General features: G+C 50.5%; 5 protein-coding genes and 1 long non-coding RNA gene across 14 annotated transcripts in view; 3 read left to right on the top strand and 3 right to left on the bottom strand.

Annotated features, from left to right (window-relative positions):
* mettl13 (methyltransferase like 13) overlaps positions 1-4,950 on the bottom strand; it is a 9,079-nt gene extending 4,129 nt beyond the window's left edge. Inside the window, exons 1-5 of one of the 2 annotated variants that reach the window (XM_041271035.1) lie at positions 4,298-4,950; positions 3,372-4,128; positions 2,654-2,853; positions 1,837-2,509; positions 1,460-1,725 (exon numbers count right to left, since the gene is read on the bottom strand). In XM_041271035.1, coding sequence (XP_041126969.1) covers positions 1,481-1,725; positions 1,837-2,509; positions 2,654-2,853; positions 3,372-4,128; positions 4,298-4,450 — 2,028 coding nt within the window. In that variant the 5' untranslated portion in view covers positions 4,451-4,950 and the 3' untranslated portion in view covers positions 1,460-1,480. Of the gene's footprint in view, positions 1-1,459; positions 1,726-1,836; positions 2,510-2,653; positions 2,854-3,371; positions 4,129-4,297 lie in introns of those variants that run through there. The other variant, XM_041271036.1, reaches the window with a different exon arrangement.
* Positions 4,951-10,217: 5,267 nt separating this feature from the next.
* On the top strand, positions 10,218-13,587 carry LOC121326443. Its single transcript, XR_005951485.1, has 2 exons — positions 10,218-10,905; positions 13,037-13,587. It is a non-coding gene; the product is annotated as an uncharacterized LOC121326443 (long non-coding RNA).
* A 7,488-nt stretch (positions 13,588-21,075) lies between these two features.
* On the top strand, positions 21,076-47,638 carry vamp4 (vesicle-associated membrane protein 4). Its single transcript, XM_041269851.1, has 8 exons — positions 21,076-21,286; positions 27,637-27,744; positions 31,780-31,826; positions 41,261-41,311; positions 44,550-44,650; positions 45,578-45,657; positions 46,598-46,649; positions 47,055-47,638. Exons 2-8 carry the CDS (start codon positions 27,679-27,681, stop codon positions 47,078-47,080), a joined length of 423 nt encoding a protein of 140 aa, XP_041125785.1. The 5' UTR covers positions 21,076-21,286; positions 27,637-27,678; the 3' UTR covers positions 47,081-47,638.
* A 4,851-nt stretch (positions 47,639-52,489) lies between these two features.
* On the top strand, positions 52,490-58,737 carry myoc (myocilin). The gene is made up of 4 exons (XM_041270845.1): positions 52,490-53,208; positions 56,585-56,691; positions 56,854-56,884; positions 57,862-58,737. Exons 1-4 carry the CDS (start codon positions 52,722-52,724, stop codon positions 58,644-58,646), a joined length of 1,410 nt encoding a protein of 469 aa, XP_041126779.1. The 5' UTR covers positions 52,490-52,721; the 3' UTR covers positions 58,647-58,737.
* A 124-nt stretch (positions 58,738-58,861) lies between these two features.
* LOC121327050 (vegetative cell wall protein gp1-like) lies at positions 58,862-60,048 on the bottom strand. The gene is made up of 4 exons (XM_041270844.1): positions 59,972-60,048; positions 59,644-59,927; positions 59,192-59,545; positions 58,862-59,064 (listed from the first exon to the last, which is right to left on the bottom strand). Exons 1-4 carry the CDS (start codon positions 60,046-60,048, stop codon positions 58,862-58,864), a joined length of 918 nt encoding a protein of 305 aa, XP_041126778.1.
* Positions 60,049-62,986: 2,938 nt separating this feature from the next.
* Positions 62,987-67,960, bottom strand: part of prrc2c (proline-rich coiled-coil 2C) — a 34,190-nt gene continuing 29,216 nt past the window's right edge. For all 8 annotated transcript variants that reach the window (XM_041269841.1, XM_041269843.1, XM_041269842.1 and 5 more), the window contains exons 29-34: positions 67,387-67,569; positions 67,068-67,277; positions 65,495-65,598; positions 64,732-64,873; positions 64,019-64,231; positions 62,987-63,729 (exon numbers count right to left, since the gene is read on the bottom strand). In XM_041269841.1, the coding sequence (XP_041125775.1) occupies positions 63,475-63,729; positions 64,019-64,231; positions 64,732-64,873; positions 65,495-65,598; positions 67,068-67,277; positions 67,387-67,569 (1,107 nt within the window). In that variant the 3' untranslated portion in view covers positions 62,987-63,474. The remainder of the gene's footprint in view (positions 63,730-64,018; positions 64,232-64,731; positions 64,874-65,494; positions 65,599-67,067; positions 67,278-67,386; positions 67,570-67,960) is intronic.

Below are 67,960 nucleotides of genomic sequence, written 5' to 3'. Positions count from 1 at the left end.
GTGTTACAGGCTCCGTCTCTAATCTCTCAGTGGAGCGGGCGGTGCTGTGTTACAGGCTCCGTCTCTAATCTCTCAGTGGAGCGGGCGGTGCTGTGTTACAGGCTCCGTCTCTAATCTCTCAGTGGAGCGGGCGGTGCTGTGTTACAGGCTCCGTCTCTAATCTCTCAGTGGAGCGGGCGGTGCTGTGTTACAGGCTCCGTCTCTAATCTCTCAGTGGAGCGGGCGGTGCTGTGTTACAGGCTCCGTCTCTAATCTCTCAGTGGAGCGGGCGGTGCTGTGTTACAGGCTCCGTCTCTAATCTCTCAGTGGAGCGGGCGGTGCTGTGTTACAGGCTCCGTCTCTAATCTCTCAGTGGAGCGGGCGGTGCTGTGTTACAGGCTCCGTCTCTAATCTCTCAGTGGAGCGGGCGGTGCTGTGTTACAGGCTCCGTCTCTAATCTCTCAGTGGAGCGGGCGGTGCTGTGTTACAGGCTCCGTCTCTAATCTCTCAGTGGAGCGGGCGGTGCTGTGTTACAGGCTCCGTCTCTAATCTCTCAGTGGAGCGGGCGGTGCTGTGTTACAGGCTCCGTCTCTAATCTCTCAGTGGAGCGGGCGGTGCTGTGTTACAGGCTCCGTCTCTAATCTCTCAGTGGAGCGGGCGGTGCTGTGTTACAGGCTCCGTCTCTAATCTCTCAGTGGAGCGGGCGGTGCTGTGTTACAGGCTCCGTCTCTAATCTCTCAGTGGAGCGGGCGGTGCTGTGTTACAGGCTCCGTCTCTAATCTCTCAGTGGAGCGGGCGGTGCTGTGTTACAGGCTCCGTCTCTAATCTCTCAGTGGAGCGGGCGGTGCTGTGTTACAGGCTCCGTCTCTAATCTCTCAGTGGAGCGGGCGGTGCTGTGTTACAGGCTCCGTCTCTAATCTCTCAGTGGAGCGGGCGGTGCTGTGTTACAGGCTCCGTCTCTAATCTCTCAGTGGAGCGGGCGGTGCTGTGTTACAGGCTCCGTCCCTAATCTCTCAGTGGAGCGGGCGGTGCTGTGTTACAGGCTCCGTCCCTAATCTCTCAGTGGAGCGGGCGGTGCTGTGTTACAGGCTCCGTCTCTAATCTCTCAGTGGAGCGTGCTGTGTTACAGGCTCCGTCTCTAATCTCTCAGTGGAGCGGGCGGTGCTGTGTTACAGGCTCCGTCTCTAATCTCTCAGTGGAGCGGGCGGTGCTGTGTTACAGGCTCCGTCCCTAATCTCTCAGTGGAGCGGGCGGTGCTGTGTTACTGCAGTGTGCTGTGTTACAGGCTCCGTCTCTAAGAAGTGGAGCGGGCGGTGCTGTGTTACAGGCTCCGTCTCTACACTCTCCGTGGAGCGGGCGGTGCTGTGTTACAGGCTCCGTCTCTAATCTCTCAGTGGAGCGGGCGGTGCTGTGTTACAGGCTCCGTCGAATCTCTCAGTGGAGCGGGCGGTGCTGTGTAGAGGTGAGCTGAGTGGAGCTAAAAATAACTGGCTATTCCAAATTAGGAGAAAAATGAACAAATGAAAATAAAACGAGCCTGTCTCTTTTGCACAGTTGTTGAGACGCTTGCTTGTGGTGTGCGGGTCGCTGGTTCACCCTTGTTTGGGTGCTGTCTGTGTGCACTTCCTGGGTGAGTTCCCCTCCCCTTGCCTGGGTTACCGGTCTCCCTCAGCAGGTTCTCTGCAGTGTGTGTGTTACCTGGGTTACCGGTCTCCCCCAGTAGGCTCTCTGCAGTGTGTGTGTTACCTGGGTTAGGAGAAAAATGAACAAATGAAAATAAAACGGTCTCCCAGTTGTTGAGACGCAGCTTGTGGTGTGCGGGTCGCTGGTTCAGGCTCTCTGCAGTGTGTGTGTTACCTGGGTTACCGGTCTCCCTCAGCAGGCTCTCTGCAGTGTGTGTGTTACCTGGGTTACCGGTCTCCCTCAGCAGGCTCTCTGCAGTGTGTGTGTTACCTGGGTTACCGGTCTCCCTCAGCAGGTTCTCTGCAGTGTGTGTGTTACCTGGGTTATCGGTCTCCCTCAGCAGGTTCTCTGCAGTGTGTGTGTTACCTGGGTTACCGGTCTCCCTCAGCAGGTTCTCTGCAGTGTGTGTGTTACCTGGGTTACCGGTCTCCCTCAGCAGGTTCTCTGCAGTGTGTGTGTTACCTGGGTTACCGGTCTCCCTCAGCAGGTTCTCTGCAGTGTGTGTGTTGCCTGGGTTACCAGTCTCCCTCAGCAGGTTCTCTGCAGTGTGTGTGTTGCCTGGGTTACCGGTCTCCCTCAGCAGGCTCTCTGCAGTGTGTGTGTTACCTGGGTTACCGGTCTCCCTCAGCAGGTTCTCTGCAGTGTGTGTGTTGCCTGGGTTACCGGTCTCCCTCAGCAGGCTCTCAGACTGCACCACGCTGCTGTTGCTCAGGAAGATGAGCCTGCGGTACAGCCGCCCCTCGTCGCCGCGCACATCCTCCACCACGAAGTCTCCACTGAACGTGCTCGAGCCCCGGTGCATCACCGACCGCTCGCCCAGGTCGCCCCCTACTGACAGGAACGGGACCTGCACCCGGGGGGATAGAGAGGAGTTATTTCAGACTATAAACACACACTGTAAACACACTGCAAACACATGAGCACTGCAAACACACAAACACAAGCTGTCCATCCCCTTCTCTCTCATTAAGTGAAAGCCCCACCCCTTTACCTGGTGATTGGCTGGCAGTCCAGGTGGTGCTAGCTCCATCACCTTGGCAGACAGCTCCGATTGGATGGCCTGCATGTCCTGGTACTCCTGGTCTCGGTGCATTGCCACGACAACCAGTCTGCGGAACCCGGCGCTGCCAGCAAGCTGGCTCCGCCCCTCAGCTGTGCCAAACAGCCAATTCGTCTCCCGGCCCTGGGGCACTGTGGAACACAAGCCAATCAGAGAGGCTTGCAGGAGCAGCTGGATTCCTTGTGCATGTGGTGTGACAGACCCTGATCAGCACTAACCTGGGACTACCTCTCCAGACCAACTCCAACAATGATCGAATGACAAATAAATGTGTAACTGATCAATTATACAGAATAAATACAAATACACCAGTGTGCCAAGGTTGACCCCAGGCAGGCACCTCACCTGACTAAGCACTGGGCCGTCCAAAATGACTCCTGATCAAGGTCTGTGAAACAAGACATCAGTCTCTTGCAGACTGTAAACAGGACAAGGGTCAAACACACACATACAAACGAATGAGTGAGTGAGTGAGTGTCTGAGTGAGTGAGTGAGTGTGGAGTGTGAGTGAGTTTGTGAGTGTGTGAGAGAGTGTGGGTGTGAGTGAGTGTGGGGTGTGAGTGATTTTGTGAGTGTGTGAGTGTGTGAGAGTGAGTGAGTGTGTGTGTGCGAGTGTCAGGACAGCAGGCACCCCCTCCCTGCCACTCACCGATAAACACAGCGAAATGGCTGGCTCTGTGCAGCGTGGCGCCGGCAGGGCTGTCCACGACGTGGCAGGAGTATCGTGGCTGGCCGGTGTGGGTGTGGCAGAGCTGCAGGGTGGGTGTCTGGGCAGGGTCCGTGTGTGAGGCCAGTTGGCTCCGGAGAAGAGCGTAGGCTTGAATCTCCATCACCGCGCCCAGCAGCTCTTCCGGGGCCCCTAGCCTCCTGGGGGGGCCCTCCTCCCCCTCGCACACCTCCAGGATTTGGGGCAGCGCAGCGCTGCCCTCTGCTGGCCGGCGGAACTTTGTGCAGACCAGTACAAACACAGGCAGGCAGAACCCTCCCTCCTGCCCCTCCACCCTGTGCACTCTCACTGCCCAGCCCTCCCCACTGAAGTGCTCCACAGCAGCCCTCAGCACATGCTCCTGGGCCAGGGTCACGCACACGTAGCGCCCCCCGACTCTCAGCACGCGGCCCACCTCCGCGAACACCCGCCCCACGCGCTCCACAGTGTCCGGAGAGCCGTCCGGCGCCAGGGCGTCCAGCGTGCCCTTGTCCAGAGCGGCCTGGAAGCTGCCGTCAGCGAAGGGCTCCATGCGCTGGGCGTCGACGCACAGGAATGTCATGCTGGGCCGCCGTGCAGAGTTGCGCTCCTGCATGCGGGCGATCGCCGTCGTGCTGATGTCGATGTTGGTCAGGTCGCGGTAGCCTGCGTCGTACAGCTGCTCACTCAGCTCCGAACTGCCACAGCCCACCACCAGCACCTGAGAGGGGAGGGGAGGGGAGTTCTGTATTTATAATAATCATAATAAATATAATAACAGACAGTAATAGCAATACAATGACTACTACTAATAACACAAATACTAACAATAATAAGCCTAATAATACTATTAATAATAACACTAACACTACTAATAACAGCTGGGGTACCGTGTCAGTCGGTTTGATGTATTTGTGCAGGACTCCGCACAGCTCCGTGTAGGTCCCGTACCACTCGAAGGACTTGTCGCCGCGCTTCTTGAAGAATTTCTCCCAGTACTCCGCCGAGCTGAACTCCTTCGAGCTCTTGGGTAGCAAGTTCATCCTGTCGTGTTGTCGATGCTTCTCTCAAATGAAATATCTGTCTATATGTACTGACTGGACCGAGGCAGGGGCGTTCCACGGCGTGCTGGCTGAACCCACAAAGCGCCTCTTCCACTTCCACTCGGGAATGTGTGCGGAAGACGTGTGGGATACTTTCTAATAATACCGGCAATCAATCTGCTCTACCACAGCAAACTAACACTCCGAAAAACAAAATACCAGCATCCTGTGCTATTACAGACTCTGTAAACCTGTTAGAAACTCACTCCAGATACACCGGTAACTGATCAGACACCAGCCTGACCGCTTGTCGAGTTTAAAGAAAGAACTTCAACACTGCACGGTAACTGTTACCGCTGTAGCCTATTCATAACGATTTGCAATCCCTGCGCTTTGATCTGCAGCACTTTGATTAGTGATCTTACAACATTGACTAGATTTGATAAGCTTTATCTCAAAGCTCCTGTCACCATGTGAGTTTGTGATCAACCGCTGTTTCCGTCCGGACCTCAATCTGTGTAGCTCTGCCAGCTCCGATTGGTTAATTTTACGCAGTTCGTGAAGCGGATCTGTTCGTTGATTGGTCGCGCTGAGGTCCAGCCCGGCGATTGGTTCCCCCGTGGTTCCACTAGGACCGGATGTTGATGTGTCCGTGTGCAGGTGACAGATCCAGGGATTGACACAGACAGCATGGCAGCGCCTGTCGGCAGGAGCGTGGTGTTCGTGACTGGGAATGCGAAGAAACTGGAGGAGGCGAGAACTTGGAGCTCACTTGCACCAGTGCTGCTGCAGACAGCGAGGGATAGGGAGTTTTACCTCTGCAGGCAGAGACAGGCAGGCAGATACATAGAGAGGCAGACATGTAGAGACAGACAGACCGACAGACAGACAGACAGACAGACAGTGTCACGCTGCTCCTCGCTCTCTCGCTCTCTCTCTCTCTCTCTCTCTCTCTCTCTCTCTCTCTCTCTCTCTCTCTCTCTCTCTCTCTCTGCAGGTCGACGGCCCTGTGCTTGTGGAGGATACCTGCCTGTGTTTCAATGCCCTGGGGGGGGGGCTGCCCGGACCCTACATGTGAGTATCACTAACCTGTGGGATTGTAACATGTGCCTCTCCACTGCAATGCATAGCGGACATTTACAGTGAGCGGGGAAATAGTGACACCCAGCGGCACACAGCCTTCACAGGTACACACTGGGCTCTGAAATACAAACTGTCTGAACAAAACACTGTGGGAGGTAGAGGCTGGAGATTAGGGGGCGGAGTCAGAAAGGCCTGGATGGTGTGCGTGTGCGTGTGCGTGTATAGTCTGTGCTTGAGGAGCCAGTGGTTATCTCCTCTCTCCTCCTCTATGTGTCTCTTCAGTGCAGCAGGGTCTGGTTAAACTGCACAATTCAACTCCACTTTCTTTCTGACTCTCTTTCTCTTTTGAAGCAAATGGTTTGTGGATGAGGCAGGAAGGTAAGAGTTCAGCTCATTAATGGTTTGTGGATAGGCTGAAGGAGGTAAGAGTTCAGCTCATTAATGGTTTGTGGATAGGCTGAGGCAGGAAGGTAAGAGTTCAGCTCATTAATGGTTTGTGGATAGGCTGAGGCAGGAAGGTAAGAGTTCAGCTCATTAATGGTTTGTGGATAGGCTGAGGCAGGAAGGTAAGAGTTCAGCTCATTAATGGTTTGTGGATAGGCTGAGGCAGGAAGGTAAGAGTTCAGCTCATTAATGGTTTGTGGATAGGCTGAGGCAGGAAGGTAAGAGTTCAGCTCATTAATGGTTTGTGGATAGGCTCAGCTCATTAATGGTTTGTGGATAGGCTGAGGCAGGAAGGTAAGAGTTCAGCTCATTAATGGTTTGTGGATAGGCTGAAGAGTTCAGCAGGAAGGTAAGAGTTCAGCTCATTAATGGTTTGTGGATAGGCTGAGGCAGGAAGGTTTGTATAGGCTGAGAAGAGTTCAGCTCATTAATGGTTTGTGGATAGGCTGAGGCAGGAAGGTAAGAGTTCAGCTCATTAATGGTTTGTGGATAGGCTGAGGCAGGAAGGTAAGAGTTCAGCTCATTAATGGTTTGTGGATAGGCTGAGGCAGGAAGGTAAGAGTTCAGCTCATTAATGGTTTGTGGATAGGCTGAGGCAGCTCATTAGGTAAGCAGGAAGGTGGATGCATTAATTTTGTGGATAGGCTGAGGCAGGAAGGTAAGAGTTCAGCTCATTAATGGTTTGTGGATAGGCTTAATGGTTTGTGGATAGGCTGAAGCAGGAAGGTAAGAGTTCAGCTCATTAATGGTTTGTGGATAGGCTGAGGTTTGTGGATAGGCTGAGGCAGGAAGGTAAGAGTTCAGCTCATTAATGGTTTGTGGATAGGCTGAGGCAGGAAGGTAAGAGTTCAGCTCATTAATGGTTTGTGGATAGGCTGAGGCAGGAAGGTAAGAGTTCAGTTCAGCTCATTAATGGTTTGTGGATAGGCTGAGGCAGGAAGGTAAGAGTTCAGCTCATTAATGGTTTGTGGATAGGCTGAGGCAGGAAGGTAAGAGTTCAGCTCATTAATGGTTTGTGGATAGGCTGAGCTCATTAATGGTTTGGAAGGAAGGTAAGTAAGAGGTCAGCTGAGGCATTAATGGTTTGTGGATAGGCTGAGGCAGGAAGGTAAGAGTTCAGCTCATTAATGGTTTGTGGATAGGCTGAAGGGAGGTAAGAGTTCAGCTCATTAATGGTTTGTGGATAGGCTGAGGCAGGAAGGTAAGAGTTCAGCTCATTAATGGTTTGTGGATAGGCTGAGGCAGGAAGGTAAGAGTTCAGCTCATTAATGGTTTGTGGATAGGCTGAGGCAGGAAGGTAAGAGTTCAGCTCATTAATGGTTTGTGGATAGGCTGAGGCAGGAAGGTAAGAGTTCAGCTCATTAATGGTTTGTGGATAGGCTGAGGCAGGAAGGTAAGAGTTCAGCTCATTAATGGTTTGTGGATAGGCTGAGGCAGGAAGGTAAGAGTTCAGCTCATTAATGGTTTGTGGATAGGCTGAGGCAGGAAGGTAAGAGTTCAGCTCATTAATGGTTTGTGGATAGGCTGAGGCAGGAAGGTAAGAGTTCAGCTCATTAATGGTTTGTGGATAGGCTGAGGCAGGAAGGTAAGAGTTCAGCTCATTAATGGTTTGTGGATAGGCTGAGGCAGGAAGGTAAGAGTTCAGCTCATTAATGGTTTGTGGATAGGCTGAGGCAGGAAGGTAAGAGTTCAGCTCATTAATGGTTTGTGGATAGGCTGAGGCAGGAAGGTAAGAGTTCAGCTCATTAATGGTTTGTGGATAGGCTGAGGCAGGAAGGTAAGAGTTCAGCTCATTAATGGTTTGTGGATAGGCTGAGGCAGGAAGGTAAGAGTTCAGCTCATTAATGGTTTGTGGATAGGCTGAGGCAGGAAGGTAAGAGTTCAGCTCATTAATGGTTTGTGGATAGGCTGAGGCAGGAAGGTAAGAGTTCAGCTCATTAATGGTTTGTGGATAGGCTGAGGCAGGAAGGTAAGAGTTCAGCTCATTAATGGTTTGTGGATAGGCTGAGGCAGGAAGGTAAGAGTTCAGCTCATTAATGGTTTGTGGATAGGCTGAGGCAGGAAGGTAAGAGTTCAGCTCATTAATGGTTTGTGGATAGGCTGAGGCAGGAAGGTAAGAGTTCAGCTCATTAATGGTTTGTGGATAGGCTGAGGCAGGAAGGTAAGAGTTCAGCTCATTAATGGTTTGTGGATAGGCTGAGGCAGGAAGGTAAGAGTTCAGCTCATTAATGGTTTGTGGATAGGCTGAGGCAGGAAGGTAAGAGTTCAGCTCATTAATGGTTTGTGGATAGGCTGAGGCAGGAAGGTAAGAGTTCAGCTCATTAATGGTTTGTGGATAGGCTGAGGCAGGAAGGTAAGAGTTCAGCTCATTAATGGTTTGTGGATAGGCTGAGGCAGGAAGGTAAGAGTTCAGCTCATTAATGGTTTGTGGATAGGCTGAGGCAGGAAGGTAAGAGTTCAGCTCATTAATGGTTTGTGGATAGGCTGAGGCAGGAAGGTAAGAGTTCAGCTCATTAATGGTTTGTGGATAGGCTGAGGCAGGAAGGTAAGAGTTCAGCTCATTAATGGTTTGTGGATAGGCTGAGGCAGGAAGGTAAGAGTTCAGCTCATTAATGGTTTGTGGATAGGCTGAAGCAGGGAGGTAAGAGTTCAGCTCATTAATGGTTTGTGGATAGGCTGAGGCAGGAAGGTAAGAGTTCAGCTCATTAATGGTTTGTGGATAGGCTGAGGCAGGAAGGTAAGAGTTCAGCTCATTAATGGTTTGTGGATAGGCTGAGGCAGGAAGGTAAGAGTTCAGCTCATTAGTGGAAGGTAAGAGTTCAGCTCATTAATGGTTTGTGGATAGGCTGAGGCAGGAAGGTAAGAGTTCAGCTCATTAATGGTTTGTGGATAGGCTGAGGCAGGAAGGTAAGAGTTCAGCTCATTAATGGTTTGTGGATAGGCTGAGGCAGGAAGGTAAGAGTTCAGCTCATTAATGGTTTGTGGATAGGCTGAGGCAGGAAGGTAAGAGTTCAGCTCATTAATGGTTTGTGGATAGGCTGAAGCAGGAAGGTAAGAGTTCAGCTCATTAATGGTTTGTGGATAGGCTGAGGCAGGAAGGTAAGAGTTCAGCTCATTAATGGTTTGTGGATAGGCTGAGGCAGGAAGGTAAGAGTTCAGCTCATTAATGGTTTGTGGATAGGCTGAGGCAGGAAGGTAAGAGTTCAGCTCATTAATGGTTTGTGGATAGGCTGAGGCAGAAGGTAAGAGTTCAGCTCATTAATGGTTTGTGGATAGGCTGAGGCAGGAAGGTAAGAGTTCAGCTCATTAATGGTTTGTGGATAGGCTGAGGCAGGAAGGTAAGAGTTCAGCTCATTAATGGTTTGTGGATAGGCTGAGGCAGGAAGGTAAGAGTTCAGCTCATTAATGGTTTGTGGATAGGCTGAGGCAGGAAGGTAAGAGTTCAGCTCATTAATGGTTTGTGGATAGGCTGAGGCAGGAAGGTAAGAGTTCAGCTCATTAATGGTTTGTGGATAGGCTGAGGCAGGAAGGTAAGAGTTCAGCTCATTAATGGTTTGTGGATAGGCTGAGGCAGGAAGGTAAGAGTTCAGCTCATTAATGGTTTGTGGATAGGCTGAGGCAGGAAGGTAAGAGTTCAGCTCATTAATGGTTTGTGGATAGGCTGAGGCAGGAAGGTAAGAGTTCAGCTCATTAATGGTTTGGAAGGCTGAGGCAGGAAGGTAAGAGTTCAGCTCATTAATGGTTTGTGGATAGGCTGAAGCAGGAAGGTAAGAGTTCAGCTCATTAATGGTTTGTGGATAGGCTGAGGCAGGAAGGTAAGAGTTCAGCTCATTAATGGTTTGTGGATAGGCTGAGGCAGGAAGGTAAGAGTTCAGCTCATTAATGGTTTGTGGATAGGCTGAAGCAGGAAGGTAAGAGTTCAGCTCATTAATGGTTTGTGGATAGGCTGAAGCAGGAAGGTAAGAGTTCAGCTCATTAATGGTTTGTGGATAGGCTGAGGCAGGAAGGTAAGAGTTCAGCTCATTAATGGTTTGTGGATAGGCTGAAGCAGGAAGGTAAGAGTTCAGCTCATTAATGGTTTGTGGATAGGCTGACAGGAAGGTAAGAGTTCAGCTCATTAATGGTTTGTGGATAGGCTGAGGCAGGAAGGTAAGAGTTCAGCTCATTAATGGTTTGTGGATAGGCTGAAGCAGGAAGGTAAGAGTTCAGCTCATTAATGGTTTGTGGATAGGCTGAGGCAGGAAGGTAAGAGTTCAGCTCATTAATGGTTTGTGGATAGGCTGAAGCAGGAAGGTAAGAGTTCAGCTCATTAATCCCTCACAGCTCTCTCTGCAGCATGGCCACATCCTTGTGGGTTCTGTCTTGTGTGTCAAGTTTCGTCTCGCAAAGATGAGGTTTGTCTTGTGATGAAAACAGTGAAACACAAAACTCAGCAGTACAGTGGCCAGTCTCCCTCTAAACACAGTCTCTCCCTCCTCCTGTCCTCTCCCCTCCCCTCCCTCCATCTCCTCTCCCCTCACCTCCCCTCATCTCCCTCTTCTCTCCCCTCTCCTCCTCTCCCCTCCCTCTCCTCCTCTCCCCATGTCTGTATAAGCTGCTGGCTGGTTTTTAAGATAAGTCTGCGTTTGCTCTCTGCACCTTCGCGTACAGCGCTGGGAAGCAGGCGCCAGTCATCCTGTTCAGAGGGAAGACCTATTGATTATCCATTATTGATTGATTGATTTGTTTGCACAGAACGCCAGGGTGAGAACATTTGAGGGTTTCCTCTCACACACTCACACATCTGTGTGTGTATCTTAACCAGCACCCTGTCTGTGTGGGATGGGTTATTTTCTCAGATCTCTGTTTTAGGGTTAAATAGTTGAACCAAGGGGACCCCGTGATTTTGGCTGGGATCCCTGCTTTCAGCCGGATGGTTATGAAAAGACGTGAGTATCTTCAGAGGAACACGAATTCCTGCCTGCCCGGTCTCAGAAATGGGACTTGCAGTTCCTCTTAACTGCCCCCAGATGGCAGTGTAAGTAAAGAAAGGACAGCAGCTCTGCTGCCTGCTTTGAGTCCCGCACAAGCCCAGTGAAGAGGACTGCAGTGCAGTGATTCTCACAGCAGAAGGGTTCTGGTTCTGCAAAAACATGATTGTTGAAACTCCTCCTGGCACCTACCTGGTCATTTCAATAAAATACCTGAACAAGGTGAGAGAGTTCTGAAAGCCAGCGCTGGTGCAGCAGGGCTAGTGTGAGTTTCAAGCGATTTCTCTTGCTCTCGTTCTGAAAGCCAGCGCTGGTGCAGCAGTGCTAGTGTGAGTTTCAAGCGTTTTCTCTCGCTCTCGTTCTGAAAGCCAGCGCTGGTGCAGCAGGGCTAGTGTGAGTTTCAAGCGCTTTCTCTCGCTCTCGTTCTGAAAGCCAGCGCTGGTGCAGCAGGGCTAGTGTGAGTTTCAAGCGCTTTCTCTCGCTCTCGTTCTGAAAGCCAGCGCTGGTGCAGCAGGGCTAGTGTGAGTTTCAAGCGCTTTCTCTCTCTCTCTCTCTCTTTCTGAAAGCCAGCGCTGGTGCAGCAGGGCTAGTGTGAGTTTCAAGCGCTTTCTCTCTCTCTCGTTCTGAAAGCCAGTGCTGGTGCAGCAGGGCTAGTGTGAGTTTCAAGCGCTTTCTCTCTCTCTCTTTCTGAAAGCCAGCGCTGGTGCAGCAGGGCTAGTGTGAGTTTCAAGCGCTTTCTCTCTCTCTCGTTCTGAAAGCCAGCGCTGGTGCAGCAGGGCTAGTGTGAGTTTCAAGCGCTTTCTCTCACTCTTGTTCTGAAAGCCAGCGCTGGTGCAGCAGTGCTAGTGTGAGTTTCAAGCGCTTTCTCTCTCTCTCGTTCTGAAAGCCAGCGCTGGTGCAGCAGTGCTAGTGTGAGTTTCAAGCGCTTTCTCTCGCTCTCGTTCTGAAAGCCAGCGCTGGTGCAGCAGTGCTAGTGTGAGTTTCAAGCGCTTTCTCTCTCTCTCGTTCTGAAAGCCAGCGCTGGTGCAGCAGGGCTAGTGTGAGTTTCAAGCGCTTTCTCTCTCTCTCTCTTCTCTCTCTCTCTCTCTTCTGAAAGCCAGCGCTGGTGCAGCAGGGCTAGTGTGAGTTTCAAGCGCTTTCTCTCTCTCTCGTTCTGAAAGCCAGCGCTGGTGCAGCAGGGCTAGTGTGAGTTTCAAGCGCTTTCTCTCTCTCTCTTTCTGAAAGCCAGCGCTGGTGCAGCAGGGCTAGTGTGAGTTTCAAGCGCTTTCTCTCTCTCTCTCGTTCTGAAAGCCAGTGCTGGTGCAGCAGGGCTAGAGTGAGTTTCAAGCGCTTTCTCTCTCTCTCTCTTCTGAAAGCCAGCGCTGGTGCAGCAGGGCTAGTGTGAGTTTCAAGCGCTTTCTCTCTCTCTCTCTTCTGAAAGCCAGCGCTGGTGCAGCAGGGCTAGTGTGAGTTTCAAGCGCTTTCTCTCTCTCTCTCTTCTGAAAGCCAGCGCTGGTGCAGCAGGGCTAGTGTGAGTTTCAAGCGCTTTCTCTCTCTCTCTTTCTGAAAGCCAGCGCTGGTGCAGCAGGGCTAGTGTGAGTTTCAAGCGCTTTCTCTCTCTCTCTCTTCTGAAAGCCAGCGCTGGTGCAGCAGGGCTAGTGTGAGTTTCAAGCGCTTTCTCTCACTCTTGTTCTGAAAGCCAGCGCTGGTGCAGCAGGGCTAGTGTGAGTTTCAAGCGCTTTCTCTCTCTCTCGTTCTGAAAGCCAGCGCTGGTGCAGCAGGGCTAGTGTGAGTTTCAAGCGCTTTCTCTCTCTCTCGTTCTGAAAGCCAGCGCTGGTGCAGCAGGGCTAGTGTGAGTTTCAAGCGCTTTCTCTCTCTCTCTCTCTCGTTCTGAAAGCCAGCGCTGGTGCAGCAGGGCTAGTGTGGGTTTCAAGCGCTTTCTCTCTCTCTTTCTGAAAGCCAGCGCTGGTGCAGCAGGGCTAGTGTGAGTTTCAAGCGCTTTCTCTCTCTCTGTCTCTCGTTCTGAAAGCCAGCGCTGGTGCAGCAGGGCTAGTGTGAGTTTCAAGCACTTTCTTTCTTTCTTTCTTTTTCCCCCTCTCTTCCTCCCCAGGTATGCAGAGCTGCCCAAGTATGTAAAGAACAGCATCTCTCATCGCTACAGAGCCGCTAGGGCTGACAGCTTCATTCAGCAATGTGACGACCCGGACAGCGGCTCCCAGAGCAGCCAGACCTGGAGGCAGCAGCTCCTGGCGGATACACTTTCTCTCCTCCCGGGTTTTCACTTGGGTGCATCAAGCTGCTTTCTGAAACACCCTTAACCCACTCATGCATGGCGACCTCATGTAGGGACGGATACAAACTCTCTTCTAGTCTTTATATGAGGAGACGTGGAAGAAGCAAGTGCATGATGACCGGATGCCATCCCCACCCCATATAAAGCAATGGGAAAAATTGAAATGTCAATGAAAAACGTATTGATTGTGGGTCCAAACCTTTGTGCATGAAAGGGTTAAAGATAGTGAAACACTGAAGGTGTTTTTTTCCACATGACCCAGAGGACAGTGGACCATTGTGGGTGCGGTTCCTGACAGCCTGGGAATGCATCCAATCCAGTCAGCTTGTAAAATGTGATACTGCACAAATAAAACCTGCCTCCTTTTATACTGTGCTGGAGTTCTGTACACGCACACGCACACACATACACACACACGCACGCACACACACACACATACACGCACGCACAGACACGTGCACGGACACACACACGCGCACACACACGGAGTCAATTCCTTTTTTCAATTCCAATTCTATTTGCAACACAGGCTTTATTGAGCAATCATTCAAACAACTTGTCAAACATGCAAGCAACTTGCACAAGACATGGAACTGCAGTGCAAACTTCAAACCTGGGAGACCTTTCTTTACTACAATGGCACCAACCCAGCCCCCTCTGCTGTACTGCTATAGCAGTCGGGCTGCCACTCAGTGCCATTCGCATTAGGTCAGGCTGTTCTTTATCATTCAGCAGCAGTGTGGCTCTCTGTCTCTGTAACCATCAGACCGTCAGTCTTGAATGAGTGAATATCAGTATGTGTTTGCTCTTCTGTAACTGCCACTCAGTACACTGCAGGGATAGAAATAAGACTCCTATTGCATAGCCATTTCACCCATTCCAGGTTTTACTGTGAGCTTGATTAGCCACAATGGATAGGTTACAAGCTCATGTGAGTCTTATTAGACTCATAGTGAAACCAGGAATGGATCAAGCCGCTGTGCAGTGGGAGTCTTATTTCCATCCCTGCAGTGTACGTGTTGTGTGCGTGCGAGTGCTCTGTCTCACACCCAACTAGCGAGGTCTCTGTTTGAGGAGGGAACAAATGAAGCTGCTGCAGCCTGGGGGTAAGAGCCTTCTCTCAGTGTAACCTGGTGAGTCACAGGTACAGACTGTCAGGTATGAAAGATCAGAGACACATGCAATTAGAGTGGCTGTGTTTATCTGGCTCTCCCGCAGGGTCCCAGCCCCTCTAGAGGGGGCAGCGCTGCCGAAACAGCTTCACTTCACCTTGATCCTTCCAGGTCTAGGTCCTCAAAGCTGTTCACTCCCATTGCGCAATTCTATCTGGACAGAAAAACAAAACCCCATTCACATTCTGAAAGTAAAAATAAACAGCTATCTACAAGCTCCTTCAAAGTTCAAAGCCTCAGTTTTTCTGTGGAAAGGCTGCCGTCACACAGTTCCAGGGTGGAGACGTGCAGCAGCAGGGCCAGTGCGTGCCAGGTTGGTAAGACCTGGGCCCCTGCCACACGCTCCCTCGTTTGACTGCCAGCTGCTTCGTGATTCAGACGGGGGTCGGCTCAGATTCCTCACATTCATTATCATCAGTTGTAATCTCAGTCAGGCTGTCCGTGCCAACAGCTACAAAAACAAGACAAGCATCACTCCTGAACCGCTAATCAGACAGCAGGGCCAGCCCGAGCACTTTAAAAACAAGAGGGCCACCCGTCTCTCAACACCTTCCAGCTGCACCTTCCTCAGAGGGACTTGCTGCCCTGCCTGCGTGTGCACAGATAACTTCTAACTATTCCAGGGAAAAAAAATGATCTGAAAAAATTCCCCAACGCTGTCTGTAGGGAAGCATTTCAGTGTTGCACAGACTTCATCCCAGTCTGCTTTGAGGAGCCTTTTTGATGGGAGAGTTTGGTTCTCATTTAGGGCCATCATAAACTTTCTAATAACTTACTGATAGTTTTTGGAAACATTTTTAATCACAGCGCTGTAATGAGTGTTTAGATCAGTACTTATTACTGAGGTGCTGGTAATGACAGCGCTGGAGAGCTGAGAGGAGTGTTTTAATCACTTTTCAAGGTGCAGGGCAACAGTACTGGAGAGCTGAGAATGATGAATGCCTTATGAATGCTAAGGCTTGGTTGTAATTGATTGCGGATATATCTGCTCTGTGAGCCTGTTCTAGTAAATCCGCTGAATTTGTATTTTGCTTGGTTGATTTGGGGGTTGGTTTGGTTTGGTTGATTTGGGGTTTTGTTTGGTTGATTTGGGGTTTGGTTTGGTTGATTTGGGGTTTGTTTGGTTAATTTGGGGGTTGTTTGGTTGATTTTGGGGTTGCTTGGTTGATTTTGGATTTGTTTGTTTGATTTGGCGTTTGCTTGGTTGATTTGAGGTTTGGTTGATTTGGAGTTTGGTTGATTTTGGGGTTGTTTGGTTGATTTTGGGGTTGCTTGGTTGATTGTGGGTTTGTTTGTTTGATTTGGCGTTTGCTTGGTTGATTTGAGGTTTGGTTGATTTGAGTTTTGGTTGATTTAGGGGTTGTTTGGTTGATTTTGGGGTTGTTTGGTTGATTTTGGGGTTGTTTGGTTGATTTTGGGGTTGCTTGGTTGATTTGGGGGTTGTTTGGTTGATTTAGGGGTTGCTTGGTTGATTTGGGGTTTGTTTGATTTGGGGTTTGTTTGGTTGATTTGGGGTTTGCTTGGTTGATTTGTCTTGGTTTGGTCTTGTTTTGTTCTTCATTAAGTGGTTATTTAAAGTAAAACTGTTCAAACAAAGAGACCTTCTGGAACTACTTGTATTTTATTTTCCCTTTTTTTATTTTTTGGCAGCAGCTCCCAGCATCCAGCTCTGACATTCCACTCGCTCGCTACAAAGCCATCAGGTATTTAGTTGTCCCCGGGAGCAGTGAGTCATTTTCCACTGAGGCTGGGAAACGAGGAGAGCAGAGTAAACACACAGCTGCAGACACCGAGTACAGCAGAGCCAGTCACGAACTCACAACCACATTACAGCACAGTAAACTTCACATCACAGTTACACAGATCTCCCCTTTCACCAGTCCCATTGCCACTGTCCACTGTTGGCTTGGTCGCCAATGAAAGAAACACAAAGAGCTGCCGGGAATGATGTCAGAATCATTAAAATCTGTTTGAAAGATCAGTGTGTACTGTGGAAGCACCACGACCTGATTCTGCTCCATTGGCATTCAATCTGAGAGTATGAGGGGTCATTCTACGTAGTCCTGGATTGTGTATCTCTGAAGGACTGAAAAGCTGGGCTGTATAAATGTACGGTTTTATAGTCTTTTTTATAAGCAGCAGAAACAACAATAGGGAATGACAGTGAAGCCACTTTATAGGGTATTAATCTGTTAAGAAATATATAAACGGATCATCTCATAATGTTTCATTTTGAGGGGTTAGTGCAGCTCCCAGGGAGCCAGTGAATTCTGGAATTGTCCAGGAAACAGCACTTTAGTTCTTGGACAACTTTGTTTCCAAAGTAATTTGTTAAAGCTGAAAGCCTGGAGCGAGAGGAATATGTGCAACTCATTACAGCCGCTCTGGAGTCTGGAACCGTGCACTACTCCCATGCCTGGTCTGCACAAGCACTTGTGAAATGAGAAAAGCAACTTTATTTGTGTAACAAGATTCTGTTCGTTGTACAAAACACGGTGGCGTGTGACGCAGGAATTAAAAATAATAAGATGCAGGGGTGGCTTTGCATTGGATCACATGTCATACAGGAAAGAACAGCAGCCCTCGAAACAAACCCTCCTGCCATACATCAAGCACTGCAGCCCGGGGGCTCCAGACACAGCTTCCAGTGACCCTTTCTCCAGTACTGCTGTCCCCTCCCCTTTCTCAGGGTGTTCAATCACTCTGGCTGGTATCTGGGGAGAGATCCCTTTCTCAGGGTGTTCAATCACTCTGGCTGGTATCTGGGGAGTGATTCCTTTCTCAGGGTGTTCAATCACTCTGGCTGGTATCTGGGGAGCGATCCCTTTCTCAGGGTGTTCAATCACTCTGGCTGGTATCTGGGGAGTGATCCCTTTCTCAGGGTGTTCAATCACTCTGGCTGGTATCTGGGAGCGATCCCTTTCTCAGGGTGTTCAATCACTCTGGCTGGTATCTGGGGAGTGATCCCTTTCTCAGGGTGTTCAATTACTCTGGCTGGTATCTGGGAGCGATCCCTTTCTCAGGGTGTTCAATCACTCTGGCTGGTATCTGGGGAGTGATCCCTTTCTCAGGGTGTTCAATCACTCTGGCTGGTATCTGGGAGCGATTCCTTTCTCAGGGTGTTCAATCACTGGCTGGTATCTGGGAGCGATCCCTTTCTCAGGGTGTTCAATCACTCTGGCTGGTATCTGGGGAGTGATCCCTTTCTCAGGGTGTTCAATCACTCTGGCTGGTATCTGGGAGCGATCCCTTTCTCAGGGTGTTCAATCACTGGCTGGTATCTGGGGAGTGATTCCTTTCTCAGGGTGTTCAATCACTCTGGCTAGTATCTGGGAGTGATCCCTTTCTCAGGGTGTTCAATCACTGGCTGGTATCTGGGGAGTGATTCCTTTCTCAGGGTGTTCAATCACTCTGGCTGGTATCTGGGGAGTGATTCCTTTCTCAGGGTGTTCAATCACTGGCTGGTATCTGGGGAGTGATCCCTTTCTCAGGGTGTTCAATCACTGGCTGGTATCTGGGGAGTGATCCCTTTTTCAGGGTGTTCAATCACTGGCTGGTATCTGGGGAGTGATTCCTTTCTCAGGGTGTTCAATCACTCTGGCTGGTATCTGGGGAGTGATTCCTTTCTCAGGGTGTTCAATCACTCTGGCTGGTATCTGGGGAGCGATCCCTTTCTCAGGGTGTTCAATCACTCTGGCTAGTATCTGGGAGTGATCCCTTTCTCAGGGTGTTCAATCACTCTGGCTGGTATCTGGGAGTGATCCCTTTCTCAGGGTGTTCAATCACTGGCTGGTATCTGGGGAGTGATTCCTTTCTCAGGGTGTTCAATCACTCTGGCTGGTATCTGGGGAGTGATCCCTTTCTCAGGGTGTTCAATCACTGGCTGGTATCTGGGGAGTGATTCCTTTCTCAGGGTGTTCAATCACTGGCTGGTATCTGGGGAGTGATTCCTTTCTCAGGGTGTTCAATCACTGGCTGGTATCTGGGGAGTGATTCCTTTCTCAGGGTGTTCAATCACTGGCTGGTATCTGGGGAGTGATTCCTTTCTCAGGGTGTTCAATCACTGGCTGGTATCTGGGGAGTGATTCCTTTCTCAGGGTGTTCAATCACTGGCTGGTATCTGGGGAGTGATTCCTTTCTCAGGGTGTTCAATCACTGGCTGGTATCTGGGGAGTGATTCCTTTCTCAGGGTGTTCAATCATCTGGGGAGTGATTCTGGGTGTTCAATCACTCTGGCTAGTATCTGGGAGTGATCCCTTTCTCAGGGTGTTCAATCACTGGCTGGTATCTGGGGAGTGATTCCTTTCTCAGGGTGTTCAATCACTGGCTGGTATCTGGGGAGTGATTCCTTTCTCAGGGTGTTCAATCACTCTGGCTGGTATCTGGGGAGTGATCCCTTTCTCAGGGTGTTCAATCACTGGCTGGTATCTGGGGAGTGATCCCTTTCTCAGGGTGTTCAATCACTCTGGCTGGTATCTGGGGAGTGATTCCTTTCTCAGGGTGTTCAATCACTGGCTGGTATCTGGGGAGTGATTCCTTTCTCAGGGTGTTCAATCACTGGCTGGTATCTGGGGAGTGATTCCTTTCTCAGGGTGTTCAATCACTGGCTGGTATCTGGGGAGTGATTCCTTTCTCAGGGTGTTCAATCACTCTGGCTGGTATCTGGGGAGTGATCCCTTTCTCAGGGTGTTCAATCACTGGCTGGTATCTGGGGAGTGATCCCTTTCTCAGGGTGTTCAATCACTCTGGCTGGTATCTGGGGAGTGATTCCTTTCTCAGGGTGTTCAATCACTGGCTGGTATCTGGGGAGTGATCCCTTTCTCAGGGTGTTCAATCACTCTGGCTGGTATCTGGGGAGTGATTCCTTTCTCAGGGTGTTCAATCACTGGCTGGTATCTGGGGAGTGATCCCTTTCTCAGGGTGTTCAATCACTCTGGCTGGTATCTGGGAACGATCCCTTTCTCAGGGTGTTCAATCACTGGCTGGTATCTGGGGAGTGATCACCCCCTGAAGATCAACATGACTGAGTTTCTCTTTTTGAAAACAAACAGTGAAGGTACTTGCAGGCCTTTGATGCCATGGTAACTAAACTCGCTTATTTCTATTTAAATCTGTTAATGTGTTTGTGATGCCATTTACTACATAGTTAATGCTGTAACAGTCTACTATTCCCTTCTCTTTAACTCTTCAGGCATTGTGGTACTGAGCCTATTTATCCATTTCTTTTCCTCAATGATTCTGTATTGAATCCTGACATTAATTCATGTATTTCACTTTTACTCAAAAACTGAATTTTCCAGAGGCTGTTGTTTTTGGCCTCTCTACTAATTCACAGAGGAACTTTCACATCCAGGGCTTTCATAGGCTCAATCAATCAGCACTGACAACCAGGGCTTTCACACAGTCAATCAATCAATCAGCACTGACAACCAGGGCTTTCACACAGTCAATCAATCAGCACTGACAACCAGGGCTTTCACACAGTCAATCAATCAATCAGCACTGACAACTAGGGCTTTCACACAGTCAATCAATCAATCAGCACTGACAACCAGGGCTTTCACACAGTCAATCAATCAATCAGCACTGACAACCAGGGCTTTCACACAGTCAATCAATCAATCAGTACTGACAACCAGGGCTTTCACACAGTCAATCAATCAGCACTGACAACCAGGGCTTTCACACAGTCAATCAATCAATCAGTACTGACAACCAGGGCTTTCACACAGTCAATCAATCAATCAGCACTGACAACCAGGGCTTTCACACAGTCAATCAATCAATCAGCACTGACAACCAGGGCTTTCACACAGTCAATCAATCAATCAGTACTGACAACCAGGGCTTTCACACAGTCAATCAATCAATCAGCACTGACAACCAGGGCTTTCACACAGTCAATCAATCAATCAACACCGACAACCAGGGCTTTCACACAGTCAATCAATCAGCACTGACAACCAGGGCTTTCACACAGTCAATCAATCAATCAGCACTGACAACCAGACCTCCTCTTAGGTCGGCCAGGGTGTCCTCGGGTCACCGCGCTCCAGCGGCCCCTGTGGTCTGGCCGGGAGCCTGTGGGCTTGCCTGTCAGCTGCCCAGAGCTGCACTGTCCTCCAACGCTGCAGCTCTGAGGTGGCTGCATGGTAAGTCTGCAGTGTGTAAAGAAGTTCCCGGCTGACGGCACACACTTGGGAGGACAGCGTGTGATCGTCTTCGCTGCTCCCGAGAAAGCACGGGGGTGGTAGCGGTGAGCTGAGCCTAAATAATAAGTGGATACTCTAAATTGAGAGAAAATAATAAAAAAATAATTGGCCACTACTAAATTTCTATGTATAAAAAAAGAAGATTTATAACCCAATAGAATATCTTCCTATTAGCGGTGAGACTGTTACATTTAAACAGATACAGATTCTAAATCGTTAAGGGGCATAGATTTGAATATTGTGTGTACACCCTTTAACTCTAGTTTTGCCCCTATTATTATTATTGTTATTATTATTATTAGTAGTATTATTTCAAAACAAGGAAACTAACGTTGCCTGGTCCTCTCGTCCTCCGCTGCCTAGTTGTCACAGCAACAGCAGCACCGCGGCCCTGCCTGTTGTCCGATGCGGAGGTCTCGCGAGACTGTGGCACGCAGCAGCTGCTCCTGTAGCGTAGCCGCGTCCGTCTGCAAAGCGGAATCTCGCTGCGCAATGTGCGTAACCGTGCCGGCTGTGTGTGTTTCGCTTCCTGGTGTCGAGAGCGGCTGTGATTGTGCAGGATTGAGCGGCGCTGCAAGGGTTAACACGGGAGCACTCACTCCCCATTCACTAAAAAAAAACAAGCAAACAGCATTTTCATTTGAAGCAAGAGCAGCGCGTTTGGGATAAAGTACGACACGCAGGTAGGATCTGTAGTGCTGTAATCACGACACGTCGCGTCCATAACTCTGCTCAGCGCGCTGCTCTGTTATTGTGTGCTTGCTGCTGTCAGCTCTCTGCAATGTCGTTAATATAATGATATCGCAGGCCCTGTCTGAGCGCATTGTAGCTCTGCACAGGCAGCGCAGAGGCCGCAGCGCTCAGCTGAACAGCGAGCTTCTCGTGGATTTAAACATGGCAGATGTTACTGGCATCTGCCTGATGTTTACTGTACTGACACAGCGGATTGTATTCGTTGCTGCCAGCAGCTGCACACGGAACAAATCCCAATATCGTTAACACAACTTCTCCATTTCCCTCACTCGAAACTCTAAGTACAAACGAAACACTACACGTTTCTCTGTCTTCAGCCCTGACATTAAACTGCCTGGCCTTGTCTTGTCCTGGTTCAGATCTTATCTTTCTCATAGGTTTCAGTTCGTCTCTAACGGGGGGTCTGATTGTCGGAGGTTGTCTGTGGTGTTCCACGGGGCTCCGTTCTAGGTCCCTTGCTGTTTTCATTAATGCTACCATTAGGTGACATTATCCGCAGACACGAAGTGATCTTCCATTCTTATGCTGATGATACTCCCCTGTATTTCTCTCTAAAGCCAGGAATTTCTTCTGCCTGGGTGTTGTTAGCTACTTGCCTTCCAGACATCAAGCATGGGATGTCACAGAATGTTCTAATGTTGAACAGATAAGACAGAGGTAGTGGGCTCACACAATCAACTAAAAGGAAATGTGGGATTACATGAGCTTGACCCTTGCAGTCTCTCATCAAAACTTAAACTAGAAATTAAGAGTTTCGGGGTCAACTTTGATCCTGATCTCTCATTTGAGACTCATATTAGGGAAGTCACTAGAGTATCTTTTTAGCCAATATAGCCAAACTTAGACCATGTATCTGATACGGAGAGACTATTGCATGCCTTTGTCTCATCTAGAATTGATTATTGTAATGCACTTTTTTTCTGGTGTCCCGAAACGTGTGCTGCCCCGCTTGCAGCTTGTTCAGAATACCTCCGCTAGAACTCTGACTAAAACCAGGAAGAGTGAACACGTTATCCCTGCTTCGGCCTCTTTACACTGGCTCCCTGTGCAGTGTAGAATTGATTTTAAGATTTTGCTGAATGGATTAGCACCTAATTATTTGCAGAGTTACTGACCCTGTATCTTCCAAACTGCACTCTGAGATGGATGCAGGGCTGCTGGTTATTCCTAGGGTCAACAAGAGCAACTTAGGGAGGAGGGAGGACTTTTGCTTGTAGAGCTCCGAAATTATGGGATGCTCTGCCTTTGTTTGTCAGGGAAGGGAAGTGTCGTTACCCTTTTCAAGTCAAGACTAAAAACGCACTTTTATAAAATGACTTTCTTAGTGGGTTTTAATGTGACTTTAAAATTGCTTTTGTATTGTGTGTATACTGTTATTTAAATCTGTTATTTAAATAGTCTGACTGGTAGTTGTATGTGTGACATGCCAAAGAAATGTGTTGTGGTTTGTTCTTTTTTTCTGCTATGTACTGTACAATGCTTTGCGATACTTTTATATAAAAAGTGCTCTATAAATGCAATCAATAAACCGAGTAGAATTTGCCTGAGATTGACAGTTTTAATAGTCACAGGTGTTTAGTGTGCTAGAGCCCATGCTGTATGTATTGCGCTGTCTGTCTGTCAGTCCTAGGAGTGGATCAAACTGCTACGCAGTGGGAGTCTGATTTCCCTCTCTAAATATGCCCTTGCACAGGGTGTTTGAATGAGTTTTACCTCCCTGCTGGAGCTGCTATTCACATTTCATCACTCCTATTAAATGCTGGATGATGTGATTACGTGTACGCCAGCTGTGCTGGAATTTTCCATCGTTCTGCCTGCTTGTTGATTTGAAAGTGTGAGCGAGGCAGGAGGAGAAGCAGGAGGTGGGGCTGGGAGAAGTAGGAGGCGGGGCTGTGAGAAGCAGGAGGAGGCGGGGCTGTGAGAAGCAGGCGGGGGCAGGCAGGTGTGGAAGAAGTCTGGCTCCCTTGCCAACAATCCAGCTTCCAGCTACCACCTGGACAAAAGAGGGCTGGGCTGTTTACATGGTTTAGAGAAAAACAACATCTGCTCTTTCTTTCTTTCTCTCTTTTTCACGGGTCATTCCCTGCCAAATCAAGTGCTTTACAAGAAGGGCTCCACCTGCGCTCCCCAGATCGCTATCGATTCACTGGCAGGGGCTTGTTCATACAGTGTGGGGCACACTGCCTACATTTCTTACCTGATTCAACATGTTCTGACCGTTTAACCCATTCAGTGCCAGTCTCCTCATTTCAAGACAGGCTGCTTTTGTAATTTCTTAAGCTGGTATCTGTCTTCTACTATTTAAAAGTTCTCTTTTCATTACATAAGTACAGCACGTCTTCTGTTTTTTTTCAAAGAGAAAATAATTTGGTATTTAAATGGGTTAAATTTAAACCACTTTAGACACAGAGAACTCGACGCGCACCCCTGAACCCCTGAGTGTAGACACAGAGAACTCGACGCGCACCCCTGAACCCCTGAGTGTAGACACAGAGAACTCGACGCGCACCCCTGAACCCCTGAGTGTAGACACAGAGAACTCGACGCGCACCCCTGAACCCCTGAGTGTAGACACAGAGAACTCGACGCGCACCCCTGAACCCCTGAGTGTAGACACAGAGAACTCGACGCGCACCCCTGAACCCCTGAGTGTAGACACAGAGAACTCGACGCGCACCCCTGAACCCCTGAGTGTAGACACAGAGAACTCGACGCGCACCCCTGAACCCCTGAGTGTAGACACAGAGAACTCGACGCGCACCCCTGAACCCCTGAGTGTAGACACAGAGAACTCGACGCGCACCCCTGAACCCCTGAGTGTAGACACAGAGAACTCGACGCGCACCCCTGAACCCCTGAGTGTAGACACAGAGAACTCGACGCGCACCCCTGAACCCCTGAGTGTAGACACAGAGAACTCGACGCGCACCCCTGAACCCCTGAGTGTAGACACAGAGAACTCGACGCGCACCCCTGAACCCCTGAGTGTAGACACAGAGAACTCGACGCGCACCCCTGAACCCCTGAGTGTAGACACAGAGAACTCGACGCGCACCCCTGAACCCCTGAGTGTAGACACAGAGAACTCGACGCGCACCCCTGAACCCCTGAGTGTAGACACAGAGAACTCGACGCGCACCCCTGAACCCCTGAGTGTAGACACAGAGAACTCGACGCGCACCCCTGAACCCCTGAGTGTAGACACAGAGAACTCGACGCGCACCCCTGAACCCCTGAGTGTAGACACAGAGAACTCGACGCGCACCCCTGAACCCCTGAGTGTAGACACAGAGAACTCGACGCGCACCCCTGAACCCCTGAGTGTAGACACAGAGAACTCGACGCGCACCCCTGAACCCCTGAGTGTAGACACAGAGAACTCGACGCGCACCCCTGAACCCCTGAGTGTAGACACAGAGAACTCGACGCGCACCCCTGAACCCCTGAGTGTAGACACAGAGAACTCGACGCGCACCCCTGAACCCCTGAGTGTAGACACAGAGAACTCGACGCGCACCCCTGAACCCCTGAGTGTAGACACAGAGAACTCGACGCGCACCCCTGAACCCCTGAGTGTAGACACAGAGAACTCGACGCGCACCCCTGAACCCCTGAGTGTAGACACAGAGAACTCGACGCGCACCCCTGAACCCCTGAGTGTAGACACAGAGAACTCGACGCGCACCCCTGAACCCCTGAGTGTAGACACAGAGAACTCGACGCGCACCCCTGAACCCCTGAGTGTAGACACAGAGAACTCGACGCGCACCCCTGAACCCCTGAGTGTAGACACAGAGAACTCGACGCGCACCCCTGAACCCCTGAGTGTAGACACAGAGAACTCGACGCGCACCCCTGAACCCCTGAGTGTAGACACAGAGAACTCGACGCGCACCCCTGAACCCCTGAGTGTAGACACAGAGAACTCGACGCGCACCCCTGAACCCCTGAGTGTAGACACAGAGAACTCGACGCGCACCCCTGAACCCCTGAGTGTAGACACAGAGAACTCGACGCGCACCCCTGAACCCCTGAGTGTAGACACAGAGAACTCGACGCGCACCCCTGAACCCCTGAGTGTAGACACAGAGAACTCGACGCGCACCCCTGAACCCCTGAGTGTAGACACAGAGAACTCGACGCGCACCCCTGAACCCCTGAGTGTAGACACAGAGAACTCGACGCGCACCCCTGAACCCCTGAGTGTAGACACAGAGAACTCGACGCGCACCCCTGAACCCCTGAGTGTAGACACAGAGAACTCGACGCGCACCCCTGAACCCCTGAGTGTAGACACAGAGAACTCGACGCGCACCCCTGAACCCCTGAGTGTAGACACAGAGAACTCGACGCGCACCCCTGAACCCCTGAGTGTAGACACAGAGAACTCGACGCGCACCCCTGAACCCCTGAGTGTAGACACAGAGAACTCGACGCGCACCCCTGAACCCCTGAGTGTAGACACAGAGAACTCGACGCGCACCCCTGAACCCCTGAGTGTAGACACAGAGAACTCGACGCGCACCCCTGAACCCCTGAGTGTAGACACAGAGAACTCGACGCGCACCCCTGAACCCCTGAGTGTAGACACAGAGAACTCGACGCGCACCCCTGAACCCCTGAGTGTAGACACAGAGAACTCGACGCGCACCCCTGAACCCCTGAGTGTAGACACAGAGAACTCGACGCGCACCCCTGAACCCCTGAGTGTAGACACAGAGAACTCGACGCGCACCCCTGAACCCCTGAGTGTAGACACAGAGAACTCGACGCGCACCCCTGAACCCCTGAGTGTAGACACAGAGAACTCGACGCGCACCCCTGAACCCCTGAGTGTAGACACAGAGAACTCGACGCGCACCCCTGAACCCCTGAGTGTAGACACAGAGAACTCGACGCGCACCCCTGAACCCCTGAGTGTAGACACAGAGAACTCGACGCGCACCCCTGAACCCCTGAGTGTAGACACAGAGAACTCGACGCGCACCCCTGAACCCCTGAGTGTAGACACAGAGAACTCGACGCGCACCCCTGAACCCCTGAGTGTAGACACAGAGAACTCGACGCGCACCCCTGAACCCCTGAGTGTAGACACAGAGAACTCGACGCGCACCCCTGAACCCCTGAGTGTAGACACAGAGAACTCGACGCGCACCCCTGAACCCCTGAGTGTAGACACAGAGAACTCGACGCGCACCCCTGAACCCCTGAGTGTAGACACAGAGAACTCGACGCGCACCCCTGAACCCCTGAGTGTAGACACAGAGAACTCGACGCGCACCCCTGAACCCCTGAGTGTAGACACAGAGAACTCGACGCGCACCCCTGAACCCCTGAGTGTAGACACAGAGAACTCGACGCGCACCCCTGAACCCCTGAGTGTAGACACAGAGAACTCGACGCGCACCCCTGAACCCCTGAGTGTAGACACAGAGAACTCGACGCGCACCCCTGAACCCCTGAGTGTAGACACAGAGAACTCGACGCGCACCCCTGAACCCCTGAGTGTAGACACAGAGAACTCGACGCGCACCCCTGAACCCCTGAGTGTAGACACAGAGAACTCGACGCGCACCCCTGAACCCCTGAGTGTAGACACAGAGAACTCGACGCGCACCCCTGAACCCCTGAGTTTGCCTGATTTGCCGCAGAATTTTTGCTGCGGAAGTTTTTCCCCCGGTCCTCGTGTCTGCTACAGCTGATGTATCTCTGGAGCCTCAGTGTTTGCTGGAAGGTTGGACTCTGTCTTGGCTGTGAACCATTCCCTGTTCCAGCTGTTTTCCTCATGGTGCGCCAGGAACTCTGTGAAGAGGGGGATCGCTCTCTGAGGAGCAGCTGATGTTACTGGATTGTTGCTCTTGTGTATGTGTGGGATCGATGAGTGCTGAATCGCATGTATCCCTGAACAGTATAATCACAATATAGAAATATTGCACATTTTTCAGAGAGTAGCAAAATAATCTATTTTGAATGCAGATATAAACCGTCATTTAGTGATATGACTTGGTGTGTCAGGTAATACTATTACAGAAGTGAAGCACAGGCCTGCAGTGCAGTGAGCTGACTGAGTCTGTGGCTGATGGAGGTGATACTGTTTAGGGATAGGAATAAGACTCCTATTGCATAGCTGTTTCAACCATTCCAGGTTTTATTACAAGCTTGATCAGCCACAGGTAACAATCTTGAGTCTTATTAAACCCATAGTAAAAGCAGAAATGGATCAAAGTGCTGTGCAATGGGATTCTTATTTCCATGCCTGCTGTTTGCTTTCTGGTTCCAGGTGGAGTTCAAAGGAGCCACCGGCAGCCCTCTAGGTGACGCAATGCCTCCCAAATTCAAAAGGCATCTGAACGACGATGAAGTCACAGGATCTGTGAAGAGCGAGAGGGTGAGTACTGACAGAGGGAGACAGCAAACTCAGTGTAGAGAACTGACAAGTACTGTACTGGGGATCCTATGAGCCAGCACATTCAATACATAGCATTCAGCACTGCACTGGGGATCTGAGAGCCAGCACATTCAATACAAGAGCACTCAGCACTGGGGATCTGAGAGCCAGCACATTCAATACATAGCATTCAGCACTGCACTGGGGATCTGAGAGCCAGCACATTCAATACAGAGCACTCAGCACTGTACTGGGGATCTGAGAGCCAGCGCATTCAATACAGAGCACTCAGCACTGTACTGGGGATCTGAGAGCCAGCGCATTCAGTACAGATCATTCAGCACTTTACTGGGGATCTGAGAGCCAGCGCATTCAATACAGAGCACTCAGCACTGTACTGGGGATCTGAGAGCCAGCACATTCAGTACAGAGCACTCAGCACTGTACTGGGGATCTGAGAGCCAGCACATTCAATACAGAGCACTCAGCACTGTACTGGGGATCTGAGAGCCAGCGCATTCAATACAGAGCACTCAGCACTGTACTGGGGATCTGAGAGCCAGCACATTCAGTACAGAGCACTCAGCACTGTACTGGGGATCTGAGAGCCAGCACATTCAATACAGAGCACTCAGCACTGTACTGGGGATCTGAGAGCCAGCGCATTCAATACAGAGCACTCAGCACTGTACTGGGGATCTGAGAGCCAGCGCATTCAATACAGAGCACTCAGCACTGTACTGGGGATCTGAGAGCCAGCGCATTCAATACAGAGCACTCAGCACTGTACTGGGGATCTGAGAGCCAGCGCATTCAGTACAGATCATTCAGCACTTTACTGGGGATCTGAGAGCCAGCGCATTCAATACAGAGCACTCAGCACTTTACTGGGGATCTGAGAGCCAGCGCATTCAATACAGAGCACTCAGCACTGTACTGGGGATCTGAGAGCCAGCACATTCAGTACAGAGCACTCAGCACTGTACTGGGGATCTGAGAGCCAGCACATTCAGTACAGAGCACTCAGCACTGTACTGGGGATCTGAGAGCCAGCGCATTCAATACAGAGCACTCAGCACTTTACTGGGGATCTGAGAGCCAGCGCATTCAATACAGAGCACTCAGCACTGTACTGGGGATCTGAGAGCCAGCGCATTCAATACAGAGCACTCAGCACTGTACTGGGGATCTGAGAGCCAGCGCATTCAATACAGAGCACTCAGCACTGTACTGGGGATCTGAGAGCCAGCGCATTCAATACAGAGCACTCAGCACTGTACTGGGGATCTGAGAGCCAGCGCATTCAATACAGAGCACTCAGCACTGTACTGGGGATCTGAGAGCCAGCGCATTCAATACAGAGCACTCAGCACTGTACTGGGGATCTGAGAGCCAGCGCATTCAATACAGAGCACTCAGCACTGTACTGGGGATCTGAGAGCCAGCGCATTCAATACAGAGCACTCAGCACTGTACTGGGGATCTGAGAGCCAGCGCATTCAATACAGAGCACTCAGCACTTTACTGGGGATCTGAGAGCCAGCGCATTCAATACAGAGCACTCAGCACTTTACTGGGGATCTGAGAGCCAGCGCATTCAATACAGAGCACTCAGCACTTTACTGGGGATCTGAGAGCCAGCGCATTCAATACAGAGCACTCAGCACTGTACTGGGGATCTGAGAGCCAGAGCACTCAGCACTGTACTGGGGATCTGAGAGCCAGCGCATTCAATACAGAGCACTCAGCACTGTACTGGGGATCTGAGAGCCAGCGCATTCAATACAGAGCACTCAGCACTGTACTGGGGATCTGAGAGCCAGCACATTCAGTACAGAGCACTCAGCACTGCACTGGGGATCTGAGAGCCAGCGCATTCAATACAGAGCACTCAGCACTGTACTGGTGATCTGAGAGCCAGAGCATTCAATACAGAGCACTCAGCACTGTACTGGGGATCTGAGAGCCAGAGCATTCAATACAGAGCACTCAGCACTGTACTGGGGATCTGAGAGCCAGCGCATTCAATACAGAGCACTCAGCACTGTACTGGGGATCTGAGAGCCAGCACATTCAATACAGAGCACTCAGCACTGTACTGGGGCTCTGAGAGCCAGCGCATTCAATACAGAGCACTCAGCACTGTACTGGTGATCTGAGAGCCAGCACATTCAATACAGAGCACTTGCAGCATGGAGGAGGAATTCTCTTCAATCCCAGGGTCAAACAGGAACAGCTCAGTGAGACAATGAACAGTAATCCACAGGGTGGGCATAAAGACTTCAGTAACTCTCTATTCATCTGCTAAAGCAAAGTTCAGACTCAGTTAAAGAAGGGAATTGTAGCATTGATTCCGCTTCTTGATATGCACTTCTTTCCTAAGTGTGTGTTTTTTTATTCTTCAAAAGTAATAGCTTAGAAAATACTTTTTCAAACAAACAAACAAACACACTTCTCTCTCCTCTCTACACAAAAACTGACCCCCTCTTAAAACAGGTGCCTGTAAGAACTTGCCAAGTGGCTTAATGAGACAAAGATAATTAATTAAAATAGAGCCAGGCCATTGCTATAACGACACTTAAAAACAATGAACTAGATAAATAGCAGAATAGATGCAGGGATAGTTACTAATATGTTGTGTATGGAAAACAGATTATATAAAGATCTGATAACCTGGCCAGGCTTTCTGAAATCCAGTTAAGTATAGCAGGCAGCAAACTGCTTCTGCTGCACAAGTGTAGCTAATGCTACAAGTCTAGTGAACTTAGTGCTGTGTTAATAAACCAGGAGCGACTGGTGGCATTTCTGCTGCATTGAGATGTGAGGAGACACCTGGACACGCCCCGTCCCCTCCCGTCCTGTCCAGTCCCGTCCCCTCCTGTCCAGTCCAGTCCCGTCCCCTCTTAAGAATTTCGCTACAAATCAAGATTATAGAAATATGAACCCTATTTATGTTAATGTACTGCAGTGCAGTTTCTATCCCTGCTTCAGTTTGGAATATGCACATATTTATATAAGACGTGTATTTCTATACTTTCTATAGTTCAGTGTGGAGCTCACCTCTGTGACTGTGCTGTTGCAGTTTCTATAGTTCAGTGTGGAGCTCACCTCTGTGACTGTGCTGTTGCAGTTTCTATAGTTCAGTGTGGAGCTCACCTCTGTGACTGTGCTGTTGCAGTTTCTATAGTTCAGTGTGGAGCTCACCTCTGTGACTGTGCTGTTGCAGTTTCTATAGTTCAGTGTGGAGCTCACCTCTGTGACTGTGCTGTTGCAGTTTCTATAGTTCAGTGTGGAGCTCACCTCTGTGACTGTGCTGTTGCAGTTTCTATAGTTCAGTGTGGAGCTCACCTCTGTGACTGTGCTGTTGCAGTTTCTATAGTTCAGTGTGGAGCTCACCTCTGTGACTGTGCTGTTGCAGTTTCTATAGTTCAGTGTGGAGCTCACCTCTGTGACTGTGCTGTTGCAGTTTCTATAGTTCAGTGTGGCGCTCACCTCTGACTGTGCTGTTGCAGTTTCTATAGTTCAGTGTGGAGCTCACCTCTGTGACTGTGCTGTTGCAGTTTCTATAGTTCAGTGTGAAGCTCACCTCTGTGACTGTGCTGTTGCAGTTTCTATAGTTCAGTGTGAAGCTCACCTCTGTGACTGTGCTGTTGCAGTTTCTATAGTTCAGTGTGGCGCTCACCTCTGTGACTGTGCTGTTGCAGTTTCTATAGTTCAGTGTGGAGCTCACCTCTGTGACTGTGCTGTTGCAGTTTCTATAGTTCAGTGTGGAGCTCACCTCTGTGACTGTGCTGTTGCAGTTTCTATAGTTCAGTGTGAAGCTCACCTCTGTGACTGTGCTGTTGCAGTTTCTATAGTTCAGTGTGGCGCTCACCTCTGTGACTGTGCTGTTGCAGTTTCTATAGTTCAGTGTGAAGCTCACCTCTGTGACTGTGCTGTTGCAGTTTCTATAGTGTGAATGTGAAGTTTGCTCTTGTTTAATTAAGTTCAGTGTGGAGCTCACCTCTGTGACTGTGCTGTTATTTTGTACTGCAGAGAACCCTATTGGAGGATGACTCTGATGAAGAAGATGACTTCTTCCTGTGAGTTTAGCCAGCTGGTGATCTGCCTGCTGTTTCATTTTTTTTTTTAGCTGTATTGTTCTGATGATCACTTACTCTAATTTTATCAACTGCAAAAGTCAAGTCTAAGTGTGAATGTATCAAATTACACAAATACAGCGTGTGTTGACATTTTTGTTTTTTATTCAAAGAAAAAATAATTTGACATTTAATGGGTTCAAAGGTCATTACAAGCTGGTTGGGGCCAGCTGCCTGCCTGTCTGTGTGAAAGGCTCCCAGGTCTGTCTGTCTGTCTGTCTGCCTGCCTGTGTAAAAGGCTCCCAGGTCTGTCTGCCTGTGTGAAAGGCTCCCAGGTCGGTCGGTCGTCGGCGGACACATTTCCGTGAAAGGCTAGACAGTCTGTCTGCCTGTCTGCCTGCCTGCCTGCCTGTGTGGGTCCAGACCCAGGTTCTGTCTGCCTGTCTGCCTGCCTGCCTGTGTGGCTCCCAGGTGTCTGTCTGTCTGTCTGTCTGTCTGTCTGCCTGCCTGTGTAAAAGGCTCCCAGGTCTGTCTGACTGTCTGCCTATCTGCCTGTCTGCCTGTGTGAAAGGCTCCCAGGTCTGTCTGTCTGTGTGAAAGGCTCCCAGGTCTGTCTGTCTGTGTGAAAGGCTCCCAGGTCTGTCTGTCTGTGTGAAAGGCTCCCAGGTCTGTCTGCCTGTGTGAAAGGCTCCCAGGTCTCCTCTCTGCGTGTGAATATTGCACAGCTCTGTCTGTCTGTGTGAAAGGCTCCCAGGTCTCCTCTGCGTGTGAATATTGCACAGCTCTGTCTGTCTGTGTGAAAGGCTCCCAGGTCTCCTCTCTGCGTGTGAATATTGCACAGCTCTGTCTGTCTGTGTGAAAGGCTCCCAGGTCTCCTCTACGTGTGAATATTGCACAGCTCTGTCTGTCTGTGTGAAAGGCTCCCAGGTCTCCTCTCTGCGTGTGAATATTGCACAGCTCTGTCTGTCTGTGTGAAAGGCTCCCAGGTCTCCTCTCTGCGTGTGAATATTGCACAGCTCTCTCTGCCTGTGTGAAAGGCTCCCAGGTCTCCTTTGTGCGTGTGAATATTGCACAGCTCTCTCTGCCTGTGTGAAAGGCTCCCAGGTCTCCTCTCTGCGTGTGAATATTGCACAGCTCTGTCTGCCTGTGTGAAAGGCTCCCAGGTCTCCTCTCTGCGTGTGAATATTGCACAGCTCTCTCTGCCTGTGTGAAAGGCTCCCAGGTCTCCTCTCTGCGTGTGAATATTGCACAGCTCTCTCTGCCTGTGTGAAAGGCTCCCGGGTCTCCTCTCTGCGTGTGAATATTGCACAGCTCTGTCTGTCTGTGTGAAAGGCTCCCAGGTCTCTTCTCCGCGTGTGAATATTGCACAGCTCTCTCTGCCTGTGTGAAAGGCTCCCAGGTCTCCTCTCTGCGTGTGGATATTGCACAGCTCTGTCTGTCTGTGTGAAAGGCTCCCAGGTCTCCTCTCTGCGTGTGGATATTGCACAGCTCTGTCTGTCTGTGTGAAAGGCTCCCAGGTCTCCTCTGCGTGTGAATATTGCACAGCTCTGTCTGTCTGTGTGAAAGGCTCCCAGGTCTCACTGCACTATCACGTGTTTTTGAGCCTCATGTTTAGAAGACGTCGGCTGCAAGGAGGGCTGCTTTATTAGTCTCTCTGTTTATGAGACCAAATACCAGCCAGCCGGCCAGATGCATTGTTTACTCAGCGGGAGGGCTGACCTTTGTTGTTCCGCACTGCACCTCATTTCATTAACCTGTCTCTCTCATTCTCTCTCGTTCTCTCTTTTTCACTCTCTTGCTGTTTCTCGTTCTCTTTCTCTCTTGTTCTCGTTCTCTCTCATTCTCTCTCGCTCTTGTGCTCTCTGCACTTTTTCTTGCTCTCTCTCTTGCTCTTTTGTTTTCGTTCTCTCTCTTGTTCTCTCTTGTTCTCGTTCTCTCTCGTTCTCATTCTGTCTTGTTCTCGTTCTCTCTCTTGTTCTCGTTTTCTCTCTCTCGCTGTCTCTCTCTCTGTCTCTCGCTGTCTTGTTCTCGTTCTCTCTCTCTCGCTCTCTCTCGTTTTCTCTCTCTCGCTGTCTTGCTCTCTCTTGTTCTCATTCTCTCTCGCTCTCGTTTTCGCTCTCTCGCTTGCTCTCTCTGTTGCTGTGTCTCGCTGTTGCTCTCTCTCTCTTGCTGTCTCTCTCGCTGTCTTGCTCTCTCTCTTGTTCTCGTTCTCTCTCTCGCTCTCGTTTTCGCTCTCGCTTGCTCTCTCTTGTTTTCGCTCTCTCGCTTGCTCTCTCTGTTGCTGTGTCTCGCTGTTGCTCTCTCTCTCTTGCTGTCTCTCTCTCGCTGTCTCTCTCACTGTCTTGCTCTCTCTTGTTCTCATTCTCTCTCTCTCTCTCTCTCGCTGTCTCTCTCTCTCTAAAAGACAGAGAGTGATCTGTTGCTTTATCTCTTGTTCTTGTTCTATCTCTTGCTCTCGCTGCTCTCTCCTGTCTCTCTCGCTGTCTCTTGAACTATCTCGCTTTCTCTGTTGTTCTCGAGAACTCTCTCTGCTCTCTCGAACGCCTCTTGCTCTCTCGCTTGCTCTCTGTTCTGTGTCTCGCTGTCTCTCACTATCTTGCTTTCTCTCTTGTTCTCGTTCTCTCTCTTGCTCTCTCGCTGTCTCTCTCTCTCTCTCTGTCTCTCTCTCTCTCTCTCTCGCTCTCTCTCTTGTTCTCTCTCTCTCTCTCTCTCTCTCTTGCTCTCTGTTGCTGTGTCTCGCTGTCTCTCACTATCTTGCTTTCTCTCTTGTTCTCGTTCATCTCTCTCTCGCTCTCTCTCTTGCTCTCTGTTGCTGTGTCTCGCTGTCTCTCTCTCTCTCTTGCTCTCTCTCGTTCTCATTCTCTCTCTCTCTCTCTTCTACGAATCGAGAGCTCTCGCTCTCTCTCGCTCTCTCTGTTGCTGTGTCCGCTGTCTCTCTCACGAGAGAGAGATCTCTTCTTGTTCTCGCTCTGCTCTCTCTCTATCGCTGAGACTCGCTCGACAGAGAGTGAGAGAACGACTCGAGAGAGCGCCTTTTCTCTCTCTCTCGCTTGCTCTCTCTCTCTCTCTCGCTGTCTCTCTCACTATCTTGCTCTCTCTCTTGTTCTCTTTCTCTCTCTCTCGAGACGCTGAGAGAGCTGCTCAACTTCAAGCTCTGCTCTGAGCGGAGCATCTCTCTCTCGCTCTCGAGAGACAAACGCTGATGTCAGAGCGACTGGAGAGAGTGCTCTTGATCGGTCTTGAGAGAGAGAACAAAGGGCACTCTCTTGTTTCTCGCAGTCTCGAAGAGACGCAGCTGTCACCGAGCTGTCTAGATCTCGCGGAGTGAAGCTCTCTCTCTTGTTCTCATTCTCTCTCTCTCTCTCTCTTGTCTCTCTCTTGCTGTGTCTCGCTGTCTCTCTCACTGTCTTGCTCTCTCTCTTGTTCTCATTCTCTCTCTCGCTCTCTCGCTTGCTCTCTGTTGCTGTGTCTCGCTGTCTCTCTCTGTCTTGCTCTCTCTCTTGTTCTCGTTCTCTCTCTCTCTCTCTCTTGCTCTCTCTGTGTCTCGCTGTCTCTCTCTATCTACAAAGAGAGAAGCACAACGACTCTCGACTGTCATCTCTTTGTTCTCGCTCTCTCTCTCTCTCTCTCTTGCTCTCTCTGTGTCTCGCTGTCTCTCACTATCTTGCTTTCTCTCTTGTTCTCGTTCTCTCTCTCGTTCTCTCTCTTGCTCTCTGTTGCTGTGTCTCTCTGTCTCTCTCTCTGTCTTGCTCTCTCTCTTGTCTCGTTCTCTCTCTCTCTCTCTCGCTCTCTCTCTCTCTCTCTCTCTGTCTCTCTCTCTCTCCGCCTGAGGATCTCACGAGATCTCTCTTCACGTGTCATTCTCTCCTCTCCGCTGCTCTCATACTTTCTCTCGTGTTCTCGCTGCTCTCGTTGCTCTCAGAGTTCTGCTGAGCTCTCTCACTATCTCTCGACTTGCTCTCTCAGACTTCTCTCTAGCTCTCTATCACCTGTAATCTTGCTCTCTGTGCTTGTCTAATCGACTGTCGTCCATCTCTCTCTCTCTCTTGCTCTCTCTTACTGTGTCTCGCTGTCTCTCTCTCTCTCTTGCTCTCTCTCTTGTCTCTCTCTTGCTCTCTCTCTCTCTCTCTCTCTCTCTCTCTCTCTCTCATTCTCTCTCTCTCTCTGCTTCTCTCCTATCTGTGAACTCGCTCTCTCTCGCTCTCTCGAGACTCAGGTAACAAGGTAGAGTAGAAGAAGACGTCTACGTCTCTCTCGCTGTCTTCTCGACTATCTTGCTTTCTGTCTTGAGAGGAGAGCTCTCTCTATCTCCTCTCTCGAGCTTGCTCGAACGAGTCTCGCGCTCTCTCTTCAGAATCTTGCTCTCTCTCTTGTTCTCATTCTCTCTCTCGCTCTCTCGCTTGCTCTCTGTTGCTGTGTCTCGCTGTCTCTCTCACTGTCTTGCTCTCTCTTGTTCTCTTTCTCTCTCTCTCTCAAGCTTGTCAGAGGATCTGTCGCTGAGAGTCTCGCTCTACTGAGACTCTTGCTTTCTCTCTTCTCTCTCTCTCTCGCTTGCTCTCTGTTGCTGTGTCTCGCTGTCTCTCTCTGTCTTGCTCTCTCTCTTGTTCTCATTCTCTCTCTCTCTCTCTCTCTCGCTTGCTCTCTGTTGCTGTGTCTCGCTGTCTCTCACTATCTTGCTCTCTCTCTTGTTCTCGTTCTCTCTCTCGCTCTCTCGCTTGCTCTCTGTTGCTGTGTCTCGCTGTCTCTCTCACTGTCTTGCTCTCTCTCTTGTTCTCGTTCTCTCTCTCTCTCTCGCTTGCTCTCTGTTGCTGTGTCTCGCTGTCTCTCACTGTCTTGCTCTCTCTCTTGTTCTCGTTCTCTCTCTCGTTCTCTCGCTTGCTCTCTGTTGCTGCTCGCTGTCTTGCTGTGTCTCGCTCTCTCTTTCTCTATCTTGCTCTCTCTCTTGTTCTCGTTCTCTCTCTCTCTCTCGCTTGCTCTCTGTTGCTGTGTCTCGCTGTCTCTCACTATCTTGCTTTCTCTCTTGTTCTCGTTCTCTCTCTCTCTCTCTCGCTTGCTCTCTGTTGCTGTGTCTCGCTGTCTCTCACTGTCTTGCTCTCTCTCTTGTTCTCATTCTCTCTCTCTCTCTCTCTCTCTCTCTCTCTCGCTCTCTCTCTCTCTCTCTCTCTCGCTGTCTCTCACTGTCTTGCTCTCTCTCTTGTTCTCGTTCTCTCTCTCGCTCTCTCGCTTGCTCTCTGTTGCTGTGTCTCGCTGTCTCTCACTATCTTGCTCTCTCTCTTGTTCTCGTTCTCTCTCTCTCTCTCTCGCTTGCTCTCTGTTGCTGTGTCTCGCTGTCTCTCTCTTGCTCTCTCTCTTGTTCTCGTTCTCTCTCTCTCTTGTTCTCGTTCTCTCTCTCTTGCTGTCGCTCTCTGTGTGTTTTCCAGACAGGGAGTCAGATGAGAGATTATTTTGTAACTTGTTATTTTTATTTTGGATTAATGATATTGTAAAACATGTGTCTGCATTAAAAGATCATTACGTATTTAATAAAGTTCACTAGTAGCAGTAGTCTCAAGGAAACAGTGTTTATTTTACAGCATTTCAATGTTTAAAAACAGGTATTTTTAGATATTTCACGTTTACCTGAAAAACAGTAAATGAAAATTGTAGAATATTGTAGACATTCTGTTTTCACTCTCTGCAGTGTGTTTTCAATCTCTTACCAGAAGCAAACTAAACCAGCTGCCAGGTTCCTGAACGCAGTGGAACAGGCAGAGGTTCAGGTTCTGGTTCAGTGGTTCAGGTTCAGTTGTTCAGGTTCAGGTTCAGTGGTTCAGGTTCAGTGGTTCAGGTTCTGGTTCAGTGGTTCAGGTTCAGTGGTTCAGGTTCAATGGTTCAGGTTCAGTGATTCAGGTTCAGTTGTTCAGGTTCAGCAGTTCAGTGGTTCAGGTTCAGTGAGGTAGATCGTTCAGGTTCAGTTCAGTGGTTCAGGTTCAGTGGTTCAGGTTCAGTGGTTCAGGTTCAGTGGTTCAGGTTCAGTGGTTCAGTGTTCTGGTTCAGTGGTTCAGGTTCAGGTTCAGGTTCAGTTCAGGTTCAGGTTCTGGTTCAGTGGTTCAGGTTCAGTGGTTCAGGTTCAGGTTCAGGTTCAGTGGTTCAGGTTCAGTGGTTCAGTTCAGGTTCAGGTTCAGTGGTTCAGGTTCAGTGGTTCAGGTTCTGGTTCAGTGATTCAGGTTCAGTGGTTCAGGTTCAATGGTTCAGGTTCAGTGGTTCAGGTTTCAGTTCAGTTCAGGTTCTGGTTCAGTGTGTTCAGGTTCAGTTGTTCAGGTTCAGTGTCAGGTTCAGGTTCAGGTTCAGTGGTTCAGGTTCAGTGGTTCAGGTTCAGTGGTTCAGGTTCAGTGGTTCAGGTTCTGGTTCAGTGGTTCAGGTTCAGTGGTTCAGTGTTTCAGGTTCAGTGGTTCAGGTTCAGGTTCAGTGGTTCAGGTTCAGTGGTTCAGGTTCAGGTTCAGTTCAGGTTCAGGTTCAGTTGTTCAACCAAGTCCAAGTTCAGTGTCCAAGTCAACAAGTCCAAGACCACAGTCACTAAGGTCAAGTGTTCAAGTCCAAGTTGTTCAAACCCAAGTCACAAGTCAAGTTCAAAAGTCCCAAGTCCCAAATTCAGGTCAAGTACCAAGTCCAGGTTCCAAGTCAAGACCAAGTGGTTAAGTCAACAACAGGACAAGTTCGGTTCAGGGTTACCAAGTCAGTGGTTTCAAGTTCAAGTTTCAGGTTCAGGTTTCAGGTTCAGTTGTTCAGTGTTCAGGTTCAGTGGTTCAGGTTCAGTGGTTCAGTGGTTCAGGTTCAGTGGTTCAGGTTCAGTGGTTCAGGTTCTGGTTCAGTGGTTCAGGTTCAGTTGTTCAGGTTCAGTGGTTCAGGTTCAGTGGTTCAGGTTCAGTGGTTCAGGTTCAGTTGGGTTCAGTGGTTCAGGTTCAGTGGTTCAGGTTCAGTGGTTCAGTGGTTCAGTGGTTCAGTGGTTCAGTGGTTCAGGTTCAGTGGTTCAGTGGTTCAGGTTCAGTTGTTCAGGTTCTGGTTCAGTGATTCAGGTTCAGTTGTTCAGGTTCAGGTTCAGTGTTCAGGTTCAGTGTTTCAGGTTCAGTGGTTCAGGTTCAGTGGTTCAGGTTCAGTGGTTCAGGTTCAGTGGTTCAGGTTCAGTAGTTCAGTGTGTTCAGGTTCAGTGGTTCAGGTTCAGGTTCAGTGGTTCAGGTTCAGTGGTTCAGTGTTGTTCAGGTTCAGGGTTCAGTGGTTCAGTTGTTCAGGTGGTTCAGTGATTCAGGTTCAGTGGTTCAGGTTCAGTGGTTCAGTGGTTCAGGTTCAGTGGTTCAGGTTCAGTGGTTCAGGTTCAGGTTCAGTGGTTCAGGTTCAGTGGTTCAGGTTCAGTGGTTCAGTGGTTCCGGTTCAGTGGTTCAGTTTCAGTGGTTCAGTGGTTCAGCTTCAGTGGTTCAGGTTCAGTGGTTCAGGTTCAGTGGTTCAGGTTCAGGTTCAGTGGTTCAGTGGTTCAGGTTCAGTGGTTCAGGTTCAGTGGTTCAGTGTTCAGGTTCAGTGGTTCAGGTTCAGTGTTCAGGTTCAGTGGTTCAGGTTCAGTGCTTCAGGTTCAGTGGTTCAGGTTCAGTGGTTCAGTGGTTCAGTGGTTCAGGTTCAGGTTCAGGTTCAGTGGTTCAGGGTTCAGTGTTCAGGTTCAGGGTTCAGTGGTTCAGGTTCAGTGGTTCAGTTGTTCTGGTTCAGTGGTTCAGGTTCAGTGGTTCAGGTTCAGTGGTTCAGTGGTTCAGGTTCAGTGGTTCAGTGTTCAGGTTCAGTGGTTCAGGTTCAGTGGTTCAGGTTCAGGTTCAGTGGTTCAGGTTCAGTGGTTCAGGTTCAGTGGTTCAGGTTCAGGTTCAGTGGTTCAGGTTCAGTGGTTCAGGTTCAGTGGTTCAGTTCAGTGGTTCAGGTTCAGTGGTTCAGTGGTTCAGGTTCAGTGGTTCAGGTTCAGTGTTTCAGTGGTTCAGGTTCAGTTGTTCAGGTTCTGGTTCAGTGGTTCAGGTTCAGTGGTTCAGGTTCAGTGGTTCAGGTTCTGGTTCAGTGGTTCAGTTCAGTTGTTCAGGTTCAGTGGTTCAGGTTCAGTGGTTCAGGTTCAGTGGTTCAGGTTCAGTGTTCAGTGGTTCAGGTTCAGTGGTTCAGGTTCAGTTTCAGTGGTTCAGGTTCAGTGGTTCAGGTTCAGTGGTTCAGGTTCAGTGGTTCAGGTTCAGTAGTTCAGGTTCAGTAGTTCAGTGGTTCAGTGTTCAGTGGTTCAGGTTCAGGGTTCAGGTTCAGGTTCAGTGGTTCAGGTTCAGTGGTTCAGGTTCAGTGGTTCAGGTTCAGTGGTTCAGGTTCAGTGGTTCAGGTTCAGTGGTTCAGGTTCAGTGGTTCAGGTTCAGTGGTTCAGGTTCAGTGGTTCAGTGGTTCAGGTTCAGTGGTTCAGGTTCAGTGGTTCAGGTTCTGGTTCAGTGGTTCAGGTTCAGTGGTTCAGGTTCAGGTTCAGTGGTTCAGGTTCAGGGTTCAGTGGTTCAGGTTCAGTGGTTCAGGTTTCAGTGGTTCAGGTTCAGTGGTTCAGGTTCAGTGGTTCAGGTTCAGTGGTTCAGTGGTTCAGGTTCAGTGTTCAGGTTCAGTGGTTCAGGTTCAGGTTCAGTGTTCAGTTTCAGTGGTTCAGGTTCAGTGGTTCAGGTTCAGTGTTTCAGGTGTGGTTCAGGTTCAGTGGTTCAGTTCAGTGTTTCAGTGGTTCAGGTTCAGTGGTTCAGGTTCAGTGGTTCAGGTTCAGTGGTTCAGGTTCTGGTTCAGTGGTTCAGGTTCAGTGGTTCAGGTTCAGTGGTTCAGGTTCTGGTTCAGTGGTTCAGGTTCAGTGGTTCAGGTTCAGTGGTTCAGTGGTTCAGGTTCAGTGGTTCAGGTTCAGTGGTTCAGTGTTCGTGGTTCAGTGGTTCAGGTTCAGTGGTTCAGGTTTCAGGTTCAGTGGTTCAGGTTCAGTGGTTCAGGTTCAGGTTCAGTGGTTCAGGTTCAGTGGTTCAGGTTTAGTGGTTCAGGTTCTGGTTCAGTGAGGTTCAGTGGTTCAGTGTTCAGTGTTCAGTGGTTCAGTGGTTCAGGTTCAGTGGTTCAGGTTTAGTGGTTCAGTGATTCAGGTTCAGTGTTCAGTGTTCAACGGTTCAGTGTTCAGGTTCAGTGGTTCAGGTTCAGTGGTTCTAGTTCTGGTTCAGTGGTTGAGGTTCAGTGGTTCAGATTCAGTGGTTCAGTGGTTCTGGTTCAGTGGTTCAGGTTCAGTTGTTCAGGTTCTGGTTCAGTGGTTCTGGTTCAGTGGTTCTGGTTCAGTGTGTGGTTCTGGTTCAGTGGTTCTGGTTCAGTGGTTCAGGTTCAGTGGTTCAGGTTCAGGTTCAGTGTTGTGTTTCCTCCCTGATCCTCCTGTGGTTTTATGTGATTTTCAGGAGAGGGCCTTCAGGACCCAAATTTGGACAGAAAAATGAGAAGATTAAGCAGTAAGTCCTCAATTTTTATTAATGTTTTATTGTGACCAGATGTTCCGACAGGACAACTTCTGTGTGTGTGCGTGTGTATAAGTGTGTGTGTGGGGGTGGGTGGAGTGGAGTGGAGCGAGTGTGTGTGTGTCTCAGCGTGTGTCTGAGCAGTGCGTGTGTGTGTGTGTGTGGGTGGTGGAATGGAGTGGAGTGGAGCGAGTGTGTGTGTGTCTCAGCGTGTGTCTGAGCAGTGCGTGTGTGTGTGTGTGTGGATGGGTGGAGTGGAGTGGAGCGAGTGTGTGTGTGTCTCAGCGTGTGTCTGAGCAGTGCGTGTGTGTGTGTGTGTGTGTGTGGATGGGTGGAGTGGAGTGGAGCGAGTGTGTGTGTGTCTCAGCGTGTGTCTGAGCAGTGCGTGTGTGTGTGTGTGTGTGGATGGGTGGAGTGGAGTGGAGCGAGTGTGTGTGTGTCTCAGCGTGTGTCTGAGCAGTGTGTGTGTGTGTGTGTGTGTGGATGGGTGGAGCGTGTGTCTGAGCAGTGCGTGTGTGTGTGTGTCTGGATGGGTGGAGTGGAGTGCACACGACACAGCGTAGTCGAGAAGCAGTGCGTCACGTGTGTGACACAACACACTGGACTGGACACCTGTGTGTGTGTCAGCACAGTTCTGACGCAGTGAGTGCGTGGATGGGTGGGTGTACACAGAGTCGCACAAGCGACTGAGCAGTGAGTCAAGGGACCTACCCACCTCACTCACCTCGCTCACAACACACCGAGTCGCCACACAGACTCGGTTGTGTGTGGATGGGTGGAGTGGAGTGGAGCGAGTGTGTGTGTGTCTCAGCGTGTGTCTGAGCAGTGCATGTGTGTGTGTGTGTGGATGGGTGGAGTGGAGTGAGCAGGAGCTCACACAAAACCAGAGTCGCACTCAAGACTCGTCACGGGACACACACACCACACACCCACCAACCTGTGTCTCCTCGCACAAGCCACACAGTGTCGCACACAGGTGGACGCGCAGGTTGCGTGTGTGTGTGTGTGTGGATGGGTGGAGTGGAGCGGAGTGTGTGTGTGTCTCAGCGTGTGTCTGAGCAGTGTGTGTGTGTGTGTGTGTGGATGGGTGGAGTGGAGTGGAGCGAGTGTGTGTGTGTCTCAGCGTGTGTCTGAGCAGTGCGTGTGTGTGTGTGTGGATGGGTGGAGTGGAGTGGAGCGAGTGTGTGTGTGTCTCAGCGTGTGTCTGAGCAGTGCGTGTGTGGATGGGTGGAGTGGAGTGGAGCGAGTGTGTGTGTGTCTCAGCGTGTGTCTGAGCAGTGCGTGTGTGTGTGTGTGTGGATGGGTGGGTGGAGTGGAGTGGAGCGAGTGTGTGTGTGTCTCAGCGTGTGTCTGAGCAGTGCGTGTGTGTGTGTGTGTGTGGGATGGGTGGAGTGGAGTGGAGCGAGTGTGTGTGTGTCTCAGCGTGTGTCTGAGCAGTGCGTGTGTGTGTGTGTGGATGGGTGGAGTGGAGTGGAGCGAGTGTGTGTGTGTCTCAGCGTGTGTCTGAGCAGTGCGTGTGTGTGTGTGTGGATGGGTGGAGTGGAGTGGAGCGAGTGTGTATGTGTCTCAGCGTGTGTCTGAGCAGTGCGTGTGTGTGTGTGTAGATGGGTGGAGTGGAGTGGAGCGAGTGTGTGTGTGTCTCAGCGTGTGTCTCAGCGTGTGTGTGTGTGTGTGTGTGGTGTGTGTGTGGAGTGGAGTGGAGCGAGTGTGTGTGTGTCTCAGCGTGTGTCTGAGCAGTGCGTGTGTGTGTGTGTGTGATGGGTGGAGTGGAGTGGAGCGAGTGTGTGTGTGTCTCAGCGTGTGTCTGAGCAGTGCGTGTGTGTGTGTGTGTGGATGGGTGGAGTGGAGTGGAGCGAGTGTGTGTGTGTCTCAGCGTGTGTCTGAGCAGTGCGCGTGTGTGTGTGTGTGGATGGGTGGAGTGGAGTGGAGCGAGTGTGTGTGTGTCTCAGCGTGTGTCTGAGCAGTGCGTGTGTGTGTGTGGGAGCGAGTGTGTGTGTGTCTCAGCGTGTGTCTGAGCAGTGCGTGTGTGTGTGTGTGGATGGGTGGAGTGGAGTGGAGCGAGTGTGTATGTGTCTCAGCGTGTGTCTGAGCAGTGCGTGTGTGTGTGTAACTCCACTCACTCCCTCTCTGTATTAGTATTTTCCAGCACAGTTCTAGAATGAGGTTTTTTTTGTATTGGTATTGTGTAATAATTGTGCCTGTGCTTGTTTCTGCCACATGCTTTTAAAATCAGAAGAGACTTTGATGAAACTGCGCTGTGTGTGACGCAGGTGGGAAATGTTCTTTTTTAACAAGTTAAAACTGGCAGGTGAAACAATGAAACCAAACGCTTTGAGTGTGAACAGATTATTGCTGGCATTCCCATCCTCCTGCGGGAGCAGTGAAATTTCAATGGAAACAGGCCAGTGCAGTGCTGTGTGCTTGAGAGGGGCGAGGGCTGGGGTAAACACAGTGCTGTGTGCTTGAGAGGGGCGAGGGCTGGGGTAAACACAGTGCTGTGTGCTTGAGAGGGGGGAGGGCTGGGGTAAACACAGTGCTGTGTGCTTGAGAGGGGCGAGGGCTGGGGTAAACACAGTGCTGTGTGCTTGAGAGGGGCGAGGGCTGGGGTAAACACAGTGCTGTGTGCTTGAGAGGGGGGAGGGCTGGGGTAAACACAGTGCTGTGTGCTTGAGAGGGGCGAGGGCTGGGGTAAACACAGTGCTGTGTGCTTGAGAGGGGGGAGGGCTGGGGTAAACACAGTGCTGTGTGCTTGAGAGGGGCGAGGGCTGGGGTAAACACAGTGCTGTGTGCTTGAGAGGGGCGAGGGCTGGGGTAAACACAGTGCTGTGTGCTTGAGAGGGGGGAGGGCTGGGGTAAACACAGTGCTGTGTGCTTGAGAGGGGGGAGGGCTGGGGTAAACAGAGTGGCTCACTTAACAAGGGCCTTACAGGGACCCTGGGGACTGGGATCTGTCAGTTCAATTATTAGTCAGTTCTCAGGGTGCTGTTCAGGGCTGACAGACAGTTGTGTTCTAGCTGTGCATTGGTCTGATCAGGGCATGAAGTCTATATTAAAACTCACGTGTTGTAAAAGCGTGTGGTTTTAACATCCCTTCCTATCACAGCATAACCAGTGAACTGAGGTCCTTAAACAGTAAAATACTCGGCCCAGCTGTGAGTGAACTAAGGAAGTGAATTATGGAGCATTGAAATACAATATGGATATTTCCAGGGTCAATCTCTCTCCCTCTCAGGGTGCAGACCCAGGTGGACGAGGTGATTGATGTTATGCAAGAGAACATCACCAAAGTGATCGAGAGGGGAGAACGGCTGGACGACCTGCAGGACAAGTCTGGTAAGGACAGCGAGGGGTTAACTCCCAAAATCTCTCTCTTATAAGTTTACCACAGTCATTTTGCAATAGGAGTCTTATTTCCATCCCTGTTTCTTACTCGTTGCTGTGCTTTTACTTGGGGCACTTTGATAAGGGTCTGTCGAGGAGCCAGGCTGTCCTGTGCAGTATCTCTGTCACGGTGCCTGACCTGATCCAGCGATCCGTGTGGAAGTGATGCCAGTGAGAGCGGCGCTGCCAGCTTCTCATCCTCACAGGCACCCGTGCTGTACCTGCCCTGTGAAAGCTGAGGCACTGACAGACAGGCAGGGTTGCAGACACCCAGTCTCCTGTGCACACAGCTCCTCGGTTTGTGGGGCCGTGTGGCTGAGGAGTTGAAGCGATTCCCAGATGGAACCGACATGCTTGGAATTGTGTTTGCCATGCAGCCTGCGTTCTCCATGCGTTTCTCATCCCGAGGCGAGCACTGACCATATGGTCTTGTAATTTGCTTTAAAGATGTTTTTCATCAGTGGAGTGTGGGAGTGTTCAGACACCGTGACATTAGCCAGCAGTGTTGTTTACATCAGAAAAGTGTTCTCCACTCTGCCTGGGCCAGTCCACATCAGAAAATATCTACTGCACAGAACCACCGCAGCTTTGAAAATTGTATTCACAGTTACATTATTTTCCTAATTCCCATTTATTTTGTGTTATTTTGGTGAGGGCTCCAGCTATTGTTTCTGAAGCCAAGGAGTGCTGAGCGAATGGTGAATAGTATCCTGGTTCTTCTCCACTATGAGTAAGGTTTCAGCACACTTGTATAACACACATCACCCAATCCCTCGTACGCTTTATTGATGCACCAATGAAACCAGTTGTTTGCTGGAGTTCTCCCCCAGACGTGTGTGTTGTTTCTGTTTTGATTTCTGTTTTTCTTCCGCTCTCCAGAAAGCCTGTCAGATAACGCCTCAGCCTTCAGCAGCCGAGCCAAGCAGCTTCGCAAGAGGATGTGGTGGAGAGAGTGCAAAGTGAGCAGCACCCACCTTTATCTCTACCTGTCTGTGTGCCTGATCGCTGTGTTCCTCTCTCGTGTGTGGAGTGCCTGATCGCTGTGTTCCTCTCTCGTGTGTGGAGTGCCTGATCGCTGTGTTCCTCTCTCGTGTGTGGAGTGCCTGATCGCTGTGTTCCTCTCTCGTGTGTGGAGTGCCTGATCGCTGTGTTCCTCTCTCGTGTGAGGAGTGCCTGATCGCTGTGTTCCTCTCTCGTGTGCGGAGTGCCTGATCGCTGTGTTCCTCTCTCGTGTGCGGAGTGCCTGATCGCTGTGTTCCTCTCTCGTGTGCGGAGTGCCTGATCGCTGTGTTCCTCTCTCGTGTGCGGAGTGCCTGATTGCTGTGTTCCTCTCTCGTGTGCGGAGTGCCTGATCGCTGTGTTCCTCTCTCGTGTGCGGAGTGCCTGATCGCTGTGTTCCTCTCTCGTGTGCGGAGTGCCTGATCGCTGTGTTCCTCTCTCGTGTGCGGAGTGCCTGATCGCTGTGTTCCTCTCTCGTGTGCGGAGTGCCTGATTGCTGTGTTCCTCTCTCGTGTGTGGAGTGCCTGATCGCTGTGTTCCTCTCTCGTGTGCGGAGTGCCTGATCGCTGTGTTCCTCTCTCGTGTGCGGAGTGCCTGATTGCTGTGTTCCTCTCTCGTGTGTGGAGTGCCTGATCGCTGTGTTCCTCTCTCGTGTGTGGAGTGCCTGATCGCTGTGTTCCTCTCTCGTGTGTGGAGTGCCTGATCGCTGTGTTCCTCTCTCGTGTGTGGAGTGCCTGATCGCTGTGTTCCTCTCTCGTGTGCGGAGTGCCTGATCACTGTGTTCCTCTCTCGTGTGCGGAGTGCCTGATCGCTGTGTTCCTCTCTCGTGTGCGGAGTGCCTGATTGCTGTGTTCCTCTCTCGTGTGTGGAGTGCCTGATCGCTGTGATCCTCTCTTGTAGATGAAGGCAATCGTAGCGCTGGTGGTGGTGGCCATCCTGCTCATCATTGTGGGTGAGTGACAGGGAGCTGTTCTGACAGAAACACAGCCCGTCCCTGACAGACAGACAGACAGATGCACCGCCCGTCCCTGACAGACACACAGACACACAACTACATACACACTCCTGAATCCCTGAATACTTCCAGCGTGTCAGGATATTCTTGCTGTTTTCACACATACACTAGCCACCGCTCAGGTATAATAAAGTCCAGCAAGTGAAATTAACAAGATAGACAAACATGTAAAGTTTTACCATCTGATTTACACAGGAAAAACATTGAAAACATTGAATTAGTGAAGGGCCCTTATAATGCATATACATAAGCACGTAGGCACACAGGTATATGTTCATGTTTGTTGAAAAGCCAGTCTTGCATTAGTGACCGTGGTTCTGTGTGTTTGTGTCTCTCCTTTAGTTCCTCTGATCCTGCGGTACCGTTAGTGCCAGGCTAGGAGGAGCCAGCAGGGGGCGCTGTGGCGGAGGACTCGGTGGCTTCTCCTCTCCCCTCTCCCCTCTCCCCTGTATATTCATCTCCAGTTCAAAGCCAGGAACAGACGCTGCTGGGAATTAAACAAGAGATTTGCACCAATCAGGCAGGGAGAGCCAAGGACCTCAGCACCGCCCATTTCCCAGTGACTTAGCAATGGAATAATCACTCAGCATCCACCAATCGGAGCCCTCCTTCCCAGCCCTCTACCAATCAGCCTGCAGCCTCTCCACCTGCCACCTCTGCAGGGGGGGTCACTGTGGAGCTGGCACTGAAGACGCTGTGGGGTGCAAGAATACTGCTGGGGTTCAATATGGATAACAAGGTCTAGTGACACACTCCCTATCTGTGTGTAAAAAGCAAATCATCTGGAGCTGAAGGAGTGTGCCACCGCTTGGCATTGTTTTTTTTTTATGTTTATAATTTTGTGGTTATGTGATATCTTACACTGTCCATCCAGTTGTTTTGTTTTGGAGGAGACAATTCAGGCAAAATATAAAAATAATAATAAATCTTGAATCTGTGTCTGTGTCTGTACCAGGGCGGAGTTTAAAAACCAAAGCAAACAAGACCGTACTGTAAGAGTGAAGCCCATCTCTACCAGACCGTACTGTAAGAGTGAAGCCTATCCCTACCAGACCGCACTGTAAGAGTGAAACCTATCCCTACCAGACCGTACTGTAAGAGTGAACCCTATCTCTACCAGACCGTACTGTAAGAGTGAAGCCCATCTATACCAGACCGTACTGTAAGAGTGAAGCCCATCTCTACCAGACCGTACTGTAAGAGTGAACCCTATTTCTACCAGACCGTACTGTAAGAGTGAACCCTATTTCTACCAGACCGTACTGTAAGAGTGAACCCTATCTCTACCAGACCGTACTGTAAGAGTGAAGCCTATCCCTACCAGACCGCACTGTAAGAGTGAAACCTATCCCTACCAGACCGTACTGTAAGAGTGAACCCTATCTCTACCAGACCGTACTGTAAGAGTGAACCCTATTTCTACCAGACCGTACTGTAAGAGTGAACCCTATTTCTACCAGACCGTACTGTAAGAGTGAACCCTATCTCTACCAGACCGTACTGTAAGAGTGAAGCCTATCCCTACCAGACCGTACTGTAAGAGTGAAACCTATCCCTACCAGACCGTACTGTAAGAGTGAAACCTATCCCTACCAGACCGTACTGTAAGAGTGAAGCCTATCTCTACCAGACCGTACTGTAAGAGTGAAGCCTATCCCTACCAGACCGCACTGTAAGAGTGAAACCTATCCCTACCAGACCGTACTGTAAGAGTGAACCCTATCTCTACCAGACCGTACTGTAAGAGTGAAGCCTATCCCTACCAGACCGTACTGTAAGAGTGAAGCCCATCTCTACCAGACCGTACTGTAAGAGTGAAGCCTATCCCTACCAGACTGTACTGTAAGAGTGAAGCCCATCTCTATCAGACCGTACTGTAAGAGTGAAGCCTATCCCTACCAGACCGCACTGTAAGAGTGAACCCTATCTCTACCAGACCGTACTGTAAGAGTGAAGCCCATCTCTACCAGACCGTACTGTAAGAGTGAAGCCCATCTCTACCAGACCGTACTGTAAGAGTGAAGCCCATCTCTACCAGACCGTACTGTAAGAGTGAAGCCTGTCTCTACCAGACCGTACTGTAAGAGTGAAGCCTGTCCCTACCAGACCGTACTGTAAGAGTGAAGCCTGTCCCTACCAGACCGTACTGTAAGAGTGACGCCTATCTCTACCAGAACGTACTGTAAAAGTGAAGCCCATCCTCTTGTTGTTCTTCCCCAGAGCAGTCCCACAACGTGTCACTTTCACTGTCTTTACTACACTAATGTTGTGTTTTATACTATGCCCCCCCCCCACCACCACAGTGAAATTCGAATCTTGAATCTCAAGGCAGATGAAGCCCAGCACTCTGAATGAAGGCTAACACTGGAGCCCCCCAGTCTGCTGAATCTCACATAGTGATTTCCATTATATAAAGTATGTGTGTATGCTGAATCTCACATAGTGATTTCCATTATATAAAGTATGTGTGTATGCTGAATCTCGCATAGTGATTTCCATTATATAAAGTATGTGTGTATGCTGAATCTCACATAGTGATTTCCATTATATAAAGTATGTGTGTATGCTGAATCTCACATAGTGATTTCCATTATATAAAGTATGTGTGTGTGCTGAATCTCACATAGTGATTTCCATTATATAAAGTATGTGTGTGTGCTGAATCTCACATAGTGATTTCCATTATATAAAGTATGTGTGTGTGCTGAATCTCACATAGTGATTTCCATTATATAAAGTATGTGTGTGTGCTGAATCTCACATAGTGATTTCCATTATATAAAGTATGTGTGTGTGCTGAATCTCACATAGTGATTTCCATTATATAAAGTATGTGTGTGTGCTGAATCTCACATAGTGATTTCCATTATATAAAGTATGTGTGTATGCTGAATCTCACATAGTGATTTCCATTATATAAAGTATGTGTGTATGCTGAATCTGGCATAGTGATTTCCATTATATAAAGTATGTGTGTATGCTGAATCTGGCATAGTGATTTCCATTATATAAAGTATGTGTGTGTGCTGAATCTCGCATAGTGATTTCCATTATATAAAGTATGTGTGTATGCTGAATCTCGCATAGTGATTTCCATTATATAAAGTATGTGTGTGTGCTGAATCTCACATAGTGATTTCCATTATATAAAGTATGTGTGTGTGCTGAATCTCACATAGTGATTTCCATTATATAAAGTATGTGTGTGTGCTGAATCTCACATAGTGATTTCCATTATATAAAGTATGTGTGTGTGCTGAATCTCGCATAGTGATTTCCATTATATAAAGTATGTGTGTGTGCTGAATCTCGCATAGTGATTTCCATTATATAAAGTATGTGTGTGTGCTGAATCTCGCATAGTGATTTCCATTATATAAAGTATGTGTGTATGCTGAATCTCACATAGTGATTTCCATTATATAAAGTATGCGTGTATGCTGAATCTGGCATAGTGATTTCCATTATATAAAGTATGTGTGTGTGCTGTTAAAAGTATTCAGTTATCACTCGGTAATGGGAAAGGGTTTCATCTGGTTTTTTGGTTGTTTTTTTTAAATAAAGTCATTTCAATCTGACCCATTATCCCCTCTCTGATTTGTTTTCTTGTTGAGCTGCTTCGACAGTCAGTTCGTGAGAGAGGTGGGTCTGGGGTCTGAGAGGCGACATTGCCAGGGCTTGTTCTCATCACAGGGATGGAGAACGCACGCTAACAGGGTTATAAAGCAGCTGTGAAAGTTACATTGTGAAATGTGCATGCCGATGACACTGAAGCACCCTTTAACCTCCAGGTGGAATACCTTTCCACTGGCAGTGTTCAAATCAGACCAAAACCATGTTTTACAACCAGCAGTAAATATTAAACTAACCCGGATCATTTGAATCTGTTTTGTGCATGAGGCTGGAAGCCGCTGTCTTTATAATGCTGCCAGCTACGGTCTGCCAGCTGGCTGAAGGAAATTTTCTGTTTTTATTACTGAAGGATCATCCCGGGATTGAGTCTGTTCTCACAGTTCCGTTTTCGATGGGATCGGTCCTGCAGCGCAGTTCAGCCTCATTGCATCAGTCCTGCAGCGCAGTTCAGCCTCATTGCATCAGTCCTGCAGCGCAGTTCAGCCTCACTGCATCAGTCCTGCAGCGCAGTTCAGCCTCATTGCATCAGTCCTGCAGCGCAGTTCAGCCTCACTGCATCAGTCCTGCAGCGCAGTTCAGCATCACTGCATCAGTCCTGCAGCGCAGTTCAGCATCACTGCATCAGTCCTGCAGCGCAGTTCAGCATCACTGCATCAGTCCTGCAGCGCAGTTCAGCATCACTGCATCAGTCCTGCAGTGCAGTTCAGCCTCATTGCATTGGTCCTGCAGCGCAGTTCAGCATCACTGCATCAGTCCTGCAGTGCAGTTCAGCATCACTGCATCAGTCCTGCAGTGCAGTTCAGCCTCATTGCATCAGTCCTGCAGCGCAGTTCAGCATCACTGCATCAGTCCTGCAGCGCAGTTCAGCATCACTGCATCAGTCCTGCAGTGCAGTTCAGCCTCATTGCATTGGTCCTGCAGCGCAGTTCAGCCTCATTGCATCGGTCCTGGGTGAGCAGTCCTGCAGTGCAGAAGTTCAGTTTCATGAAGCACCCTGGGATACTCTGCATGCAGTTTTGTAACAAAAAGCACAGTGCAGTGGAGTATATCCCTCCTGTTGTGAATGGGGTGCAGCTCTACTCACACCTGTAGTCATAGTGTTCATGGCAATGCAAACCTGTATCTCTGTCCCTGGGATCTATGTGCCCTTCTGTATCCTTTTTCCCTCCAGGGATGTTTCCCATCCCGCTCCGAGGGCAGTCGGGGTGTTTCCTCGCCCAGCTCAGAGGGCAGTCGGGGTGTTTCCTCGTCCCGCTCCGAGGGCAGTTGGAGTGTTTCCTCGTCCAGCTCAGAGGGCAGTCGGGGTTTCAGTGCACTGAAACCCAAAACACCAGTTTCAGTTACTGTGAGAGGCTCTGAAACTGCTCTGACCTGCAGTGGGTCTTGAGAGACTGGCCATCACCCAGAACTCACTACCCTCTCTCCCTACCTCAACGCTTCCTCACCCCCCCCCCCCCCCCCCCCCCCCCCTGCAGGAATGTGCAGGCCAGCAGTAAGCAGACCTGGCGCTATTAATATTGAGACCGAAGGACGCCGAGCCCTAGAATTTATCCAATGAAAATCAGGCTGCGGATACAGAATACAGCCTGTCACTGCAGCACAGATCTAAAGACGTGGCTTTTCCTTATGAAATCAGAGCAGAGAGTCTGGGTGCCCTTGCACTGAATCAGTGCACCCTGGCGCTGTGACTGCACTGCAGACAGACAGACACAAGGAGGCATTTAGGCTGCACTTCTGTCAATAGAATCACACACACACACACACACACACACATACAAACAGACAGACACACACGCAGACAGACACAGATACACACAGACAGACAGACAGACACACACAAACTGCTGTCACCCTGCAAACTGGGGGCTGCAGCTATTTCTTGCTGCTCTGGATGATTCATGATATCAGTGGGCAGGAGTTTCCAGTCCTTTCTTCCACAGGTGGGTTGTAAACAAGCCCTTCTCGGTGGTGGTGCCTGTGTCTTTAAGAATTCCCAAACACAAATCTGAAATGCTGCTGCCAAACCATCACTTGTGCAAACCTGAAGAAACAGCCCGCCCCCAAACCCAAGGGGCGGGGGTTTGGGTTGGGGCGGGGGCCAATTCTGTATAAATATACCCAGTCCAGCCTCTAACACTGACAGACAGAGGTGCAGAGCAGAGCAGGAGACACACACCCCAGCAGCTACAGAAGACAGAAGGTCAGTCTATAGACAGAGGAAGGGACACAAAGCACAGCCCAGGGATCAAGCCGAGAGACTGAGCGAGAGTGAGGGAGCAGGGTTTGTTTTACCAGCTTGTGTTTCCTCTCTAGTTTGGAGAGAGATAGAGACAGAGAGACACAGAGACACAAGTAGGGTTCACCTCACCAGGAGTCATGTTGTGGAAGCTGCTCCTGGCTGCCTGTGTGTCCACTGTCCTGCGGGGGGCGCTGTGCAGCACTGCCTCTCTGCGCAGAGCTAATGACGGGGGCGGCCGCTGTCTCTACACCTTCACCGTGCCGAGCCCTGCAGAGCACAGCTGCCCCGAACCGGCCGCGGTGCAGGAGCTCCGCAGACAGGGGGCGCTGCAGCGCACAGAGATGGAGGCCCTGCAGACACGGCTGGGCTTGCTGGAGGTGCTGGTAAGTCGGCTGGCAGGGCCGGGAGGGGCCGGGGGGCAGGGTGGCGGTCTGGAAGCAGCATACAGCGCCACCATGAGGGAGAAGACTGAACTGCAGCGGGAGAGGGACAGGCTGGAAGCTGAGAGGCAGGAGCTGCAGAACAGAGTGGACAGGCTGAGGCAGGAGAACAGCAGACTGAGGCTGGGGCAGTGCGCCCCCATTGAGACTCCCCTCCAAGACCCTGACCAGAGACCCCCCGACGGTGAGTACTAAACACACACCCCCCTCTCAACACACACACACACACACACACACAGTCACACTGCGCTGGTGTTTGTTTACTGCTGAAATCTGCCCAGCAGCACACCTACTTTCCATGCACTAATTAAAGCTGTAAAAGAGGCAAACATTTATTATTATTATTGTTATTATTATTATTATTATTATTATTATTATTATTTTTATTATTATTATTATTATTATTATTATTATTATTATTATTATTATTATTATTATTATTATTATTGTTATTATTATTATTATTGTTATTATTATTATTATTATTATTATTATTATTATTATTGTTATTGTTGTTATTATATTATTATTATTATTATTATTATTATTATTATTGTTATTTATTATTATTATTTATTGGTTATTTATTATTTTTTATTTTTTTTGTTATTATTATTATTATTATTATTATTATTATTATTATTGTTATTATTATTATTATTGTTATTAGTTATTATTATTATTATTATTATTATTATTATTATTATTATTATTATTATTATTATTATTATTATTATTATTATTATTATTATTATTATTATTATTATTATTGTTATTGTTATTATTATTATTGTTTATTATTATTATTATTATTATTATTATTATTATTATTATTATTATTATTATTATTATTATTATTATTATTATTATTATTATTATTATTATTGTTTATTTAATCTTAATATAATAACAATAATAATAATATAATAATATAACAATAACTATAATAATTATTATTAATAATGTAATAACAATAATTAACAATAATAATAATTTATTATAATAATAATAACAAATAACATAATGATCTAACAATAATATAATACTTATTATTTTATTGTATTATTATTATTATTATTATTATTATTATTTATTATTATTATTATTATTATTATTATTTTATTATTATTATTATTATTATTATTATTATTATTATTGTTATTATTGTTTATTGTTCTTATTGTTGTTATTATTATTATTATTATTATTATTATTATTACAGGTGTCTTGAATTATAATAATTATCTTATTTGAGTATGGCTTGTTATTATTATTATTATTATTATTATTATTATTATTGTTGTTGTTGTTATTGTTGTTATTATTATTGTTATTCAATAACAATAACAATAATAATAATAATATACCCAAAACAGGGTTTGTCATTATGTTAATTGATATTAATATGATTGTTGGTGGTGGTGTTATTACAGTTATTATTAATATTTGTACAGGTGTTCTATGAATTATAATAATTATTCTTATTATTAGTATAGGCATTATTATTATTATTATTATTATTATTATTATTATTATTACCTCCTCCTCTCTGCACTCTATCTCTCCTCTCTCAATTACATGCACTGACTCTCCTCTCCTCTCCTCCTCCAGTTGCATTCACTCTGACTCTCCTCTCCTCTCCTCTCCTCCAGTTGCATTCACTCTGACTCTCCTCTCCTCTCCTCCAGTTGCATTCACTCTGACTCTCCTCTCCTCTCCTCCCTCCAGTTGCATTCACTCTGACTCTCCTCTCCTCTCCTCTCCTCCAGTTGCATTCACTCTGACTCTCCTCTCCTCTCCTCCAGTTGCATTCACTCTGACTCTCCTCTCCTCTCCCAGTTCCAGTTGCACTTCACTCTGACTCTCCTCTCCTCTCCTCCAGTTGCATTCACTCTGACTCTCCTCTCCTCTCCTCTCCTCCAGTTGCATTCACTCTGACTCTCCTCTCCTCTCCTCCTCCAGTTGCATTCACTCTGACTCTCCTCTCCTCTCCCAGTTGCATTCACTCTGACTCTCCTCTCCTCTCCTCCTCCAGTTGCATTCACTCTGACTCTCCTCTCCTCTCCTCCAGTTGCATTCACTCTGACTCTCCTCTCCTCCTCCAGTTGCATTCACTCTGACTCTCCTCTCCTCCAGTTGCATTCACTCTGACTCTCCTCTCCTCTCCCAGTTGCATTCACTCTGACTCTCCTCTCCTCTCCTCCTCCAGTTGCATTCACTCTGACTCTCCTCTCCTCTCCTCCTCCAGTTGCATTCACTCTGACTCTCCTCTCCTCCAGTTGCATTCACTCTGACTCTCCTCTCCTCCAGTTGCATTCACTCTGACTCTCCTCTCCTCCCTCCAGTTGCATTCACTCTGACTCTCCTCTCCTCTCCTCCTCCAGTTGCATTCACTCTGACTCTCCTCTCCTCTCCTCCAGTTGCATTCACTCTGACTCTCCTCTCCTCTCCTCCTCCAGTTGCATTCACTCTGACTCTCCTCTCCTCCTCCAGTTGCATTCACTCTGACTCTCCTCTCCTCCAGTTGCATTCACTCTGACTCTCCTCTCCTCCAGTTGCATTCACTCTGACTCTCCTCTCCTCTCCCAGTTACATGCACTGACTCTCCTCTCCTCTCCTCTTCCAGTTGCATTCACTCTGACTCTCCTCTCCTCTCCTCCAGTTGCATTCACTCTGACTCTCCTCTCCTCTCCTCCTCCAGTTGCATTCACTCTGACTCTCCTCTCCTCTCCTCCTCCAGTTGCATTCACTCTGACTCTCCTCTCCTCTCCCAGTTACATGCACTGACTCTCCTCTCCTCTCCTCTTCCAGTTGCCTGCACTCTGACTCTTCTCTCCTCCTCCAGTTGCCTGCACTGACTCTCCTCTTCTCCTCCATTTGCATTCACTCTGACTCTCCTCTCCTGCTCTTCTCTTCCCTCTGTCTCTGATCGTTAAACAGTTTTAGATTACAGTCCTGGAATGATCAATGCCCAACACTAGGTGGCACTGTTTCCAGCGCACACACAGAGTCTGGTTTCTAATGCTTCGGTTTTGTCCTTTTTTGCACGGAATTAACAAAAACACAACATCTCTAAAAGATTCAACAATGTCACCTCCACCCCTCTGTCTCTCTTACCCTTCCACCGCTCCGTCTCACTCTCACCCCCTCTCTGTCTCAATCTCACCCCTCTGTCTCACTCTCACCCCCTCTCTGTCTCTCTCACCCCCTCTCTGTCTCACTCTCACCCCCTGTCTGTCTCACTCTCACCCCCTCTCTGTCTCACTCTCACCCCTCTCTGTCTCACTCTCACCCCTCTGTCTCAATCTCACCCCCTATATGTCTCACTCTATCCCCCTCCCTGTCTCACTCTATCCGCCTCCCTGTCTCACTCTCACCCCTCTGTCTCACTCTCACCCATTGTCTGTCTCCCTCTCTCTGTCTCACTCTCTGTCTCACTCTGTCTCACTCTCACCCCCTGTCTTTCTCCCTCTCTCTGTCTCACTCTCTCCCCCTCTCTGTCTCACTCTCACCCCCTGTCTGTCTCACTCTCTCTGTCTCTCTCTGTCTCACTCCCTCAGGATCCAGTCTAGATTACAGCAGCCCCAGGTTCCAGGAGTTCAAATCGTTGTCCAGGCTCACTGCCTTCTCACGAGTGCCGCTGGTCGGAGTGCACTCACGTGCACAGGTACCGACCCCCCCCCCCCCCCCCCGGGTTCCACGTCTCCATGTTCTGACTGGGGTGCCTCCCCCGGGGGGAGTGGGGGCCCTTACCCAGCACAGGTACAGACCCCCCCCCCCCCCCGGGGGGGGGGGCCTCACTGTCGTGTCCTCCCTGTGGCTGTTACAGACCCCCCCCAGGGGGGGGAGTGACAGCACAGGTCCATGGACCCCCCCCTGGGGGGAGTGCCCAGTTCCACAGGGAGTACAGCAGGTACCCCCCCCCCCCGGGGGGTGACACTGTTGCGTCCACTGTTACAGGGGGGGGACCCCCTGTCTGTGACAGCACAGGGGGGGAGCCCTCACTGTCGTGTCCATGCACTTTGGGGGGGGGGGAGGGCCCCCACTGTCGTGGACGTTACAGGTACAGACACCCCCCCCCCCCCCCCCCCCCCCCGCCATGACTGCACAGGTGTCACCCCCCCTTGGGAGGACAGGAGGTACAGACACCCTGGTGTGCAGCGGTACAGACCACCCCCCCCCCCCCCCGGCGTTCCACAGATAACAGACCCCCCCCCCCCCCCCGGGTGATAGCCAGCTACACTATCCCCCCGTCTGATGTCTGGGGGACCACACCCCCCCACCTCACGGGGGTGACTAACAAGGTACAGACGGTACAAGACCCCCCCCCCCCCGGCGTCCATGTCTGTGGGGGGGGGCCTCACACAGGTACAGACCACCCCCCCCCCCCCCCCGTACTCAACTGTGTGTCATGTTCACCCCAGGTGGGGGACAGGGGTCAGACTGTCGTGTCCATGTCTGGTTGGTGGGGGGAGTGGCCCATGTCTGGGGGGTCTCAGACCCCCCCCCCACTGTTTGTCAGTTGGAGGGGCGGGGGAAGGGGGTCTCACTGTCGTATCCATGTCTGGGGGGGCATGGGGACCTCCCACTGTTCGTGTCCATGTCTGACAGGGGGAGGGCGCCTCATTGGAGTATCATGTCTGGGGGGGGTGGGGGCCCCCACTGGTCGTGCCATGTACAGGCTGTGGGGGGGGGGAGGGGGAGGTCTCATCACAGGTGTCATGTCTGTCCCACACCCACCCACAGAGTGAATGATAAACTGGTTGTTGATAGAGTCCAGGCTAGATGTACACAAAACATTGAGGCAGCTGCATAGATACTGATCCCTCTCCCCTAGGCTGTGGTGAGCTGGTGTGGATAGGAGAGCCTGAGAGTCACCGGAAGGCAGACAGCATCGCTGGGAAGTACGGTGTGTGGATGCAGGACCCCGAGCCAGTGCCACCCTATGGACCCGAGATGACATGGCGCCTGGACGCGGTGGGCAGCGCGGTGCGGCAGCTCTTTGGCTACGAGGACTTCAAGCAGCTCTCCCGCGGCTTCCCCAGCAAGGTGCTCCTGCTGCCTGAGTCCGTGGAGAGCACCGGGGCTGTGGTGTACCGGGGCTCACTCTACTACCAGCGCCGTAAATCCCGCACCCTCCTCCGCTACGACCTGCGCACGGAGAGCATGGCCACCCGCAGGGAGCTGCCCCACGCCGGCTTCCACGGGCAGTACCCCTACTCCTGGGGCGGCTACACCGACATCGACCTGGCCGTGGATGAGACGGGGCTCTGGGCCATTTACAGCACCAGCAAGGCCAAGGGTGCCATCGTGCTGTCCCGGCTGGATCCGGACAGCCTGGAGGTGCTGCACAGCTGGGAGACCAGCGTGCGCAAGCAGTCCGTCGCCAACGCCTTCGTCATCTGCGGCACACTCTACACTGTGGCCAGCTACACCACGCCCAACACCACGGTGAACTACAGCTACAGCACAGAGAGCGGGCACGGCCGGGTGCTCAGCATCCCCTTCCAGAACCGCTACCGTTACAACAGCATGATCGACTACAACCCGGCCCGCAGGCAGCTCTTCTCCTGGGACAACTACCACATGGTGACCTACGATGTGCGGCTCGGCACGGTGTGAGGGACCTGCCCTGTACCCCGACCCCCTGCACACCAACCCCACTCCCTCACACCCCAACCCCCTGCACCCCGACCCTGACCCCTATCCCTCACACCCCCCCCCCCCCCCCCCCCCCCCCCCCCCCCCCCCCCCCCCCCCCCCCCCCCCCCCCTGGTGGGCTGTGAGTGACACGCGGCTGGGTGGTGAGGTAGTGGGGCCAACCCCGACCCCACACATCAACCCCGACCCCACTGCACCCCCGTGGGGATGGGGCTCGGGCTGGGGTGACGGGAGTGTCCTCCCTGGGGGGACGTGGGGTTGGGGTTCAGGGTGAGGTAGTGTGTGGGGTTGGGGGCTGGGGGGAGGGTAGTGTGGGGCTGGGGGGACACGTGGGGCTTGGGTGAGGGAGCGTGGGGCTGCGGGGACGTCGGGCCTGGGACTGGGGTGAGGGAGTGTGGGCCTGGGGGACGTGGGTCCCTGGGCTGGGGGTGAGGTAGTACCAGTTGGGGCTGGGGGAGGGAGTGTGGGCCTGGGGGGACGTGGGGTGGGGCTGGGGTGAGGGTTACCAGTGTGGGGTTGGGGCTGGGGTGAGGTAGGTGTTGGGGCTGGGGGGACGTGCTGGTTGTTGGCTGGGGACGTCAGGGGGACCCCCACCTCAATCTCGGGCCGGGACTTGGGGTGAGGGAGTGTGTGGGCCTGGGGGAGGGACGTGGTTGTGGCACCCGCTGAGGCACTGAGGAACTGGGGTGGGGACCAGGATGGCGTTGCTGGGGCTGGGGCACGTGGGGTGGGGGCACTCATGGGGGACCCCAACCATGACACCCAGCTGGGGCGTGGGGTGGACCCAGTGGTTGGGACTGGGGTGAGGTAGTGTGGGGACCTTGGGCAACAACGTGGGGCTGGGGTGAGGGAGCGTGGGGCTGGGGGCGTACCCAGAGACGTGACCATGAGGAGAGTGTGGGGCTGGTGGACGTGTGGTTGTTAAACCACGTAACCAGTAGTGTGGGACCCCACCTACTGGGGTTGGGACTGGGGACCCCCAGTGTAGGGCTGGGGGACGTGTGTGTTGGGGCTGGAGGGTGGCGTGAGGGAGCTCCCTCGGGGGACAGGGCGCTGGGAGACTCCTGGCATCCCGAGGGCCGCGTGGGGGCTGGGGGGACGTGGGGTTGAACCCAGTGGGGCTCGGGTGAGGGAGCGTTACGACCATGGGGATGAACCCCACGTGGGGCTGAGCACCCCACCCACTTGTGGGGCTGGCACTGGACCCGTGAGGGGCTGAGGTCGCACCCCGGAGCCTGGGACCTGGGGACATGAGGGGACTGCTTCACACCCCCAACTGGACCCACTGTTGAGGCTGGGGTTGGTAGTCCGGCTGGGGTACGAGGGAGTGTGGGGCTGGAGGACGCACCCCGACGGGCTCCATTGACACCAGAGTTGGGGAGTGGGGCTCCCCCTCCCTCACACCCCGACCCCCTGCACCCTGACCCGCCTCCACCCTGTTCCTGTACCCCAGTGTGTATTAAAACGGTTCTCCCCCCCCCCCCCCCCCCGCACCCCCCCCCCCCCCCCCCCCCCCCCCCCCCCCCCCCCCCCCTCCCCCCCCCTACACCACCCCCCCCCCCCCCGCCCCCCACCCCCCCCCCCCCCCCCCCCCCCCCCCCCCCACCCCCCCCCCCCCCCCCCCCCCCCCCCCCCCCCCCCCCGCACCCCCCCCCCCCCCCCACCCCCCACCCCCCCCCCACCCCCCCCCCCGACCCCCCCCCACCCCCCCCCCCCCACCTGACCCCTTACAGCCCGACCAGAGACCTCCATTTTCACATCCACCACGGGGGTGATCATTGGGGGGAGACGGGGCCGAACCAGCCCACCCCACCACCCCCGCCCCCCACCCACCCCCCAACCCACACCCCCTACACTGCACGCACAGCATGCAATTTTGCATGCCCGGGAAAGGACCAAGAACCAGGAGCACGGCGGGGCCACCCGTTCTACCTTTCCAGTCACACGCCACCCGGTGTGGACCAGACACCACATCCTCGCAACCACGAACAACCAGCGACCTTCACCCGACCACCACGCACGCACACCCACGACCAACTCCTAACAGTACCACCATCCTGGTATCGTTATTTACGGCCTTATAAGCCCACCCAGGCCATCATATGCAGACCCTATTCTACCACCACCGGACTGTTAGGGATCAAGGGTAAAGTATAAAAGAGGAATTTTGACTACATGATAATTCATGTACATTGAGGACACACTTAGTTAAGACTGCCCCCGCCCCACCCCCCCCCCCCCCCCCCCCATTTGTATTGTTCTATAATTTGTGTTGTTGTTTTGTTGTGTGTGCTGGTTCTCGATGATCTGCCAGCGGCAGAGTGCGTTGATGTTACGCTACTCTAAGCTGTGGCGTGGAGAAGGGCGGAGGGTTATATCAATGTATTTAATACTATTAGATTTTATTTTTACACTCGAATGACATCTAGAAATACTCACAGGCAAACATTTTCACTATAAGTCCTTTCCCAATACCACCAAGTTAAAGAATCACCAAACCTCTTTTCAATTTCTCTTCACAGCCAGTCTGTAGTGTAGTGAGTGTTGTAAGGGCATGGTCAGCGCCCACCTGGATCCTACTATGGGACTGGAGACACTGCTCAGCACTAGAGAAACCCAATCTATATATATATAGACACACACAAATATACATGTATACATATACATAGATACATATATACATACACAGACTTTCAACTGCTTCCTGTTTGGTGTAAATGAATACTGGATTAAATAAATAAATAAATAAACACAACTATATACTGATCTGGAGCCTTGCTTGCTGTATGTGTGTCTCTGTGTCTGTCAGTGCATGTGTGTGTGTGTGTGTGTCTATGTGTCGTAGACTCCGAGCCGGCCCCTCGTCCTAAATCCCGAGCCGGCGCCGCCTCCTAATCCCCGAGCCGCCGCCCCCTCCTCCCGGACCCCGAGCCGCCGAGCCGCCGCCCCCTCCTCCCGGACCCCGAGCCGCCGGCGCGGACCCGGGCCGGCGCCCACCTCCTCCCGGACCCCGAGCCGCCGCCCCTCCTCCCGGACCCGAGCCGCCCCCTCCTCCTAGACCCCTAACGTTCATTTAATTCCTCATTACAGAACACGAGAAGATTCAGGTGGAGCTCAGCACTAATAACTCATTTTTGAATTCATAAATAAACTTCAATATGACATTGTGTTGGAAAACATGGATTGAGAATTGATTAGCATGTGGACTGGCAGAGCTATACTGGTGTTTTTTTCTGAAGAGAGACTAATATTGCAGATAGCAGGCTGTTTGGTTCAAATTGCATGTACTGTTAACCACTGATAGAGACGATGCGTCTACAAACTGCCCAACAATGACTGCAAGCTAACGAGATAACAATGCTGTGGACTAGAAGGGAACAGGCTCTAGACTTCAGAGAGATCGAAAGAGATAATCCCACTGGCATCAAAGGGGGTCGCAAGGAGATAACAAAAGGCAGATGTATGGACCTTTTGTCTCCAGGAGTGTGAAGAATGCACTTAGTTCAGAGGTTGTCACACTAGACTACACACACACACACACACACACACACACTAAATTAACAGAATAATGTGTTGTACCTTGACCATTGGTTAAGTGTAAGAGAAAGGGGAGGTGGACCATCTATACAGAAGGGTATTTAATGTCATGCAAACATTGTAATGTTGAGTATTGTGTTTGTCCTGAACCTGGGACCAGACTCCCTGCATATTTCAGTAAACCTGGCAGCTGATTGAAGGAAAGGACTCTGTGCATTTCCTAGAATCTACTTACTCACCATCATTTTTTAAGTTACTTCACATTGTATAACCTATTGTTTTGTGATACAAGGTTTTGAGTTTTGTTTTCTGCACCAACCAACACTGGAACAAAATATTCCACAAATGATCCGTCCTTCAGACGAGACGTAAAAGAGAGTTCCTATTGCAAGTGACCGTGCGGCAGCAGCTGATGCACAGTCCACCCCCCCACCCCCGAGTCTGTAAATCTCCTCATCCCAGATAAAAATAGAAAGAGTGCAGGTGTGACGCCCCCCTCGCTCCTGCATTTCAAACCCCAGCACTGAGGGAGTCTTCCTTGTGTGTTACACCAGAACAGGGCACAGCCAAAAATGGGCAAGTAACATGAACAAGACATGTGCCTTGGAGCACACACTGGCACTGCCAACATACAACCGACAAGCCCCACAAACACATTCCTAATAAGAATACTACTAGCATCAAAGTCTCTTGCCATTATTTTTGATTAGTAAGAGAACAGAACACATGTTCTTGTTTTGAGAAATTCAGCCCACACACAGACATCTGTTTACAGCTTATTATTTTATTAGTTTCTGTAATCAAACCAAAAAAAAAACAAACAGATAATGCAAGTAAGACGGTACATAGTGAATAGAGCGATTAACCCTGTACAAACGAAAGAGAACGAGCATGGCTGCTCCAATGTGTCTCTGTACAGTGCCAATGGGGTCACTCAGTACTTGGGGATACCAGTCTGCCAAATCAGGCAGGACCAATAGAGGAAGGAGCATTCGTAATAGTAACTAGAAGTGAATATAAAAGACGAGAGAGAGAGAGACAGACTCACAGGCCTGGCCAGGAGATCTCCTTCTGCACACAATGCAGCCTCAACTCTCATCCCAGGGTCTGCCTCAGTGAAAGGAGTTTCATTGTATGTGTGAGTGTGCAAGTGTGGATGCGACAGTGTTCTTGAATCTCTACAGTCTTCATTAACATCCCCTTCATGTCTGAAAGGCGCAGTGCGGTCCTCCTCTTCCTCCTCCTCCTCCTGTTATTTGGTCTCCTCTGGTTTGATGGCCTGCGGTTTGATGGGCCCGGTCCGGACAGGTTTGGAGCCGGGGGTAGTGAAGGAGGGGGACTGGGAGGACCCCTTATCCCCCTCGTGCCCCAGGGAGAGGGGCTGTGGTGCGAAGCTCTCGGAGGGCTGTTGGCTCCCGTCGGAGGGTTTGCTCAGAGCGGGCTTGTGCTGCTGCTGCTCAGAGAAGAACTTGTGAGTGGACTGGAGCACCTCAGCGCGCTGCTTCGCCTGGGAGAGGGAGCACGACTTGAGACATGCAAAGAAATCATGACCCTTCACTAATGAGGAGCATCGCTAGGCACTCCCCCTAGAACCCACAGCCAAGGAGCAAGCAACTAACTGTCTCTTATCAGCAATACCTTGCTCATGTATCCTGGTGCACTGTGAAACATTGTGTGCCTTTCAAAACAGAGAATTCCCCACAAATTAAAACATTACAAATCTAAAATCACTTTACTGCTGAGCAGACTGAGCCATTATTTATTATTTTTATTTTTTTAATACAGTGGACACCAACCTTGAGATCCTGCTCTGCCTTGAGCAAGGCCTGGTTTCCGCGGGGTCCCATGGGGGACCCAGGGGGCCCACGGCTCATGTACTGTGGGCGGGGGTGACTCATGAGGGAGGGGGACATTGGGGGACCCACAGACGTCCGCTGCACCCCCGGGTTGAAAGAACTGCCATGGGGAGGCCTCACCATGGGAGGCACCAGGCTGGGCTGAGACATCATCTGGGGAGAGAAGCAGAGACACAGGATCAACCAGCAGGGAGTGTCAGAGCCAGGCAGGGATCAGGAGGGAGGGAGTGTCAGAGCCAGGCAGGGATCAGGGGGGAGGGAGTGTCAGAGCCAGGCAGGGATCAGGGGGGAGGGAGTGTCAGAGCCAGGCAGGGATCAGGAGGGAGCGAGTGTCAGAGCCAGGCAGGGATCAGGGGGGAGCGAGTGTCAGAGCCAGGCAGGGATCAGGGGGGAGCGAGTGTCAGAGCCAGGCAGGGATCAGGGGGGAGCGAGTGTCAGAGCCAGGCAGGGATCAGGGGGGAGCGAGTGTCAGAGCCAGGCAGGGATCAATCAGAGCACCAGTCATTAGCACTCAAGGGTGGCATGATAACCACCACACTCTTATTTCCATCCCTTGGGCTATACGAGGTTTATTTCCCAGATATAAAGAGCAACAGCAGTTGTGTGGCGTTGCCGTGGCGAGTGCAGCTGTGTTGGGGAGCCCAGTTTCCTACCTGCGGTGTGAACTGTGCCTGGAAGTGCGGGGGCATTCGAACCCCTGCCGCCGCCGCCGCCGCCGCTGCAGACTGGAACTGCTTCTGGTACAAAATGCTGTTCATCTTACTGGACTGGCTGCTGGGACTGGTGGAGCTGGCCCTGGGAATGAGGAGATCAGAGAAGAATCACCGCCAGCCAGCGCCCACACAATCAGACATCAGGGTGAAGACCTGTAACATTACTATCTAGGGCTGGAGCCTCTCCTCTCCATTTCCAAGAGTCTTAAACACACATACAAATAAATCTGCAGGAAGTGGCTTCTTGTAGTTCGGGTGTTTGTTTTTTATGTATGGGTTCCGTTAGTTTTTAAAAGGAGTCTGAACTGCAGTACAGATGTGTTACATATCTTAAAAGGAGTTGCTAAAGTTAACCCTATACCAGCACTTCACGCACAGCAAAGAAAGTAGGACCAGAGTGACACACAGTTGAGTGGAGACAGCCTGGTGAGAGACACTACCCTACACAGTGTTGAAGGCATGGAATGAGTTACCTAGCCATGCTGAATCGCTGGTCTTAAAGGATCCCAGTGATTCAGCTTTACCAGCATGGCTGGGTAACCCATTCCATACCCTTATGAAAGGTACTGCGCTGAAGCTGCTGGGAACCGGACAAGCACCAACAGGCAGAAGAGAAAACGTTTATGTTCTTATGGAATTCTGTGGCAAGTTTAAGACCTGGCCAGGTGCGAGTGAATGGAGACCCAGGTGAGGAAGGTCCTACCTGAAGGGGCCGGAGGTGGGGGTGGTGCTCCTGGCACTGATCGGAGGGGTCCCAGGCTTCATATCCATCCCACTGCCAAACAGCTTCAGGTCCACCTCACACACCTGCACAGGGACAGGCAGACACAGACACATTCAATTACAATCACACAGCTTCAGGTCCACCTCACACACCTGCACAGGGACAGGCAGACACATTCAATTACAATCACACAGCTTCAGGTCCACCTCACACACCTGCACAGGGACAGGCAGACACATTCAATTACAATCACACAGCTTCAGGTCCACCTCACACACCTGCACAGGGACAGGCAGACACACACATCAATTACAATCACACAGCTTCAGGTCCACCTCACACACCTGCACAGGGACAGGCAGACCAGCAGACACATTCAATTACAATCACACAGCTTCAGGTCCACCTCACACACCTGCACAGGGACAGGCAGACACATTCAATTACAATCACACAGCTTCAGGTCCACCTCACACACCTGCACAGGGACAGGCAGACACATTCAATTACAATCACACAGCTTCAGGTCCACCTCACACACCTGCACAGGGACAGGCAGACACATTCAATTACAATCACACAGCTTCAGGTCCACCTCACACACCTGCACAGGGACAGGCAGACACATTCAATTACAATCACACAGCTTCAGGTCCACCTCACACACCTGCACAGGGACAGGCAGACACATTCAATTACAATCACACAGCTTCAGGTCCACCTCACACACCTGCACAGGGACAGGCAGACACATTCAATTACAATCACACAGCTTCAGGTCCACCTCACACACCTGCACAGGGACAGGCAGACACATTCAATTACAATCACACAGCTTCAGGTCCACCTCACACACCTGCACAGGGACAGGCAGACACATTCAATTACAATCACACAGCTTCAGGTCCACCTCACACACCTGCACAGGGACAGGCAGACACATTCAATTACAATCACACAGCTTCAGGTCCACCTCACACACCTGCACAGGGACGGGCAGACACATTCAATTACAATCACACAGCTTCAGGTCCACCTCACACACCTGCACAGGGACGGGCAGACACATTCAATTACAATCACACAGCTTCAGGTCCACCTCACACACCTGCACAGGGACGGGCAGACCAGCAGACACATTCAATTACAATCTCCCATCCTACTCTGCAGTGCAACCTGACCAACGTTGTGGGGCTTTGCTTCAGCAGCCCATATTCCTCTTCTAGTTTAAAGACAATTCAGTTCCAAGGTGCCCGACTATTATTACCTTTTCATTAACCCATTTCTTATTTCAATATTACATTTAAAAGCACAGTGCTCCCTTTATTTGGCTATCTGACCTACAAGTCAAATTTAAAGAAAACGTGAAATACTCAAAACCGTGAATTAGTGAAGGGCCCTTATACAGAACTTGTAGAATTTACTGTCAGAGTGGGCTGACAAGTGAATTAACCAAAAAACTTGAACTGGGCACTATCGATGGAGCGCTGTATAAATAAATGAATGATTTCCCTGGAAGAGCCTGAGTGTCTGTGCCTGGGGGCTGGCTCACCTTGCTGGAAGCCTGCATCATGCTGTGCTGGCTCTGGTTCAGGAGCCCCCGGAAAGGCTGATTGAGCTGAGCCTGTCTGCTGAGGCTCTGTGCCTGAGCCTGGGGGCCCTGCGGCTGCATGGACTGGGGCAGCGCGATGAGGGGCTGGTGGCCCCCCGTCGAGCCAAAGTTAGAAAGGGAGAGCTGGGAGCCCGGGAGAGACACCGTCATCTGGCAGGGAGGCAAGGCATGCCATTACTGTCATTCAGGGAAAGCAGGATGGATATTAACAGAGAGAGTGGGAGGGAGGGTGCCGGGTGCCCGGCTGGGCTGTGCTTACCTGCTGCACGGCTGGGCTGGGGTACTGCCTGGTGCTGTAAAAGCTGCTCTGGCCCGTGTGCGAGTGTGTGGGTACGTTTACCTGCTGCAGGGCAGAGCTGGCAGACTGTGTGGAGCTGTAGTAGCTGCTTTGGCCAGGCTGCCCAGAGTACAAGTTGGAGGGCTGGCTCAGTCCCTGGCGTGCCTGCAACACAAAGGCAAAGTGTGATCAGGGCTTAGTCCTACATCCTTACACTCACAGCCTGAAGGACAAGGTGCCCTCTCCTCTCCACTCCCTTTAAACAATACCTAAGATTGCCAATGCAAGATCCGACCTAGGAGCCTGCAGCACTGCCCCTTCCCAGTCATTTAAACACATCAGTAAATACAAGACAACTTGACTGAACAACAAGTCACTTTACTAGCATTTTATCATGTCTAGTTTCTGCCCAGGACTGAATGTCAAGAGCATGTGGAAGGCATTAAGAAAAATATTTCTAGTCTCTCGTTTAATTTATTAGTGTTTCTAAATTTCCAGGTCAGGACGCACACTCACACATAATATTTGCTGGCTAGTGCCTGGCTGCAGCCAGTGC

The sequence above is a fragment of the Polyodon spathula genome, chromosome 14 (assembly GCF_017654505.1).
Source record: "Polyodon spathula isolate WHYD16114869_AA chromosome 14, ASM1765450v1, whole genome shotgun sequence".
NCBI classification, from domain to species: Eukaryota; Metazoa; Chordata; class Actinopteri; order Acipenseriformes; family Polyodontidae; genus Polyodon; species Polyodon spathula.
The sequence above is the reverse complement of the archived record's forward strand: the minus strand, read 5'-3'. Positions and strand labels throughout refer to the sequence as shown.

Excerpts from the sequence above, each read along its gene's own strand:
- vamp4 (XM_041269851.1), top strand. The coding sequence starts at position 27,679 with ATGCCTCCCAAATTCAAAAGGCATCTGAACGACGATGAAGTCACAGGA. Across the intron at positions 41,312-44,549 it reads AAAAATGAGAAGATTAAGCA|GGTGCAGACCCAGGTGGACG; the intron begins GTAAGTCCTCAA and ends TCTCCCTCTCAG. Across the intron at positions 44,651-45,577 it reads CGACCTGCAGGACAAGTCTG|AAAGCCTGTCAGATAACGCC; the intron begins GTAAGGACAGCG and ends TCCGCTCTCCAG.
- myoc (XM_041270845.1), top strand. The coding sequence starts at position 52,722 with ATGTTGTGGAAGCTGCTCCTGGCTGCCTGTGTGTCCACTGTCCTGCGG. Across the intron at positions 53,209-56,584 it reads TGACCAGAGACCCCCCGACG|GATCCAGTCTAGATTACAGC; the intron begins GTGAGTACTAAA and ends TCACTCCCTCAG. Across the intron at positions 56,885-57,861 it reads GGGGGGGAGTGACAGCACAG|GCTGTGGTGAGCTGGTGTGG; the intron begins GTCCATGGACCC and ends CCTCTCCCCTAG.
- LOC121327050 (XM_041270844.1), bottom strand. The coding sequence starts at position 60,048 with ATGGAGCCCGTCGGGGTGCGTCCTCCAGCCCCACACTCCCTCGTACCC. Across the intron at positions 59,928-59,971 it reads TACCAACCCCAGCCTCAACA|GTCCCAGGCTCCGGGGTGCG; the intron begins GTGGGTCCAGTT and ends TCATGTCCCCAG. Across the intron at positions 59,065-59,191 it reads CCAGCCCCAACCCCACACTG|TCCCAGGCCCGACGTCCCCG; the intron begins GTAACCCTCACC and ends CCCTCACCCCAG.